The 60,948-nt window shown below is 38.6% G+C and overlaps 3 protein-coding genes across 4 annotated transcripts; 2 read left to right on the top strand and 1 right to left on the bottom strand.

Moving 5' to 3' along the window:
- Nucleotides 1-630: 630 nt before the first annotated feature.
- Nucleotides 631-15,281, top strand: LOC101155502 (F-box/LRR-repeat protein 3). 2 transcript variants are annotated; one of them, XM_020713031.2, is made up of 6 exons: nucleotides 631-955; nucleotides 10,364-10,562; nucleotides 11,294-11,458; nucleotides 11,547-11,669; nucleotides 12,023-12,194; nucleotides 12,561-15,281. In XM_020713031.2, exons 2-6 carry the CDS (start codon nucleotides 10,365-10,367, stop codon nucleotides 13,199-13,201), a joined length of 1,299 nt encoding a protein of 432 aa, XP_020568690.1. In that variant the 5' UTR covers nucleotides 631-955; nucleotide 10,364; the 3' UTR covers nucleotides 13,202-15,281. The 2 variants fall into 2 exon arrangements, with proteins under 2 accessions (XP_020568690.1, XP_004067122.1); XM_004067074.4 differs by having other exon boundaries at nucleotides 632-947.
- Nucleotides 15,282-16,425: 1,144 nt separating this feature from the next.
- On the top strand, nucleotides 16,426-27,026 carry LOC101155756 (LIM and senescent cell antigen-like-containing domain protein 1). Its single transcript, XM_004067075.4, has 10 exons — nucleotides 16,426-16,582; nucleotides 21,443-21,599; nucleotides 21,774-21,840; nucleotides 22,128-22,248; nucleotides 22,441-22,590; nucleotides 22,697-22,847; nucleotides 25,270-25,362; nucleotides 25,479-25,527; nucleotides 25,646-25,721; nucleotides 26,235-27,026. Exons 1-10 carry the CDS (start codon nucleotides 16,554-16,556, stop codon nucleotides 26,347-26,349), a joined length of 1,008 nt encoding a protein of 335 aa, XP_004067123.1. The 5' UTR covers nucleotides 16,426-16,553; the 3' UTR covers nucleotides 26,350-27,026.
- A 40-nt stretch (nucleotides 27,027-27,066) lies between these two features.
- On the bottom strand, nucleotides 27,067-36,874 carry nkpd1 (NTPase KAP family P-loop domain containing 1). Its single transcript, XM_011490440.3, has 6 exons — nucleotides 36,208-36,874; nucleotides 34,302-34,396; nucleotides 32,361-32,477; nucleotides 31,258-31,580; nucleotides 28,335-29,762; nucleotides 27,067-28,149 (listed from the first exon to the last, which is right to left on the bottom strand). The coding sequence occupies exons 2-6, from the start codon at nucleotides 34,318-34,320 to the stop codon at nucleotides 27,976-27,978; spliced, it is 2,061 nt and encodes a 686-aa protein (XP_011488742.1). The 5' UTR covers nucleotides 34,321-34,396; nucleotides 36,208-36,874; the 3' UTR covers nucleotides 27,067-27,975.
- Between the last annotated feature and the right edge of the window lie 24,074 nt (nucleotides 36,875-60,948).

Raw genomic sequence — 60,948 nt, 5'->3', positions numbered from 1 at the left:
TACCATCAGGGAGATGATTTCGCCCTTACTCCTCCCTTGCCCCGACTTACCTCCGGGATGCGAATTTGATGCTCCATCTCAGCCATCTCTCGATCCACGGCATAGCTCTCCATGGCATAGCAGCATCGGCTAAGGATCCCAGTTCTGACATCAATAAAACGACCCAACTGTTACATCACTTTAGCCGAACTGAAGTAGGGTTGTTGGAGAGCTGTCCGTGCCCCATACACCGCACGACCCCGCACAGACTCAGAGAGGAAGGAATAGGCAGAGAAGCAATAGCATCAACGCCCCTTTATTTAAAACACACCCAAACAGCATGGAGGTCACTTCTGCTTCCAGCCCTCTCACTCATGACCGACACACGGACACAGATTCACAAGGACTGACACATGGCCTTTTACTATTATTGTTGTTTGGTTTTTGTATGTGTGATATTTGGAAGTGTTATAATATACAAACTGTAAAAACAATGATTATTAAAACCTACAGTCTCGTTTTTTCTCGTGAAATCTTCTAATACAGTGATGATGAGAACCTATTGGTGTGTAGGCGACATCTAGCGGTCAGAATATGACATGCATGGGCAAATCCTGTCACATGAAAAGCCTCTCTGTGAAACAGCTCCTCCTAGCGACCATTTACCGCAGCTGCAGCCTCCTGACTGCTCGTCTTATCAACAGGAACGCCATCTTTAGCCGCTGTGAACTGAAGCCAAGTGTTCAGGTAGAGCCAAGGAGCGAAAGTAGGTCAGGCGCCGCGAAAAACTAAGATTTTTTCAGTCACCTCACTTCGAGAGTCAGCGTTTGTCCATCTCCCGTTGCTGTCATTGGCCCAATGTGTTTGATCGGCCGGACAGTTCGAGCACAGTTTTCTTCTTGTGTCGGTCCAGGTTGACGTGGAGTGACCCGCCTTTTTATCAAACAGCCGGCGGAGGACAAAACCAGGTGAGAGGGTAATGGCTGCCTCATAAACATCGCCTAAATTTTATACGTTGTCGACATATGGTTTTTCCATCTTTACGCTAGCTTATTATGGTTCGTAGCTAATTCGTTTATTATGAGAAACGTTCGACTGTGAGGCCAACTCGTTATTTAGCTACTTTATTTTGTAGTTAAAGGTCATCAGTAATGCTGCTTTGATAAATTGCCTTAGAATAAACGTCGAAGGTACAGGCTAACTTTAATGCTAGCTTCATGGGAGTTTTCACTGGTGTCAAGCCAGCCCTCTCTCAAAAACGGTGTGCCGCTTTTTTACATACATCGCGGTAACTGCAAGAAGGACTTATTTCTAAAGTGAAAGCATACATGAAATTTCAATGTATACCCCCCCTCCGAGATATATTATTAGATTTAGATAGTTATATGTCAAATGTGGAATTTCAAAGTAAAATCCAATTGAAATCATGTATGAATGCATTAATGCCACATGTTGACAAAGCTGTAAATTGAAAACTCCTAGTTTCCACAGACCCATTTTACTTCTCACTTATAGTATCCCACCTGGTGATGCCACAAAAAAAGTTTCAGAGGGATCTTATGTGGAATTTCAAAATAAAACCCAATTGAAATCTGTTATGACCGCATTATCGGCACATGTTGAGAGAGCTGTAAATTGAAAACTCGTAGTATCCACAGACTCATTTCACTTTTAACTTATAGAGACCCACCTGGAGATGCCATAAAAAAGTTTCATAGGGATCTGATGTGGAATTTCAAAATAAAACCCATTAGAAGTCTGGTATAAATGCGTTATCGTCATATGTTGACAGAGCTGTAAAATGAAAATTCCTAGTTTCCACAGACTCATTTCACATCTCACATATAGGATCCCACCTGGTGAGGTCACAAAATAAGTTTCTGATAGATCTGATATGGAATTTCAAAATAAAACCCAATTGAAATCTGTTATTACATCGTTATCGTCACATGTTGACAATGGTGTAAAATGAAAACTCCTAGTTTCCACAGACTCATTTCACTTCTCACTTATAGTATCCCACCTGGTGAGGTCACAAAATAAGTTTCAGCAGGATCTGATGTGGAATTTCAAAATAAAACCCTATTGAATTCTGTTATTACAGCATTATTGCCACATGTTGAAAGAGCTGTAAATTGAAAACTCCTAGTTTCCACAGACTAATTTCACTTCTCACTTATAGAGACCCACCTGGAGATGCCATAAAAAAAGTTTCATAGGGATCTGATGTGGAATTTCAAAATAAAACCCATTAGAAGTCTGGTATAAATGCGTTATCGCCATATGTTGACAGAGCTGTAAAATGAAAACTCCTAGTTTCCACAGATTCATTTCACTTCTCACTTATAGTATCCCACCTGGTGAGTTCACAAAAAAAGTTTCAGATAGATCTGATGTGGAATTTCAAAATAAAACCCAATTGAAATCTGTTATTACATCGTTATCGTCACATGTTGACAATGGTGTAAAATGAAAACTCCTAGTTTCCACAGACTCATTTCACTTCTCACTTATAGTATCCCACCTGGTGAGGTCACAAAATAAGTTTCAGCAGGATCTGATGTGGAATTTCAAAATAAAACCCTATTGAATTCTGTTATTACAGCATTATTGCCACATGTTGAAAGAGCTGTAAATTGAAAACTCCTAGTTTCCACAGACTAATTTCACTTCTCACTTATAGAGACCCACCTGGAGATGCCATAAAAAAAGTTTCATAGGGATCTGATGTGGAATTTCAAAATAAAACCCATTAGAAGTCTGGTATAAATGCGTTATCGCCATATGTTGACAGAGCTGTAAAATGAAAACTCCTAGTTTCCACAGACTCATTTCACTTCTCACTTATAGTATCCCACCTGGTGAGTTCACAAAAAAAATTTCAGAAAGATCTGATGTGGAATTTCAAAATAAAACCCAATTGAAATCTGTTATTACAGCATTATCGCCACATGTTGACAATGGTGTTAATTGAAAACTCCTAGTTTCCACAGAGTCATTTCACTTCTCACTTATAGTAGCCCACCTAGTGAGGCCACAAAATAAGTTACAGAGGGATCTGATGTGGAATTTCAAAATAAAACCCATAAGAAGTCTGGTATAAATGCGTTATCGCCATATGTTGACAGAGCTGTAAAATATAAACTCTTAGTTTCCACAGACTCATTTCACTTCTCACTTATAGTATCCCACCTGCTGAGTTCACAAAAAAAGTTTCAGATAGATCTGATGTGGAATTTCAAAATAAAACCCAATTGAAATCTGTTATTACAAAATTATTTCCACAAGTTGACAAAGCTGTAAAATGAAAACTCCTAGTTTCCACAGACTCATTTCACTTCTCACTGATAGATAACCACCTGGTAATGTCACAAAATAAGTTTCAGAGGGATCTGATTTGGAATTTCAAAATAAAATCCCAGTGAAATCTGTTATTACAGCATTATTGCCACATGTTGACAAAGCTGTAAATTGAAAACTCCTAGTTTCCACAGACTCATTTAACTTCTCACTTATAGTATCCCACCTGGTGAGGCCACAAAAAAACTTTCAGAGGGATCTGATGTGGAATTTCAAAATAAAATCCAATTGAAATCTGTTATGACCGCATTATCGGCACATGTTGAGAGAGCTGTAAATTGAAAACTCCTAGTTTCCACAGAGTCATTTCACTTCTAACTTATAGAGAACCACCTGGAGATGGCATAAAAAACGTTTCATAGGGATCTGATGTGGAATTTTAAAATAAAACCCATAAGAAGTCTGGTATAAATGCGTTATCGCCATATGTTGACAATGGTGTAAAATGAAAACTGCTAGTTTCCACAGAGTCATTTTACTTCTCACTTATAGTATCCCACCTGGTGATGTCACAAAATAAGTTTTAATTGGATCTGATGTGGAATTTCAAAATAAAACCCATTAGAAATCTGGTATAAATGTGTTATCGCCATATGTTGACAGAGCTGTGAAATGAAAACTCCTAGTTTCCACAGAGTCATTTCACTTCTCACTGATAAAATCCCACCTGGTAATATCACAAAATAAGTTTTAGATGGATCTGATGTGGAATTTCAAAATAAAACCCAATTGAAATCTGTTATTACAGCGTTATTGTCATATGTTGACTATGGTGTAAAATGAAAACTCCTAGTTTCCACAGGCTCATTTCACTTCTCACTTATAGTATCCCACCTGGTGATGTCACAAAATAAGTTTTAGATGGATCTGATGTGGAATTTCAAAATAAAACCCAATTGAAGTCTGGTATGCACGCGTTATCACCATATGTTGACAGAGCTGTAAATTGAAAACTCCTTGTTTCCACAGACTCATTTCACTTCTCACTTATAGTATCCCACCTGCTGAGTTAAAAAAAAAAGTTTCAGATAGATGTAATGTGAAATTTCAAAATAAAACCCAATTGAAATCTGTTATTACATCGTTATCGTCACATGTTGACAATGGTGTAAATTGAAAACTCCTAGTTTCCACAGACTCATTTAACTTCTCACTTATAGTATCCCACCTGGTGAGGTCACAAAAAAAGTTTCAGCAGGATCTGATGTGGAATTTCAAAATAAAACCCAATTGAAATCTGTTATTACAGCATTATCGACACATGTTGACAGAGCTGTAAAATGAAAACTCCCAGTTTCCACAGACTCATTTCACTTCTCAATGATAGATATCCACCTGGTGATGTCACAAAAAAAGTTTCAGCAGGATCTGATGTGGAATTTCAAAATAAAACCCTATTGAAATCTGTTATTACAGCATTATGGCCACATGTTGACAGAGCTGTAAAATAAAAACTCCTAGTTTCCACAGACTCATTTCACTTCTCACTTATAGTATCCCACCTGGTGAGGCCACAAAATAAGTTTCAGCACGATCTGATGTGGAATTTCAAAATAAAACCCAATTGAAATCTGTTATTACAGCATTATTGCCACATGTTGACAAAGCTGTAAATTGAAAACTCCTAGTTTCCACAGACTCATTTAACTTCTCACTTATAGTATCCCAGCTGGTGAGGCCACAAAAAAAAGTTTCAGAGGGATCTGATGTGTAATTTCAAAATAATATCCAATTCTAATCAGTTATAAATGCGTTATTGCTATATGTTGACAATGGTGTAAAATGAAAACTGCTAGTTTCCACAGAGTCATTCTACTTCTCACTTATAGTATCCCACCTGGTGATGTCACAAAATAAGTTTTAATTGGATCTGATGTGGAATTTCAAAATAAAACCCATTAGAAATCTGGTATAAATGTGTTATCGCCATATGTTGACAGAGCTGTGAAATGAAAACTACTAGTTTCCACAGACTTATTTCACTTCTCACTGATAGTATCCCACCTGGTGATGTCACAAAATAAGTTTTAGAGCGATCTGATATGGAATTTCAAAATACAATCCAATTCTAATCAGTTATAAATGCGTTATTGCCATATGTTGACAGAGCTGTAAAATGAAAACTGCTAGTTTCCACAGAGTCATTTAACTTCTCACTTATAGTATCCCACGTGGTGATGTCACAAAAAAAGTTTTATTTGGATTTGATGTGGAATTTCAAAATAAAACCCATTAAAAATCTGGTATACATGTGTTATTGTCATAAGGTGACAAAGTTGTAAAAAGCTGGGTTATAGTAATTCCACATCAGATCTATGTGAAACTTATTTTGTGATATCACCAGGTGGGATACTATAAGTGAGAAGTGAAATAACTCTGTGGAAACTAGCAGTTTTCATTTTACAGCTCTGTCAACATATGGCGATAACGTATTTATGCCTGATTTCAATTGGGTTTTATTTTGAAATTACACATCAGATCGTGCTGCAACTTTTTTTGTGACATCACCAGGTGGGTATCTATCATTGAGAAGTGAAATGAGCCTGTGGAAACTAGGAGTTTTCATTTTACAGCTCTGTCAACATATGACGATAACGCTGTAATAACAGATTTCAATTGGGTTTTATTTTGAAATTCCACATCAGATCTATCTGAAACTTTTTTTGTAACATCACCAGGTGGGATACTATAAGTGAGATGTGAAATGAGTCTGTGGAAACTAGGAGTTTTCAATTTACAGCTTTGTCAAAATGTGGAAATAATGCTGTAATAACAGATTTCAATTGGGTTTTATTTTGAAATTCCACATCAGATCTATCTGAAACTTTTTTTGTGAACTCACCAGGTGGGATACTATAAGTGAGAAGTGAAATGAGTCTGTGGAAACTAGGAGTTTTTATTTTACAGCTCTGTCCACATATGGCGATAACGCATTTATACCAGACTTCTAATGCGTTTTATTTTGAAATTCCACATCAGATCCCTCTGAAACTTATTTTGTGACCTCACCAGGTTGGATCCTATAAGTGAGAAGTGAAATGAGTCTATGGAAACTAGGAGTTTTTATATTACAGCTCTGTCAACATATGGCGATAACGCATTTATACCAGATTTCTTATGGGTTTTATTTTAAAATTCCACATCAGATCACTATGAAACGTTTTTTATGGCATCTCCAGGTGGGTCTCTATAAGTTAGAAGTGAAATGACTCTGTGGAAACTAGGAGTTTTCAATTTACAGCTCTCTCAACATGTGCCGATAATGTGGTCATAACAGATTTCAATTGGGTTTTATTTTGAAATTACACATCAGAATTATCTGAAACATTTTTTGTGAACTCACCAGGTGGGATACTATGAGTGAGAAGTGAAATGAGTCTGTGGAAACTAAGAGTTTTCAATTTACAGCTTTGTCAACATGTGGCAATAATGCTGTAATAACAGATTTCAATTGGGCTTTATTTTGAAATTCCACATCAGATCTATTTGAAACTTTTTTTGTGAACTCACCAGGTGGGATACTATAAGTGAGAAGTGAAATGAGCCTGTGGAAACTAGGAGTTTTCATTTTACAGCTCTGTCAACATATGACGATAACGCTGTAATAACAGATTTCAATTGGGTTTTATTTTGAAATTCCACATCAGATCTATCTGAAACTTTTTTTGTAACATCACCATGTGGGATACCATAAGTGAGATGTGAAATGAGTCTGTGGAAACGAGGAGTTTTCATTTTACAGCTCTGTCAACATGTGGCGATAATGCTGTAATAACAGATTTCAATTGGGTTTTATTTTGAAATTCCCCATCAGATCGTGCTGAAACTTTTTTTGTGGCCTCACCAGGTGGGATACTATAAGTGAGAAGTGAAATGAGTCTGTGGAAACTAGGAGTTTTCATTTTACAGCTCTGTCAACATATGGCGATTACGCATTTATACCAGACTTCTAATGGGTTTTATTTTGAAATTCCACATCAGATCCCTCTGAAACTTATTTTGTGGCCTCACTAAGTGGGATACTATGAGTGAGAAGTGAAATGAGTCTGTGGAAACTAGGAGTTTTCAATTTACACCATTGTCATTAGTTGGCGATAATGCTGTAATAACAGATTTCAATTGGGTTTTATTTTGAAATTCCACATCAGATCCTGCTGAAACTTATTTTGTGACCTCACCAGGTGGGATACTATAAGTGAGAAGTGAAATGAGTCTGTGGAAACTAGGAGTTTTAATTTTACAGCTCTGTTAACATATGGCTATAACGCATTTATACCAGACTTCTAATGGGTTTTATTTTGAAATTCCACATCAGATCGTGCTGAAACTTATTTTGTGGCCTCATTAGGTGGGATACTATGAGTAAGATGTGAAGTGAGTCTGTGGAAACTAGGAGTTTTCAATTTACACCATTGTCATTAGTTGGCGATAATGCTGTAATAACAGATTTCAATTGGGTTTTATTTTGAAATTCCAAATCAGATCCCTCTGAAACTTATTTTGTGACCTTTCCAGGTAGAATACTGTCAGTTAGAAGTGAAATGAGTCTGTGGAAACTAGGAGTTTTTATTTTACAGCTCTGTCCACATATGGCGATAACGCATTTATACAAGACTTCTAATGCGTTTTATTTTGAAATTCCACATCAGATCCCTCTGAAACTTATTTTGTGACCTCACCAAGTTGGATCCTATAAGTGAGAAGTGAAATGAGTCTGTGGAAACTAGGAGTTTTTATTTTACAGCTCTGTCAACATATGGCGATAACGCATTTATACCAGACTTCTAGTGGGTTTTATTTTAAAATTCCACATCAGATCCCTATGAAACGTTTTTTATGGCATCTCCAGGTGGGTCTCTATAAGTTAGAAGTGAAATGACTCTGTGGAAACTAGGAGTTTTCAATTTACAGCTCTCTCAACATGTGCCGATAATGTGGTCATAACAGATTTCAATTGGGTTTTATTTTGAAATTACACATCAGAATTATCTGAAACTTTTTTTGTGAACTCACCAGGTGGGATACTATAAGTGAGAAGTGAAATGAGTCTGTGGAAACTAGGAGTTTTCAATTTACAGCTTTGTCAACATGTGGCAATAATGCTGTAATAACAGATTTCAATTGGGCTTTATTTTGAAATTCCACATCAGATCTATTTGAAACTTTTTTTGTGAACTCACCAGGTGGGATACTATAAGTGAGAAGTGAAATGAGCCTGTGGAAACTAGGAGTTTTCATTTTACAGCTCTGTCAACATATGACGATAACGCTGTAATAACAGATTTCAATTGGGTTTTATTTTGAAATTCCACATCAGATCTATCTGAAACTTTTTTTGTAACATCACCATGTGGGATACTATAAGTGAGATGTGAAATGAGTCTGTGGAAACGAGGAGTTTTCATTTTACAGCTCTGTCAACATGTGGCGATAATGCTGTAATAACAGATTTCAATTGGGTTTTATTTTGAAATTCCACATCAGATCGTGCTGAAACTGTTTTTGTGGCCTCACTAGGTGGGATACTATAAGTGAGAAGTGAAATGAGTCTGTCAAAACTAGGAGTTTTCAATTTACAGCTTTGTCAACATGCAGCGATAATGCTGTAATAACAGATTTCAGATGGGTTTCATTTTGAAATTACACATCAGAATTATCTGAAACTTTTTTTGTGGCCTCACCAGGTGGGATACTATAAGTGAGAAGTGAAATGAGTCTGTGGAAACTAGGAGTTTTCATTTTACAGCTCTGTCAACATATGGCGATAACGCATTTATACCAGACTTCTAATGGGTTTTATTTTGAAATTCCACATCAGATCCCTCTGAAACTTATTTTGTGGCCTCACTAGGTGGGATACTATGAGTGAGACGTGAAATGAGTCTGTGGAAACTAGGAGTTTTCAATTTACACCATTGTCATTAGTTGGCGATAATGCTGTAATAACAGATTTCAATTGGGTTTTATTTTGAAATTCCACATCAGATCTATCTGAAACTTTTTTGTGAACTCACCAGGTGGGATACTATAAGTGAGAAGTGAAATGAGTCTGTGGAAACTAGGAGTTTTCAATTTACAGCTCTCTCAACATGTGCCGATAATGCGGTCATAACAGATTTCAATTGGGTTTTATTTTGAAATTACACATCAAAACCCTCTGAAACTTTTTTGTGGCATCACCAGGTGGGATACTATAAGTGAGAAGTAAAATGAGTCTGTGGAAACTAGGAGTTTTTTTCCTAAACATAAGTCAACATTACAGTAAATCCTCTTCAACATATGGTTTTAATTTCGTCTCTAATTGATAATTCACCTGAAACATATACTAAAATATACACATATAAATATATAGTTATATACAGGGAGGGGGGCTTATGTGTAAATATATACATATGAGTATAATAACAGTTCTTACTTTTTGCATTTAATCGAATGAAGGCTTTCTTGCAGTTACCACAATGTATGTAAAAAAGCGGCACACCGTTTTCGAGAGAGGGCTCACTTGACAGCCGTTCGACGAGAGAGGGCTGGCTTGACACCAGTGAGTTTTCCCACCGGCGTCTCGGTTGTGTTGTGACTGCGGGAGGCGTATCCGTGCACTGCGTGTGAAACGCGGTCAGCCTGAGGAATCTGAACGTGTTTGATGACTTTGACATCATTGACATTGATGACAAGACTGTCATACTGGGTACGAGTGTAAAAGTCACGTGACTGGATGACTTGTTAATGTTAACAAAGACTATTAACACCTGGATGGAGTTTAATAAGGAGACACGATTTAAAAATTACAGGTTTCATACTATTGACTATTATTTTTCCAATTAAATAGCTTTTTTAGATGATTGTTGGATTATGTGAAAAAGATGCCATTCTAAAGTGCAGGACTTGGGGCTCTAATGGAGATCTTTATAGACTGTATGAGCTTTTTCCTGACAGCTAAATTAGCACATTCTCACTGTAGCGTCAAGCTGCTAAAACTGTTCCAAACCTCTGATAATTCTTGAAGTATCTCTCCTTCTGTCAGGATGAAGCGAGGCCTCCAAGACAATGAGCCGGAGGATGGCGGTGGCCCCAGCGGCGAATGCGAGAGGACTCTTAAGCGGCTGTGTGATCCGATGAGCCAGGGAGACTTGGAGGGGATCAGCTGGGAGAATTTGCCACAGGAGATTCTGCTTCACATTTTCCAGTATCTGCCTCTTCTGGACAGGGCTTTCGCTTCCCAGGTGCCCATGTGCTTTTATGTTTTTATGGTTAAACTGCAGTCTGAAGCTTGTGTTTATGTTTGATTTCTTCTGAATGCTCTGCTGTTTAGTAAGAAGGGACTGATGACAGCTGCCACTCATTTCTTTTAGCTCTACTTTGTGAAATTACAGAGCAGTTTGGGAAATTGTCGGTTACTTGCAGCACCAAGAATGTGTTACTAGACCTGATGTCATGAGCTTATGCTTGTTTTCCAGGCTTTGTGTGGCATTACCTTCATTATATGGATAATTTTGACTTTTTGTCCTCCTTTAGGGTTACAATTTTCCCAGTTGAGCTGATGTTTTTTTCCGTAATGTTTCACTTTGATTCTTTTTTGTTTGTTTCCAATTTCTCCTTTTTTGCTTTTAGCTAAAAGCCCAAATTCTAATCTGACATTTTAGTTTACTTGAAGAAAGCCACACAGTCTGCATAGAATGAGAGGAACAAACCAGTTTAAATGGCTAAACTGTTGCACAGCATCAGTGCTGCTATAACTAGCTAGTTAAGGGTGAACATTCAAGTGTTCTTGCTTGAAGGCAAACGTTACAAACATTTATGGAAAAAAGGTCTACACACGGTTTCGCCTTTTCTGCAAAGTTACATTTATTTTTATTGTTTGAACAGATGTCATCAGTACTGTTTGTTTTTGCGTTACAGACACAGACTGTGAATCTAATTGAGGAACATCATGTCCTTTCTCTCTTCCCTGCAGGTGTGTCGACGTTGGAATCTGACCTTCCACATGCCAGAGCTGTGGCGCTGCTTTGAGTTTGAGTTGAACCAACCAGCCAGCTCCTACCTGAAGGCAACACACCCAGACCTCATCAAACAGATAATCAAAAAGCACTCCAACCACCTGCAGTACGTCAGCTTCAAGGTATGATAGACACCAGCGTAGCGGTCGAATGAGAGGCGCGCGCGGCGAGGAGGATTGTTACCTTTGTTATTTCTTCTCCGGTGTGCAGGTGGACAGCAGCAGGGAGTCTGCAGAGGCGGCATGCGACATCCTTTCTCAGCTTGTGAACTGCTCTTTGAAAACTTTGGGGCTCATCTCCACAGCCAGGCCCAGCTTCATGGAGATGCCTCGGGTAAGCCTAGAGGGATGGAACCGCTTACCTGCTTAATGCTGTGACCTTGGATTAATGTCTGAAACGCTGCTCGGCTGAAGCATGACAGGCGCCTGCGGGAAGGTCCTAAATTTAATGCAAGTTTTACGATTACATCCAGCTTTTGTTTGTCTTGCCATCAGTATCTTAAAAACAAATGCTACAAACATAGAGGTCGCTGCACCTTTAGCTGTTGTTTCTAACTGTGGGCACAACCCAAAAAAAATCAATCTGTTGTTTTAAAGGCTTTAGCAAGTAAACCTCAAACTTAGAGACACTACATTCCTGTCCCTTTTTGCTTTTTTTGTCAAAACGTATTTTCTTTCTTCCAACAGTCTCACTTCATCTCAGCGCTGACGGTGGTTTTCATCAACTCCAAATCCCTGTCGTCTTTGAGGATCGATGACACGCCTGTAGATGACCCCTCTCTCAAAGTCCTGGTGGCCAACAACAGTGACACACTGAAGCTGCTGAAGATGAGCAGCTGCCCTCACGTGTCACCTGCAGGTACCCTCATTCAAAGCGTGTAGTACGAGAGGAATATTTCTGATAGAGTCTGTATTTTGTGTTTTTATTGTCAAACAGTAATATGTCTGTCCAGGTTATTTAAAAATTTGAGCGATGATTGATGCAAAAGAAGAAGTGAATTAACTTTACAGTGCTTTGGTGCTTTGTTTTGATTTTTTTTTAAAAAGAAGATCTAATTTTTTTTCTCTTGCAAAGATACATAAATATTGGCCCCTTTTCACTTCCTTTCTTTCTGTAAGCTGCAGTTGTATATCCGTGAACACAGTGCGTCTGCACTTTTACATTTGCCTTAAAACGAGACTTGAAATGTTCGAGTACCTTCAACAGTTTTCCCTTTGCTTACAGGGATCCTGTGTGTGGCCGACCAGTGCCATGGCCTGAGGGAGCTGGCCCTCAATTACCACTTGCTAAGCGACGAACTTCTCATCGCGCTGTCCTCCGAGAAGCACGTTCACCTTGAGCACCTTCGCATTGATGTGGTCAGCGAGAATCCAGGACAGCAGTTTCACACCATCAAGAGAAGCAGCTGGGACGCCATGGTACTCCACTCTCCCAAGTTTAATCTAGTCATGTACTTTTTCCTTTACGAGGAAGAGTTCAGCCCTTTCTTCCAAGATGAGATCCCGGTCACGCATTTGTACTTTGGCCGCTCGGTCAGCAAAGACGTGCTGGGACGGGTTGGCCTCACCTGCCCGCGTCTGGTTGAGCTGGTGGTTTGTGCAAATGGGCTGCGGCCGCTGGATGAGGAGCTCATCCGCATCGCCCAGCGATGCACGCAGCTGTCCGCCATTGGTCTGGGGGAGTGCGAGGTTTCTTGCAGCGCCTTTGTGGAATTTGTCAAGATGTGTGGCGACAGACTTAAACAGCTGTCAATCATGGAGGAAGTGCTGGTTCCAGACAGCAGATATGAGCTGGATGACATCCACTGGGAGGTGTCTAAACATTTGGGCCGTGTCTGGTTTCCAGACATGATGCCAACCTGGTAGAGCTCTAAAAAATGTTAGTTAGGGGTGCATCGGTCAGTCGACCAATGAATCAGGCCAGATTTCCTTCATTTTGGGTGACTGACAATCAGCTGATACTTGGATGTGAAATCAGTCTTCTCCATCTCAGCCTCCACAAAGGCTTGAAAGTCCTTCCTGCTAAAATATAAGGGAAGGCAGACTGACGGCTGACAGAACCGCCCACTAGGTTATACGCTTGCATGTGTGTGTGCGTGCTTCTGCAGTTTCAATCGGTGATTCAACCAGTTTGGCAGTTTTTGAATCCTGACTTGCAATTCATGTAAGGTAGAAAAAAAAGTGCTTATGGCCTGTTAGAAAAAAAAAAAAAAAAAAAAAAAAAGATCAGTATTTGCAGAATCTAGGATCGGCAGGTTAGGCTTTTTGAAGATCAGTTATCGCCTAGAAAACTACAATCGGTGCACCCCTGACTTTAGCGTGCAAGTTCGTGTGCTTAACCCTTTTTTTTTTAAATAAAAAATGGTGCATACACCATTACATGAAGAAAAAACTCTGGGATATAATCTTAAATAATCTGTTTTTAAAATCATGTATAAATAGTAACTTCTGTGGTCTGTGTTCATAATTTATGTATGCTATTCTATTTTTGCTTTATTAGATTCCGCTTGTTTTTATTTGGGACATCTTGCACCTTATCCTCCTCAGCCCTGCAAAGAGGAGCTATGTAGTGTTGAAGGGCAGAAGAAACTATGGATATTTGGTAAAGACACATCATGATTTGTATCTAGCATCTGAGATTTATTTGCGTTTGGATTGTGGGAACAGCATTTCCTAAATGAAGAGGCCAAACCTGACCGTCGACTCATTAGGACATAAAAAAGGACAAACTCAAGAATTATCCGCTATTCAAATATTAATCCACTTTTGGAATTAAGTCTTGTGTGAGTCGGATAATCGTATTGTAATGATTTAGAGCAGTGAAGGAGTCAGAATGAACCCTGCTGTGCGTTTGTTAACTCCTGATTTCAATGCTTGTGAATGTTTGGATTTGTTTCTACAGATAATCATTTCATTATGAAGGGACAGCTTTCACACAAAGCTGCCGTTTCAGTGTGTGTGTGTGCGTGTGTGTGTATGTGTGTGATCATGTGACGGCGGTCAAGTAGAGTGGAAGTCTTAGTTCAGTTGGTATGTAATAGACCTCCACCATGGTTTCCCTAAAGCACTACTTCACTCTTTTGAATGTATTTGGTGTTATTGTCTTTGTAAATATCTGTCTGTTATGATTGAAATTTTATTTTGAAAAGCATCGTTTTCTGCCTGACCTGAATTGCTGTGCTTATTGCAAACAAAGTATAAGAGAAATTTTAACAACATATTTAAATTAAATATATTAAATAGTCAGATACTTTTTGTAGCACTTTTATTCCATTAAGGTCCTAATAAAGCAATACCTGTCAGGATGTACAGTTAATGGATAGTATCTCTATTTTAGCAATGACCTGTACTAAGAGATGACTTGTTTTTAAGAATGTTGTTTTTGGAAATATGTGGTGTATTAGGATGGTGTGATTGATACTGTGGTCTACTTGGACAACACAGATGTTCATCATGTTAAATCATGCAGGAGCTTTTTTCCCCCCAACTCACAAGGCTTACAATTCAGCCTCTGTATTCAGAAAAAAAATATACATTCACAAGTCTGGGGGGGTCAAAATCAGTTAAATTGACAAAGTTGTGGTCTAATTTGAGTGTTTTTTTCTAAGATATGTAAGGGTATACGGTACATGTTTAGAGAGGCAGCTCTTTCAATGCAAGAAAAATGTGATTTTAAATGAATCTAATCTGTAGCCCAGATGCAGAGGATGCCATATTTTGCTCTTGTAAGTCTAACATCAAACCATAAATGGTGTACTGATATGTTGAAGTTAAGTTGGGGGAGAAAAATTAAAACTTTGAGGTCTATGTTTTTGAGCTTTCTTTTCATCATTTAGCACCTTGGGACTAATCTGTACAAGTCATGTAGATGCATCAGATTAAATTATACATTTTTTGTTTTTATATTTACTGCTAATGTAAATAAAAAAATTAATGTTAAAACTAACTTGTTACAGCTTCTTTGCGTCAAAACGTAATTTGCATTATACTGTTTAAGTCAAGTTTTTAATTTTTTTGCTCAGTTTTAGAAAATGCGCCCTCTGCTGGTAGAAAAATGCATTGTTATTTGAATTTGCCACAATTTTTAGCACAACAATCTTCTGACTGATATAAGAATTTTCTTAGCAGAAACCAGCTTTTTGGTGCTTTCTTTTTCTTTTTTTTCTTTTAAACTTCAGACTTAATTTTTCAAAACTTTGACAACACACATGCACAAGTCAGTTTTATATGTTCTGTGCCACAACAACCAGAGACTTATTTTCTCACAGTTTCTCCTGAGGTTGTTGGAGTTGAAAGTTCAAGTAGAGAACTTGCTTTTTTGAAACTATATTTTATGAGCTAAACTGAAGGAGAAAAGATCAATATATAGCACTTGATCAACAACAGAGCTTAAAAAGTAAATGAGAGCTGTTCTAAAATACACTTATCACTGAGAAATAGGCTGAGCACAAAAACCAGATGTTGGAAACGCTAATAATTGGAGCCTCCCTCTCTGTGAACAGCTGCATAACCAGTCAAATGTAGCATCACAGGCGGCGGACCGCTCCACCACAGCTAATGGGTTGGGAAACGGTGACGCCGTTTCCCATCCAGAGCCGCAGTGGCTGAACAGCAGCCGACCCAGAGGGAGAGGAAGGACTGAGGAAGCACCGAAAATGAAAAAGTAAACATAATGATAAAAGCAATAGACAATAAAACATTGAAATAAGGTAAATTAAAATTAAAATAAAACATTAAAAATCTAGTGTAAGTTCTTAAAACAAGTGGATACATAAATAAATCAATAAATTAAGGTAGTAAAAAATTAGCCGAAAGCCAGGTTAAAAAGATGGATCTTTAGCTTTTTCTTAAAAACGTCATGCTCTCTGCGGCGCTCAGGTCCTCTGGCATAAACGGGGGCCATAGTGCTGAAAAGATGCTTCTCCGTAGGTTTTGGTGTTTACAGTCGGAATGGTTAACAGACCAGTGCCAGAGGATCTCAGGGTCCGCGAGGGTTCATACTTACTAAAAGATTGGATAGAAGGCTCAAGACCTTTAAGACATTTAAAAACTGTTTGATAGATAGATAGACATTTTTTCCAGATGTCGGACGGAAGTAGTTGTCGTAACTTGCAAAGACACGCCCACATCTGAAGGACACGATTCTCCAGTTTGGGGCTCGGCAAACTTCGTTCAATCCCGAAAGAAAAGGACGTGTTGCTGCTTTTCCACACAGGAGATGCTGGCGGTGGCCGGACTTCAGGGCAGGTATTTATATATGCATACCCATACATTTTGTTCTGAGTTATTTTTCAATCTAACTTAAAGTAAACTCATTAGCATACAGTTGGTAAGGGACCTAGTAAGCTAAAGCTAACGCCACATTAGCTAGCTAGCGAAGTTCATCTTTGGGCTAAGTTACGACGCTGAAGTTAGCTTCCGATTCACAGCTTCCGATTCGCGAGGGCACAAAAGAAACATTCCGCTGCAGTTTTCGCACTAAGACCACCCTAAAACCGGGTCCTGTTCAAAAGCCGCTGGACCTGGACTGCTCAAACCTGGATTAAATTATACATTAGATACTAAAGAACACATTAAACACAGTTTCAGATTTGTGAAACCTTCCTCTGATTTGTGAAAATCTCAAATAGGCTGATTTTTATCGCATTTTACGCACTGAGTCCACCTTAGACCAGGTCCTGTTCAGAAACCGCAGGATCTGGACTGCTCAAATCTGGATTAAATAATAATTTAGATAGTAAAGAACACGTTAAACCCCGTTTTCTGATTTGTGAAACTTTCCTCTGATTTGTGAAAATGTGAAATAGATTGATTTTTATCCAATTTTACGCACTGAGTCCACCTTAGACCAGGTCCTGTTCAAAAACCACTGGACCTGGACTACTCAAACCTGGATTAAATTATGCATTAGATACTAAAGAAAACACATTAAATACAGTTTCTGATTTGTGAAACCTTCCTCTGATTTGTGAAAATCTGAAATAGATTGATTTTTATCCAATTTTACGCACTGAGTCCACCTTAGACCAGGTCCTGTTCAAAAACCGCAGGACCTGGACTGCTCAAACCTGGATTAAATTATAATTAAGATAGTAAAGAACACTTAAACACAGTTTCTGATTTGTGAAACCTTCCTCTGATTTGTGAAAATGTGAAATAGGTTGATTTTTATCCCATTTTACACACTTAGTCCACCTCAGACCAGGTCCTGTTCCCAAACCGCAGGACCTGGACTGCTCAAACCTGGATTAAATTATGCATTAGATACTAAAGAAAACACGTTAAATACAGTTTCTGATTTGTGAAACCTTCCTCTGATTTGTGAAAATGTGAAATAGATTGATTTTTACAGCATTTTACGCACTGAGTCCACCTTAGACCAGGTCCTGTTCCAAAACCGCAGGACCTGGACTCCTCAAACCTGGATTAAATTATGCATTAGATACTAAAGAACACATTAAATACAGTTTCTGATTTGTGAAACCTTTCTCTGATTTGTGAAAATGTGAAATAGATTGATTTTTATCGCATTTTACGCCCAGAGTCCACCTTAGACTAGGTCCTGTCCAAAACCGCAGGACCTGGACTGCTCAAACCTGGATTAAATAATAATTTAGATACTAAAGAACACAATAAATGCTGTTTCTGATTTGTGAAACCTTCCTCTGATTTGTGAAAATGTGAAATAAGTTGATTTTTAATCACATTTTACGCACTAAGTCCACTTCAGACCGGGTCCTGTTCAAACACCACTGTGGGAAAAAGTATCATTTCATCGAATTTTATGCAATTTAAGGATAATGGGGACAAGGGAAGGACAACTTTAAGGAAAACACCATAACAGGGACTTTAAAGTAAATCAGAAAACAAACCAAGAAATATTGAACAGAAAAACAAAACTTAAGTCAGTGGTACATGCTAACCATGACCATAACTATTTGTCCAATCTGACATCTGTTTCCCAGTTTCTTTTGTATGTTGAGATTTTGAGACTCAGTGCGTAAAATGCGATAAAAATCAACCTATTTCACATTTTCACAAATTAGAGGAAGGTTTCACGAATCAGAAACAGTGTTTAATGTGTTCTTTACTATCTTAATTATAATTTAATCCAGGTTTGAGCAGTCCAGGTCCAGCGGTTTTTGAACAGGACCCGGTCTGAAGTGGACTCAGTGCGTAAAATGGGATAAAAATCAACCTATTTGACATTTTCACAAATCAGAGGAAGGTTTCACAAATCAGAAACTGTGTTTATTGTGTTCTTTACTATTTTAATTATAATTTAATCCAGGTTTGAGCAGTCCAGGTCCAGCGGTTTTCGAACAGGACCTAGTCTAAGGTGGACTCTGGGCGTAAAATGCTGTAAAAATCAACCTATTTCACATTTTCACAAATCAGAGGAAGGTTTCACAAATCAAAAACTATATTTAATGTATTCTTTAGTATCTAATGCATAATTTAATCCAGGTTTGAGCAGTCCAGGTCCTGCGGTTTTGGAACAGGACCTGGTCTAAGGTGGACTCAGTGCGTAAAATGCGATAAAAATCAATCTATTTCAGATTTTCACAAATCAGAGGAAGGTTTCACAAATCAGAAACTGTATTTAATGTGTTTTCTTTAGTATCTAATGCATAATTTAATCCAGGTTTGAGCAGTCCAGGTCCTGCGGTTTGGGAACAGGACCTGGTCTGAAGTGGACTAAGTGTGTAAAATGGGATAAAAATCAACCTATTTCACATTTTCACAAATCAGAGGAAGGTTTCACAAATCAGAAACTGTGTTTATTGTGTTCTTTACTATTTTAATTATAATTTAATCCAGGTTTGAGCAGTCCAGGTCCTGCGGTTTTTGAACAGGACCTAGTCTAAGGTGGACTCTGGGCGTAAAATGCTGTAAAAATCAATCTATTTCACATTTTCACAAATCAGAGGAAGGTTTCACAAATCAAAAACTATATTTAATGTATTCTTTAGTATCTAATGCATAATTTAATCCAGGTTTGAGCAGTCCAGGTCCTGCGGTTTTGGAACAGGACCTGGTCTAAGGTGGACTCAGTACGTAAAATGCGATAAAAATCAATCTATTTCAGATTTTCACAAATCAGAGGAAGGTTTCACAAATCAGAAACTGTATTTAATGTGTTTTCTTTAGTATCTAATGCATAATTTAATCCAGGTTTGAGCAGTCCAGGTCCTGCGGTTTGGGAACAGGACCTGGTCTGAAGTGGACTAAGTGTGTAAAATGGGATAAAAATCAACCTATTTCACATTTTCACAAATCAGAGGAAGGTTTCACAAATCAGAAACTGTGTTTAAGTGTTCTTTACTATCTTAATTATAATTTAATCCAGGTTTGAGCAGTCCAGGTCCTGCGGTTTTTGAACAGGACCTAGTCTAAGGTGGACTCAGTGCGTAAAATGCTGTAAAAATCAATCTATTTCACATTTTCACAAATCAGAGGAAGGTTTCACAAATCAGAAACTGTGTTTATTGTGTTCTTTACTATTTTAATTATAATTTAATCCAGGTTTGAGCAGTCCAGGTCCTGCGGTTTTTGAACAGGACCTAGTCTAAGGTGGACTCTGGGCGTAAAATGCTGTAAAAATCAATCTATTTCACATTTTCACAAATCAGAGGAAGGTTTCACAAATCAAAAACTATATTTAATGTATTCTTTAGTATCTAATGCATAATTTAATCCAGGTTTGAGCAGTCCAGGTCCTGCGGTTTTGGAACAGGACCTGGTCTAAGGTGGACTCAGTGCGTAAAATGCGATAAAAATCAATCTATTTCAGATTTTCACAAATCAGAGGAAGGTTTCACAAATCAGAAACTGTATTTAATGTGTTTTCTTTAGTATCTAATGCATAATTTAATCCAGGTTTGAGCAGTCCAGGTCCTGCGGTTTGGGAACAGGACCTGGTCTGAAGTGGACTAAGTGTGTAAAATGGGATAAAAATCAACCTATTTCACATTTTCACAAATCAGAGGAAGGTTTCACAAATCAGAAACTGGGTTTAACGTGTTCTTTACTATCTAAATTATTATTTAATCCAGGTTTGAGCAGTCCAGGTCCTGTGGTTTTTGAACAGGACCTGGTCTAAGGTGGACTCAGTGCGTAAAATGCGATAAACATCAATCTATTTCAGATTTTCACAAATCAGAGGAAGGTTTCACAAATCAGAAACTATATTTAATGTGTTCTTTAGTATCTAATGTATAATTTAATCCAGGTTTGAGCAGTCCAGGTCCAGCGGTTTTTGAACAGGACCTGGTCTAAGGTGGACTCAGTGCGTAAAATGCGATAAACATCAATCTATTTCAGATTTTCACAAATCAGAGGAAGGTTTCACAAATCAGAAACTATATTTAATGTGTTCTTTAGTATCTAATGTATAATTTAATCCAGGTTTGAGCAGTCCAGGTCCAGCGGTTTTTGAACAGGACCCGGTTTTGGGTGATCTTAATGCGAAAAATGCAGCGGAATGTTTCTTTTGTGCCTTCGCGAATCGGAAGCTGTGAATCGGAAGCCAACTTCAGCGTCGTGGCTAAGTTTGACTGTAGCTCCTTCGCGTAATAGTTAAGTGTTTTATAGGCTTTATGCAAGTTGATCAGCGTATTTATATTTATTGTTGTTATTAATTAGTCACTTATTAGGGTTGTTACTCAGTCATGTATTCCAACCTAATAAGTAATAAAACAAAAAATATTATGCTAACTAGTAGTTGGTGGCTCGTTGAGTTGGAAAATGTGGAAATTCGTCTCCTGAAATAATGTTTAATCTATAAAAACAACTTTATAACAGTTAACGGCAACATTAAACTGTTAAGTTTGCCAAGGCTGTCACAGTAAGACAAACGATTATGACTTGTATACCATTCTTTACATAGAAAAATTGGTATGTTTGTGTTGATCCGTTAATATTACTGAAGGTACTACTTTACTTTCTCTGTATTTTCTGACTGCATACCCTGGGTTTCTTCCCCACATGCGTTCATTGCTTTGGCATGAGTAACAGTGACATACACATCTGCAGACATTTCCTGTTTACAGAGGGATTGCATTTGAATTAAAGCATACGTGTTTCTATTTTTGTCTAATTCAACAGCATTTCTAATGCCCTGGCCAGTGCAATCTGTGAAAGATGCAAAAGTGGTTTTGCTGCAACAGAGAAAATTGTCAACAGTAATGGAGAGCTGTATCACGAACAGTGCTTTGTGTGCGCCCAGTGTTTCCAGCAGTTTCCTGAAGGTCTCTTTTATGAGGTAGTGCGCCATAGAAGTTCACATTATAGCTCACATACAATTAAACAGCCTTTATTTTGCGTATCATTGTAATAAAACAGAAATAATGTGCCCTAAACATGTAAATTATTAACCTGAGATTTTGTATTTTGTATTAATTCATACCACTGAGATTTTGATTGGTGTTGTTTACAGTTTGAAGGAAGAAAATACTGTGAACATGACTTCCAGATGCTCTTTGCTCCTTGCTGCCATCAGTGTGGTAAGTAGGTCTGGGCCGCCTTACACCTGTATTTAAGTTTACAAAGATGTCCATCAGTTTACCATACTTATGTGTATTGTTCACTCAAACACAAAATGGTGCAATAAAACGGATGGTTATATTGGTTTTACGCTGCATTTTATTACAAATTTTAGTTTCTTTTTTTCTTATTTTTTGAAATGCTTGAACATCATTTGAGCTTCTTTAGTTTCTTTTCTAAAAATTTGGTCGTCAAATATCATGTCTTCTAAACCACTGAATTCAAACTAGAGCTGATCTTCTCACAGGTGAATTCATCATTGGACGTGTTATTAAGGCTATGAACTACAGTTGGCACCCTGATTGTTTTTGCTGCGATATATGCCAGGCTGTGCTCGCAGATGTTGGATTTGTCAAAAATGCTGGCAGGCAAGTATTGTCTCATTCAAGTCTTAGTTTAACAGCAAGACAGCCCGGAGAAAAGATGGTTTCTATTGTCGAACTGTAGACTGATGAATTTGAATAGATCTCTGATTTATTTAGACAAATGTGCTTAAGTACCATGTGAGACAACTGAAATCCAATTGAGAAAAATCCTGTATTTCTTTTCTTTTTTTTCAGACATCTGTGTCGCCCGTGCCACAACCGGGAGAAAGCTCGTGGCTTGGGCAAATATATCTGCCAGAAGTGCCATGCCATTATTGACGAGCTACCACTTATCTTCAAGAATGACCCGTATCACCCAGATCACTTCAACTGCAACAACTGCGGGTCAGTCTTTAACATTCGTAATATTTGTCAGCGCGTAATTGTGCTTCATTTGAAATGTCTGCTCCTCACTGTTTAATGTGCATTTCTTTACGATTTCATTTCTCAGGAAGGAGTTGACAGCTGATGCCAGAGAGCTGAAGGGAGAGCTCTTCTGCTTGCCTTGCCATGACAAGATGGGCGTGCCGATCTGTGGTGCCTGCAGGAGGCCCATTGAGGGGCGTGTGGTCAACGCCATGGGCAAGCAATGGCACGTAGAGGTTTGTCATCGCTGATCATTTCACTTTCATTTCTGTACCTTAAAAAATGTATATATATCGCAAGCCTATATTAAGAAAGGATTTGCCCCCATTCTGCCAAGCTTAGGCTCTTAGATCACTCTGGAATGTGTTTTGAAATTAAAATAAGGAATACTTTGTTTTTAACTTGAAGCTTGCTTGGGAAGAAAAAAGGTTTCTGTTATTTTCAGAGGAAGCCTAATTGGGTTTGTGGAGAATACATTTCCTCATATCAATTTGATTACAATTTTCAAGATAAACTACTTAATAAGAAGGGATGAATAACATCGAGCTTAATAGGTATCAAATTATGTCACTTAGTTTCATATACAATGAAAGGCAGTAGTCCCACTATTTATGCTTGGAAGTTTTTAAGGAAATAAATCCCACTTTCTGGCTTAATAGAAACCATAGTTTACATAAACTTTCCTAAACACATTTTTCTTTGATCATGACAGGCATTAGTAAGGTTTGCAGCAGTAGCATCTACATCTTCAAACAGCTGCATATGGTTATAGCAAAGATCTTGTTCTGACTAGAAAAGGGTCTTCAACCTGAAGCTCTGGAGCCCAATGTGGCTCCTTTATCCCTCCATTGTTTCTCTTTGGTTTTGAAGAAAAATGCTAACAGTTTGAATTAATTAATTGGTTAATTTGCTTCACTTGATTAAGGTTTGTCACTTCTGTTTAGATTTTTACTGTATCAGATTACTGACATAACTGTTCTATTGTTAGAATAAGCTTTTGGCTCATATTCTTATCCTCTGCAGCACTAGAATGTCTCGTTTCTGTTCAAAGTTCTTCAACACCCACTCCAATCAAAATTGTTTTTGGTGTTTTTTTATTTTTTTTTTATTTATATTTTTGACAGGCAATATCAACGTTTACATCATTGTTACATTGTTTCCAAGTTACACATCATTTTACATCAAATATATTTTCAGTCAGTAAATCAGAATGCGTGTTTTTGATCATTTTGTACTCTTCCCCTCTTTTTTATGTTTTTGGTGTTTTTAACATGTGGCATTTTGTCATGATGGAGGACATATTAAGAAAATTAAGATCAAAACTGCATTTCTGAGTATTTCTTGGTTCAAATGGTTGTGAATCAGGAGCAGACAAAAATAGAATACAGATAAAAAAAAAGGATTTTACACAAGTGTCATGTTTATATTTGGTACTAAAAGTGGATAAAGACGCTCCAAATTCATAATAGAAACTTCCATGTTGAAATTGGCTGTCTTGCATTTTTATACAAGTAAATGTGGAGAAGCTGGATGTGATTTAAATATGGGTGTTTTTCATTTAGAAAGAAACTTGGATGGCAGTTGTCAAAACTGAAAGAAGCCAAATTTGTTAAATAGGATTATCTTTGGATAAACATCTAGAATAAATAAGTTATAAATCAAATATTGTAAACATTCAAGAGCTACGTTTTTTACATGAATGGCTTATTGGCACAAAAACATAAACTAAGTGTATTCTTCTAAAAAGTAGCAGGGATGTTACAGCTCTTGCTGGGTTTAGTCAGTACCAAACCCACCCAAATGGCTCTTTCAGCATTAAAGGTTGCAGATCCCTTTGAGTAGAAGATGTACCATCACATCCTAAATATTATCTCCAGGGGTAGTAATCAGGCTCATTGTGACTGTTTTTTGTCTGAGAATAGTGTTTCATGCTTTGCCAAACCTTCACATTTCAAGCCTGGAAAAGTCCTGCATTTGTTTTAGAATTTTGCCCTCCTTTTCTGCCATGGTTTGGTGTTTTATCCATGTGGAAAGTGTTTTCATGAATGTGTGCAGGCATATCACAAAAGGATTTTTATCCATTCTGCTCGAGGCTAAATTTCTTCCAAAATGAAGAAAAATACAGTTCTTTCTATTCTTAATGTTTTGTCAAACTTAAAATAATCTGTCAGTAAATTGACCACAAAAGCCTCTGAATTATAAATGTTTGTGAGCAAGAAAGAAGAAGTGGCAGATAAATTCCAGTTTACTCTTCATCAGCAGTCGGGGCCAGTGTAAATTCTAGTATATAGAATTCAAATGAATATATTTGGTAATCAAAAGGGTAATTTCATTGGTACATTAAAGTATAATTTGTGATTAAAAGGTAAAGAAACAATTTAGGTTATGAGAAGGTTTTGTTCTGAAAGTGTTCATTCATTTTATTAGTTTTCAATCTCTTTTTCTGTAATCAGCCTTCTACCTGCAGACAGGTGTGACTAAGAAGAAGAGAGGAGAGGAAGGGTTTTAACTAAACACAGTAGAAATTCAGACACTCTGAACCAATAAATCCATTGGAAGAAAGGCTTGGATCTCTGCGAGGGCTTTTGAATTGGGAGTTGACAAACCTCCTCTGACTGAAGACAAACACAACAGCTGGATTTTTGTTTTTGTTTGCAGCATTTCGTGTGTGCCAAATGTGAGAAGCCTTTCCTAGGGCATCGCCATTACGAGAGGAAGGGCTTGGCTTACTGTGAGACTCATTATAACCAGGTGAGAACTCAAACTTTGGTAGGACACAATAAAGCACTACAATGTTGGTACAGAACCAAAACAAGGATTTGTACTGGCTGAATAAACACTCCATCTATTTTTTTCTTTCCCTTAAGCTCTTTGGTGATGTGTGCTATCTTTGCAACCGTGTGATTGAAGGCGATGGTGAGTATCCGTGTGATGAAGCACTTAATTAGTGTGGTTGATGGTTCAGCAGTTTACACAGAGCTGCTTGGAGAGGCAGACTTTCTCTGGAATCAGTGTTTTTCTGTTACTCCCTCAGTTGTTTCTGCTCTCAACAAAGCCTGGTGCGTCAGTTGTTTCTCCTGCTCCACCTGCAACACCAAACTCACTCTCAAGTAAGTGCTTTTACATTTTTTTCCCCATGTTTTATAAAACCCAAACTATATTCAAATCTAGAAGACATTTCTTCTGATTGCATGCATCCTTTTCACGTTCAGCTGAGGAGCTGAAATCCTTCTTTAATGCAATTCTAAACACTGGGGAGTATTTATGACATAGAGTATAGCTCCCCACTCTGAGCTCTCAGCAATGGGGAGCAGGAGGAGGGTGGGGTCGCTCTGTGCCCATAGTCCCACCCACGACTCAGAGGTGAATTTCTAATGAACTCCTGCCACTCTGCAGAAACTGTGTCTTAGAAAGAGACACCGTTTTTTTTTTTTGCATTCACAATCACAATTAAAAGACCACTGGAAATGCTTTTGAAATAGACAAAATGATGATCTCAGAGAGACTTTAAACACAAGCAACACTGCTTTATTGTAATGAATATGTTGTAAAGATGCAATTGAAAATCATCTGATTTGTCTTTTCTTTCTTTTTCGGGCACATTTGTTTATTTTCTTTTACAGGAACAAGTTTGTGGAGTTTGACATGAAGCCTGTTTGTAAAAAATGCTACGAGAAGTTTCCTCTGGAGCTCAAGAAAAGACTGAAGAAGTTGGCTGAGGTTTTGGGACGCAAGTGAAGTGCCTGTGGATCGCCAAAGGGCTTCCTATTTTTATTTCTGTGATGATTACATTCAAAGGAGAAAATTGATTAAAAACCCATAAATCTTTCTAAAGATCAACATACTAACCTCGATGCTCGCCTTTCTCTTTGGTAACAGTTCATATTTTATTTCATAAAGTTTTACATAGATGGTGTTTTTCTTTCTGTTTATAACTTTCGTTTTTACTTTTAATGTTTTATTTTTTTTAATAAAGTGTATTTGTTTTTTTATACTGAAAATTGTATTCTTTATCATTTGCTACTTTAACCTGCTCCTGTACAGTGTAACCTAAAATCCAAACTTCTGATTCCAAAGAAACTTACCATCTTCCTTTTGCAAAGTAGGAAACGCAAATCACATTTTTATATATTAACTTTTAATACTCAAGGATAAAAGAAGAACCACAGTTTTGTTTTATGCATTATTTTTGACTTTTAAAATGTGTGTGTGTTTTTATTTTTTTTACAATATATTGTGTTATGGTGAGCCCCTTGATTTGGGAGACATCACAACAAATGGTACCTCAATGTGTGAAAGACCTCAGAATCCTATTGATCACACATGTACTCTTAGGTACGCTAGTTTAATAATGTAATAACATTTCATTGTACTGAATTTTTATTAAAATGTGTTTTGTGTGCTTGTTTGTAAAACGGAGTGTGCATTTTTGTAATAATGAGAAGTACTATATAGCAAAATGAAAACATTTTTTTATTACATAAACATAGCATTACATTTGTAAATTGAAAAGCAATCGTCAATATTCCCATTTTACAGCTCACAGTTTGAAAATGACAAACGAAGGCTTCACAAAGTGTTCCTGAAACATCGGTTTTATCTTTAGAACAAGGAGCACCAACTTTCCCAACATTTCGCTAGTTTCCCAAGTGTTGCAAACTGTATTTTCATAAACTAATCTGTTAGTTGATCTCAGATATAGAGACAAAGGACCTCAGACAGAAAATATTAGCAGAAATTGTGTTTAGGTGTAAAGCTAGTGCCTCATCAAAACCGATGAAACTGAATTTTCTTTGTTGCTGCTAAGATCAGAAGATGCACCCCTCCGTGATCCTTAAGGTCTGCTGGGGACTGTTACTTGATAAAACCATATCAGAGCCAATTCTTTCAGCCTTTGAAATATAAAAGCTGATTTCAAAAGAGACACAACCCGCAGAGGTGTGCAGTGCAAAGACTTGTTTCACAATCTATTAACACACCTGAGAAGAGCTCATATTGAATCTTTGTTAGTTAGCCTGGTGCATCAGCTTTTAGTAAACAAGGGGGCAGACAATATTCCTCCTATTGTTCATACAGATTTTTAGATTTTGAAATCTTTGAATAAATATTGACACAGCAGCACAAATCCTTGTTGCATTAGATTTTGGTAGCAAAAATGCAATATATTTACATAACCAGGCTTTAGAGAAAAAGAAAAAGATCAAATGAAAGCTGTCACCATTCTTTTTGTGGTCAAGAGTTTGTATGCATAAAATAACAACTTCTGCGCTTTGTACACAACTCCAATGACATGAATAAAAAACTTACTTCCATCCAACAGCTGTAAATATCAGTGTTGAGGATGGGTGTTTGTGATGATTTGAGTTATTTCTGTAAGGAAATTCCTAGGAAGTGCAGTTTGAAAGTTGTCCATTCTCCAAAGTTCATACCCAGAAGGGCTTTAAGGTCCTGAATGTCGCCAAAGACAAGTGCAGGACCATTTATGTCGTTGTTTCTCACAATGTCAGTGTACTTCTTGTCAAATTTTAAATTTTCCATCTACAGAACAAAAATGGCATGGTTACTGAAAAAACACATGTTCTATGGATTATAACAGTTGTTAATAAATAAACAAATAAATAGTTTCTACTTTGTGAATATTTCAGAAAAACTGAAGTATTAAGAGCAGAAAATGATCCATCCTAAAGACAAAAGGTTGAACCTAAAGGAAAAGCAACACCTACCTCTTCACATATTTTCTCTTTGGTCATGTTGATGATTGTTGCTACGGGCAAAGGAGAGAGGTTCCTCCTCAAACCAGAATTTTTCAGTTGGGATGTGCCTCTGATCTGAGCCAGCTCCCTCTTAAGTGACGGATCTAGATTCACCAAAGCTGATTGGAATATCTCCAAGTTCTGAATGGTGAATCCAAACTCTTCCTCACCAAGCAGTTTTTCAAACACTTCGGGATCACCATCCTGCTCAAGGAGATCCACAATCTGTGACCTCATTACATACAGCTCGTCCCTAGACTCATTGAACACCTCCAGTAAGGTCTTGGAGGGATCTTTGTCCTCACCATAAACTTCAGCCATCTGCTTTCTGTCTTCCACACACTGGATGATCCAGCTGAGTCGACAGGGCCACTGGTTGGCTAAGAACACCCATGCTCCTATGCTCTTTGGATTGGGCAGGTCTTTCTTTAGGGCTTTCATGATGATCACAGACACCCAAACAGAGCTGATCACTCTCTTCATAGAGATGGTATCATCAACCATATACTTGGTTAACTTTGTTTTATTGACGTGCACAATGCTCAAAACTAAATCTTTCACATCGTCCTCTTTTATGATCATGTAGTCTGTTTTATCGACTAGTGAGTGGCACTCTTCGTGGTTATTCACCTTCACCTTAGATAGAACTAGCGAGCCGTTGTTTGAGTGGAGATTCTCAAAACTTTCAAAATACTTAAACATCATCTGATCGCTTGTGAGGCTGTTAAATAAATTGCCCCTTAATTCTTCACACAGCGGAGGGACGGTGAAGGCTAGGGTTACAATGCGGTTGAGCAGCGCGTAAGCTCTTTCCTGTTTGGCGAAGCGGCCATCTGCAAAGTTTATTTTCTCCAAAAGTACATGAGGGTCCACTGCCAAAATTGATATGAATGGACTATCCCTGTCTGAAAGCAGGATGTTCATGGCATCTAGAACTCCTACAATTTTTTTAGGGGCGCAGCGCTCCAGATTGGTGATTTTCAGCACAACGCGAATCTTCCTGCCCTCAAACACCTCCATAAACTGGATAAAGCGAGACAATTGCATTATTTCCTTCCTGACATTATTCATAAAACCCAGCTGGCTGCTCATTCGGTCATTGTCCATTGCTCTTCTAATGTTCCCAACCTGGCTGAAGATCATGTTCCTCCCAATATTAAAAACAAATTTCCCGAGGTATACTGCAGGGATTCCAAGTGAAGCAGCTAACAAGCCCTCAAACGTATCCTCTTGATCGATTGTTTCTTCTGTCTCCTTGTTGGGTTTTACTTCCTCTTCTGGAAAATCCACAGTCTTCAGGATTACCAAGATGACAATGGGGATCAGAATCAGAATCAGGGCAAAACTCCAGAGAGGGCAGCAGCACATCTTTTTGGAAATCCATTGGTTTGGGCCATCCTATGGAGCATAAAAAACAGTTACAGGAAGATTTTTTTTTTCGGGAATGCTTCAAGAGTTAACTAGTGGGCCCACTTGTTATGTTGCTGATAATTATTTATTTGAAGATAAAAGGAATTTTTGCTGATGTCTAATCATGTTTCTAGTATTGTTATAATCTGATTTAGGTTGTATCTCTGCAATCAGCAAATATTCTCACCTTGATTCATACTTTTCTCAACACTTTGTCTCTTAGATTTTGTCATATTTCTGTATAAATAAACTTCATTGCCACGCAGGCAGGTCCCAAACCGCAGCATAACAGGGAAAACAGAGTAAAAGGCTCAACAAATGCAAACAATGTGTCGCACCACTTTGTCTGACATTTTAATTATGGAGAGAAAAAGTGGTCTTCAATACAGAATACCAAAATCGGTCCAAGGTTTCTAATTTGCTTACAATTGTGGATAACAAGGCTAAAACATTTTGCTTTGTTATTTTTTCTGGAAGGCCTTACAGGAGCCGGTAGTTAGCACTCCTGCCTTTACAACAAGAAGGCTTCTTGAAGAATCATGCTTTTTGCCGTTCAGGTATGGATTGTTCCTTAGGCATGAACAGGTGGTCATGTGATGGAAAGCTGTGCTGTCCTGGGTGTATCCTGCCTTCACTCTGAACTAGCTGAAATAGGCCTCATCAAACCCTGTGACCCTGCCCCGTTCTAAGTGAGAATTAAAGCTAGATGGATAAACATGTTTGGAAATTATAGTTTCTCTATTAAACTCAAAGTGGAAAAATCTACAAGTTGAAATGTATAATCCTAGGGAAGAAAAAAAACTATTCAAAAACCTTTATGTGCTTCTTTTCTCTCTTTTTTTGTTCATACTTGAAATTGCCAATAAAAACATGAAAAAAGTAAAAAATATTGTTACTGTAACAGTTATTTTTAGTAGTGGTACTATAATTTTATGAAAAATATCTAAAAATATCCTTACATGTACTGATATGTCATTATGTATTAATATAATTCATGCTTTTTGTGCCTCAATTCCCACGTGTACTGTATATCAGGCTCAGAAACCCACAAGGGGGCAGCAAATGTTAAACCATTTAACGTTAAAGCATGAGGTATGTAAAATATTCTCAGAGTTAAAAGACTTTTAATTCTGCAATAAGTAAAAAAAAAACTAATAAAACAGTGAAAATGAAATTTTCCTGGTTTGAACTTGTCAAGCAGAGTAAGACAACATTGAAATTGGTGGATTCCATTAATGTGCTGGTTAACTGGATCAAGAAAAGCTAACAAGAACTATAACTAATTAGGTTGTGGACAAACTTACTGAGTGTGGTATTACCAATGACAATGTGGATAAAGGTGGAAAGGATTTCAATAATAATCCATGGACACCAGTGAAGATGACATATCATTGAAGAAAAACTGTCTTGTAGCGTCTAGAGGACCTCACTCCCAATGTTAAAGTGCCTATGATAGCACAAGGGTTACGGGGGGTTCACAAACCTTCTTCTTGACTTCCTCCTCTTCATCATGTTGAGTCGTACGGTAAAGAAGGCTTGTCAGCTTCCCAACTTTCATCTGTATGCTCTCTATCAGCCGCATGGCTATCCCAGCCCACAGCAGGTCACTGCCTGCAAAATGCCAAGCACTAAAATGCACATGAATAAATCGAACTCCAGTGTCATGTGGGTTGTTCTTGGTCCAAGCAGGTCTGTAAAAGAACATCCGGATGATGAGCATCAAAAAGCCACAAAGGGGAGGCTTGTTTGACTTGTGTGTGGACCCTCTGGCCTGTTCAATGTTTAAGGCTTCTTGGTCCATGTATTCTGAAACACAAACAAATAAAGGATTTGGATATTTACTCTGGATGTAAAGAAACATACACCTAACCCAAAAAAGACCCCTGAGAATAAATAACTACATGGATGATTTCAATATAAAAAAGAGAGCATGAATGTCAAATGTATTGAATATTTAAAGCAGCATTGAGGCCTTTGAAACAAACACACAGGCCCTGCTATGTGGCATTAAATTCAACAGCTGTTCACAGAAAGCGCATTAGAAAAGACTAGATAAAAAACAAGAGTTCATGAACAACAGGGTTTCTCATCTGTCTTGCAACATCTCGAAGGCTTATTAATCTGTGGGTTTTATTATGCGAGCATCTAGTGTGTGCCAGCATGTGCAATATATCTGCCAAGGTTAAAACAAGAAATCATCCCTATCCCAAACGACCTTCAGAGCAACACAGAATAACTCGTCTTGTCTGTGGCAGGCCTTCACCACACCTGGTTCCCCTGCACTCAGTCTGCTCAGTGTCACATCTCTACAAACAGACTCATTTTTATATTTCACTCATCGCAGACCTCATATTACATGCAAGGTGGGTCCATTTATGATATTTGATTGGTTGTTTTATGAAGTCTATAAAAACAGTGCACATTTCAAGATACCAGTGTTATGCATCGTTTCTTTGTACTAATCCACTTTCAGCCAGTTAGATGTGAAGAAAAACAGCTTCACACTCCTCTCAAATACATTACAGTATAAACGTATTTTATCTAGTCATATTAAATCACAAAGTGAGAACAGGTTCCTCTGTATACCTTCCATGTGTCTCAGGATCATGTTGAGTCGATCTTGACATGATGAGTAGAGGCCTACAGTTGCAGGTGATGAAATCTTTGTCAGGGTTTTGGACAGGGCATATGCATAAATGCGGTCTGAAAGCAAATAAAACAAATACAGTTTCACTTGTTTCCATTTGAAAGTGAAACATGATGGGCCAATGACACAGTTTTTCAGAAGCTAGTGAAATTAAAGCCTAGCAAGAAATAGAAAATGAAAATATTATTTGATAGGTAGCACTTTTTTGAGTAATTTTGCTCACTACAACTGGAAAAGCAAAATCTCTCTTGGACAGACTAATTGAATGCAATTTATTATTATTATTATAGACAGCAATTGAGATTAGAGAGAACCCCATTTTCTTGTCTTAATTGGAAAATAATGATGCTGAACTAAACTGAAATGATAGAGCATTTGCAAGACAGGTGCTTGTGAAAATGAGCACTTTCAGAGATTTACCTTTCACACGTAATACTTAAAATTATGTTCTCAGATGACTAAATGTTTCTTGTTTAATTCAACTTTATCATAAGAAGGAACTGCCCCTAAGTGTTGCATATTACACGTGCAGGAATTTGGAAAAGAGTTAGGGAATGAAAGAGTTGGTTCTGACAACAGTCAGGGGGGAACGTGAAGGTGGGATCAATAGGGATGGCTTCAGAGGCATGGGTGGGACCCCACCATTCTCAAGCATGACCTTTACTTTCATCTCAGCTGTGCTCCTGTGAGGTTTTACGACTGTGATTCAACCAACAGACATAAAACCCCATATGCCAGCAAACAGGCCATCATGTTGTTCCAGTTGCTCATTCTCATGACCCAGACAGGCAGGTACTCAACTGATAAGGCAAAAAAATGGGACCTGTGTGTGAAGATATTCACCAGGACATAAAGCCAGTGGGAGTCCGCCTTTAAAATAACAAACTCATATTTCAATAGTATCACATTTCCAGCAGTTGCATCAACTGGAGGTAAACTTCAAACTTGAAATAAAACTATAGAACATGACTTGAAAAATCTTCAACCTCTTTATGCCAGAGTTTATTTGTAATTATCTATCTTCAGAGCATGCTGTATCCCTTTTGGGCTCATAGGAGCCAACTGTTGGGCAAAAGCAGGATGCATCCTGAACAGGTTGCCTGTCTGTTGCCGGGCCACACATGCACTCACATGCACACCTAAAGGCAATTTAGAGATAGCAATTAACCTATGACGCATGTTTTTGGAATGTGAGGGGAAGCTGGGGTTCTTGGGGGGGGAAAAACTGCATGAGGAGAAACATGCAACTCTGTGTGGAAAGGTCCCTGCCAGGATTTGAACCAGGGCATTTTCATTGTAAGGAACCACTACCATTACTAACCACTACACCACATGTGTTTACCTTTCATGGTGATGCTAAATTAAGTGAAGTCTAAGGATTTATTGGCACATTGTGAATTAGCTACATACAGCTGAAAGTGTTACAGCACAATTTTTTTTTTATCAAGATGAAAGTTAGATTACTTTTAAACAACCAAAGCAACAGCAGCAACCACTGTCTTTAGGGAATGTCCTTTATTAGTCACATGCTTCTAATTTATCACTTTTAAATACTAGTTTTTAAATATGAACTCAGTCCACAATGTAAAATACAAAGTTATAGAAAAAAAAGAGTTTTGTTCATACATATACTTTAAGATAATTTCGTTCCTAGATAGTTACGTTTGAATGCGTCAAAAATTCTTAAAATATAAGACTAGATGTAAAAAGAAGACAGATTTCATGTTTTCTGGAAATTTCATGTTTGTGTCATGGAAACGTTTGAACATTTTCAGGGATTTTTTCAGCCTTTTCAGGAACCGTGTAGACATCACAACACTGCTTTGTCTTCCACAGATTGGTAGCAAGATGACTTTCATAATGGGCTGTCAAGACCTAACCTGTTGGTGGCTGTTTCATTGCTGTGGCTTCCAGACAACTGTCCTTTTAGATGCTTCAGGGATTAACCCAGCAGAGATGAAACTTCCCGTTAATGCTGCAAAGAAAATTTTCATTGGAGAAAGAAGCAACAACTGACAAATCATGAAATAATTTATTTCATTTATGAAATTTTAATGATATATTTGCATGTGTAAAAACACAGTTTATCCTTTTAGTAATATCTTATTACAACTAAGCTAAAATAATCATATACGTTGTTCATTTTTCAGTATTTCCCTTCAGGTGCTGCAATAGGGAATCAGCTTTCTCTGAGATGCACAGGTGATTTTGGCAGAGATTTTTTACGTTGGATGCCCTTCCTGACACAATCCTATATTTTATCTGGGCTGGGGACCGCCACGATGGTTACATAGTAGCGCACACTGGATAAAACTAATCGCGCCAGCTGGGAAATTATCCCTGGTTTTCCATGCTCCAGTCCAGACGCAGCCAACTAAACCATCCAGCCGCTAAGCAAATTATTAGATATTATATTACAATAAAATGTTTTAGTAAAACAAACTGAAGGATCAGAACCGTTATTCTAAAAAAAAAAAAATCATAGTGAAAACAACTGTGAAACTAGAAAAATTGAATTTCATTATCAAGACAAAATTAATCAGATGTCCAGACCTTCCTGAAAGCAGGTGATTAGAGCAGAATATACAGTGGTGGACAAAATTGTTGGTACCCCTCAGTTAAAGAAAGAAAGTCCACAATGCTCACTGAAATGACTTGAAAATACAGAGAAGACACCCGTCAAACCTGAGACAACTGGAGCAGTTTGCCCATGATGAATGGGCCAAAATACTTGTGGACAGGTGCAGAAGGCTCCTTGACAAACACAGAAACTATTTAATTGCAGTGATTGCCTCAAAAGGTTGTGCAACAAAATATTAGGTTATGGGTACCATCATTTTTGTCCAGCCGATTTTGATTATTTAATTTTCAATAAATTTTAATTTATTGTTATTTTTGAACGTTTCAGTTCATTTCAGTGAGCATTGTGGAGTTTCTTTCTTTAACTGAGGGGTACCAACAATTTTGTCCACCACTGTAACATTCCTTTGAGAGAAGCTTTAATAAAGTGTTAAAATAATGAATTAACATTGTATGTAAATGTCTTTTTTGACTCCCAAACACAGATGAAAAGGGTTTGATCTTTATTTGCAGGAGAGTCAAAGCCCGATGTGTTGGTAAAGTGATGCATTTACACCCAAGCAGATCCGCTTTGATTCAGGTCGGGCCAAGTAAAACATGTCTTATGACTAAATTATTTTTTTTAGAGTTCAATAATATTTTTAAAAAAAGTATTAATTAACTCTTTTAAAGCTTTTGAAGCTCGTTGAAGATTTTGCCAAGTCTCAGATATTGCCATTAATTAGGATGGATCAATTCTGAGTATTGCTTGTTTTATTTTAGCTTAGGCCAACAAAACTCATTTTTAAACCAAAAAATTGTGATGCTTATAAACCAGTCAGTTTAGAAAAAATAGTTTAAGAAAAAAACCTGCACATAGGGTCACTGAACTCAAAATGCAGCATCATTTATTGTCAGCTATGCACCCTCCTACAAGTTCAATGTTTTCTTTTTTATAGTCACCTTCATGTTAATATTGCAATCATGTTAATTATTAATCCGCTTAGTCTATTTCCTTGTAAACTACGGACGTTCTAATTTTGTTTTAGCTTAAACTGACTTCGTCACAAGACAGTTTCGTGCTGGCTTTCATTTCAATCAACTTTATGTGTTATTTTGATGTTAAACCTCTAAGTAGTGTGTTTATCAAAGCTGGGGTTAACAGAACCTCCATCCCACTGATTTGCTTAACTAGGTAGATATAGATCTTTGTTTTAACCGACCTACCTGGAAATGCCTCCAAATTGCAGGTTGAACTGTTGTTTGTGGCCCACTGCAGTCTTCAGAAGCAACAGGGAGAAGCAGCTGCAACTGGAAGGTGAAGTAATCCTTCTGACTTTATATCTCTGACAGCAAGAAAAAAAAGGGCCCTGATAATCACGGGGAGTGTCTCCAGGCCTGGTGCTTTTTCAGGAAGTGAGGTTTGGTACAAGATTCAATTTTTCTGTCAAAGGAAGTTTGCCACTTCAAACCCCCACCTCCCTTCTCTGCATGTTTTTTTTTTAAATCCCAAGACCACCCTGCTCCCAATTTTCTTTCCATTCACTGGATCTGAGTAAAGAGTGGTAGTGCCCAAAATGATTTCAAGGTAGAAAAGTTCTTATTCTTCTCCACACCTTCAGACATCACCCATCTAACTTTTTTAGCCAAGGGAAAATTGGAACAAATATGTGATTTCCTGTTGGAGCTTGCATGAAGTACTGTAGGCATGGCATGACATGTGGATCTACATATCTAATGGGGAATTTTAGATATTGAGACTGTTTTTGGCACCAACTGACAATGTGGGAAATTTGCTAAAGGCGTCACAGCTTTTATTATATATGAAAAAAACTTGAATTAAAGTGTAGAAGATGTAATATAGAGCTTTTGGTACAAACTCATTTCCACTTTGGGCTTAAAACTATTCATATTTCTCTAAGCTTTTGTTGCAAAAAAGAGAAAAACAACACTGCAGTAGATGAATAAAATAAGCATTAACTGGAAAGATATTAGTGAAGTTCCTATTTTCGCTTTTGCTGTTTGGCATCTGTCAAACCAAAATCCTGTTCAAACCATAGTAGAGTCGACCTAATGCCTATTTGTAACCATAAGGGATGTGACATTACTGAGCGGCTTTTTGAACTTTATAAATTTGCTCAGTATTTAGGCAAAACTTGTAAATGCTAATAACCCTAACCAAAGGTGACTCTAACTTGATAAATAATTGCTCTAATACTTGGAATTTCTCCCTTATATGGATTGACCTTTTAAGAGTAGACAGAGCAAAGTCTGAAAAATCTGTATAAGTTGACATAGGATGAACTGAAAGGTCAGCTGCTGCACAGAAAGACGGAGAACGCAGCAGCTTGCTGTAAGGCTTCAACTTGACTCGTTATTTTTCACCTTTTTTGCATCAGTTTCTGCTTTTTCACTTTCCATTTAAATCATAATCATTCATGAGGTCGAGTCTTATTTGTAACTCATTTGAAAAGTCCTTTAAAAAGTTCTTATGTTGAGTATTCTCTTTTTAGCCATAGTAAATGTACTGTTTTCATGACACTTGCAAGTCTGAAGCCACATTCACAACGCCCCCAGCAATGGGCACTCAAGTCACCACTTCTCCAATATAAAGTCCATGGAAACGCATGTACATAGAGTTGCGTACATTGTGTTTTGGGCTTCCATGTTCAAAACTGTCACCTATACGCATCGCTACACAAGTTCCCATGATTGTTTTTGGGTTCTACGAACAAAATGCGCAGCAACTGAAGGCACGCCACAATCCAGATTCTGTGGCTTGCGTTCCATTGCACGCGTGATTCCTGTGGTTCAGAATCCAACTGATTCACTCACACTGGTTGTCCAGATCAAACTTCGACCAATCAGGGACTCGGATTTGGTTGTGACATATGGATGGTGTCCCTTTTAATTAATGGAAGTGCCAACCGTTTGAAAATTGATCATGGAGGAGAAATTAATAATTGCGGTTAATGCCGGCTGGAATTATATATATGTATTATATATGGAGCAAAATTTGATATTTTGCAACAAGCCTCCTCCAACTCTAGGTGGCATATATGCACTACTAACCAGAAGCAAAAGAAGAAGAAGAAGCCCTTTCTTGTTTGTCCAGTTTGAACACCATAGGCTAAATGTGTGTTCAAGAAACCTGCGTTTACATGAATGGTGTGTCCATAGCTTAGAGCAGTGTTTTTCAACCAGTGTGCCGCCGCACACTAGTGTGCCGTGGGAGATGGTCAAGTGTGCCGTGGGAAATTGCCCTCATTAATCATTCACTGATCTAAAAACATTTCCCATCTCCAGGATATCAGCTCTTTGTTCATCCAAACAGGCCCTGATAAAACACTGAGTAGTTAGGAATATAAAAGATCTTAAAATTACTTTTTCTTTGTGTTTATTTAATTCTATTAAAGAAATTTTGATAAGAATGACGCTACCGCGATTTCCCTGCAGCTATGACAGTTTGCGGAAAAGTCCCGTCCCTTTAACTGTCTCCACCAATCATTCTTGAAGGCTTAATCACATGTCATCAGTCTGACCAATCAGAAGTGCTTAAAGTCTTCACTTCCTTGTTCTTAATTCTGCTGATAAAGTCGCTCAGTTCTAACAAAAATGCCAGCTAAAGCTCTTCTTTAGCGGTGTAGCTTTCCACAGGGTCCGGTGTCAGACCGTGAAACAAGTGGACAATACAATGAAGCTCAGAGACGCGAGTCTTTCTGCAAGTTTTCGGCAGTTTTCACACTACATCTCCCATGATGCATTGGCTTAAAGGTGTCCCAGCGCAGTGTCCCAGCGCACAATGAGTTGTCCTTGCGAAACGCTTTGAAACCACAACAAACAAACAGTTTCTAAATTTCCTAATTTAACTTCCATTTCATCTCTTAGAAAAAACAGCCGCAACTTCCTGCTTTTCCGGCCACAATTATCACAAAAATGCACGTGAGATTGCGGGGGGGCTGTCGATCAATACAGACCATGAATCTCTGTTTTTTTTTTTTTTTTTTTTTGGATGCTGGTGCTGGATTTTTGTCAAGGTTAAAGTGTGCCGGTGTGGGTACCGGATGTTCTCGGGTTGCCGGATGTTCTCGGGGTCCTTCGGGGTCCTTCGACCAATGATGACGTCACACTATTTGATTGGCTGTAAGTTGCCACGACCAATGAGTTAACGTCGCTAAGTTTTTTAAAAAACTTTATTGACAATTGCGGTATCATACATTAACAATGACATTAACGTTAACAACGAACAATAACGATGTAATCAATATTGCCTCGAAGATCAGTCACCATTGCCAAATATAAAATATTGACATAGAAAATAAAGAATAGAGGGGAAAAAAAGAAACAATGAACATAACACACAAATAAATAAAAACATAAGTAAAATAAAATAAAGGAACATAGAAAAAATCTAAGTAGTCTAATACTAGTTAAGTTAGGGGTACTGGTGAAGTTTGTATTTCTGAACAAAACTAAGCAATTTCAAGCCATTCTTCTTTTTCATATAATGAAGTGATTGAAAGCAAAAACAGAGCTCTTTATTAAATGTTATAAAAGTGGTTTGGTCTTCAAAACTTGACCTCACCAAGATGGCGGTGCTCTCCTCCCATGAGGAACCACGTGATGTCTCCTCTAGTGATATAACTCATTGGAAGGACCCTGAAGGACCCCGAGAACATCCGGCAACCCGAGAACATCCGGTACCTACACCGTGGCTCAAAAAAGGTTGAAAAACACTGGCTTAGAGTGCCAACTGAATTGCTCCAATGCACTTAACTTACAGATATTTGCCACAAAAAAAAATAGTTACCATGACAACTATTTTTGTGGTTGGTGTCACATGAGTCGTGTCAGTTCTGTTGACGTCTTATCACAATCCTCCAAAAGTAAAAAAGCTTAGTCTTGCGTAAAATTGCAGAAATTAAGTTTAATTAGTGCATATCTGATTAGGATTAAAAGGGCTTGGCCTTAGGATGACTGATTCTGTTTTTTACCTCAAGTACTTGAAGTTCAACCACTTCAATTACCTTTATTGCCATAGATACTGTGTATGTGCATGTGTGTGTGTAACAGACAGCTTTCTGTTATTACCTTGCTAGAGGTCTTTTTGTGAATAGATACCCAATGAAGTGGATATTATCTCCTTCTCTATGCACCCCGTCACACTTTGCCCTCTGATCACATGAACTTTTAAATTAAAGTTAATGCATTTACTCAAATACTTCAGCCAAAAGAGGCTAGAAAATGTTGAATTTCAGGAGTGACTCAAAGAGATTTCTGCTACAAACGAGAGGGGAAATTATAGCATTATGGGGTCGGTAGCTGCTTTCTGGCTGGAGCTTGTCCTCTGCAGATTATATTTACAAGGATCGCACCCGTGTGTGGGATTTCTCTTCTCCCAGAGTCATTCTGTACTGTCAAGTACCAACAGAGGGTGCTAAAGTTCTACACATACAAGTAAGACAATTACATTTATTCAGTTGCCTTTCATCTGTCTGCTCCATGTGACATGTTGGAGCAGATGTGTTGCTGTGCCAGGATGATGATTTGATAGAAAGTCATTTTACTACATGGACAAGTCACATTTCCATTGACACAAATGTGTGTAGATATGTTTTGTTTTGATGGCTTCATTTGTTCAAGATTCATTCTACAACCATAAACTCATAATAATCTCTAACTTACCCCTTACTACTAAACTTACTGGAATATACGTTTTTTTTTTTAATAATTAAGAGCAAATCTAATGATCAGTTTATCATATTGCAAAGGCCCCAAATCAACAATAAAGTAAACACACACAAGTACTAACATTCTTCATTACTTCCTGAGGGCAGACAGGCTTCTCTATTGACACGTAGCCTAATACCAGCTTGGCCCTGGCCCTGCTCACATGGCCTAATTGGCCTCAAGACCTCTTGTTGGTGTGATCTATTGATCAGTTTCCCAGCAGGCACTGCAAAGTCACAGGATGAAGACAGAAAATGGCCAAGTATACAGAAAGTAAGCACTTCAAAATCTTGATGTGATGTCTTAAGCTTTTCTGCGTGCTCCACGGAGCTAAGGTCTGCACCCCAACGCACCACAGTCCAGATTCTTGTCACCAACTGATTCACTCACGCTGATTGTCCTATATTGTTACCACCGAGATGATGGCACGAAACAAATGGAGGTCTCTGAAAGCTTTGAACCCCCAAAATGTCTGCAGACACCATCTGTATTGGATATTACACGAGAGGCGACAAGATCAAAACTCCTGCACACGGGCAAAAAATATCCACTTTTTCTTTGAAACCTCTGCAGCAAATATTAGTAGATAAAAATGCAGTCGCGAGATTGCCACTGAAAAGCTTTTCGGAGGCAGGGGTGGAGAAATGGTATGCATGCTGATCTTGTATCTGTCAGTACAAATGTCCCATGCTCGATCATTTGCCTGCACCTCCAGCCCTCTTTCCATTCGTCATCACACCCAAGATCACATCATCTCCGTCTTCTATTTTTCCATTTGACTTTTCTTTGTCGTCACCCTGAAAGCTATTTCATGTAAATAGCTTTGGAGCTTTATCTGCCATTTAAGGCCTCTTCATCATCCTGGAAGACCTCTTCAGAACCCCACCCCCACAAAAAAAACCATACATGTTTTGGAGGCCGTCAACAAAATATGTCCTTTACAACTTCATAAAAGGCAATGAATCCTTATACATCCGGAGTACTAATTTCCAATTCTCTACAGCACCCAAGAGCTACACTCCCATATGATATTACATTTATGATGCATGACAAGGCTCAGAATTCTCAATCTTCTCTTCAGCACATTGCGAATAACCAGAGCTGTCTAAAAGTCGTGGCTGTGACAACGGGATCATTATACATTTTTCCTTTTGTGTGACCGCCTCTCTGTATTCCTCTCCATGCCTCCCTGAAATCCGCCTTTATCCTGCTGTGTGAGAGCATAGCATCAGGTGCGCACTGAGCCCTCCTCCAGGTGATGGTGTTGAAAAGAGGGTCCAGTCTTGAACCTTTGGGCTGATATAAAAACTTACACGCATGTGTGCACACATTTATGGCAGCCTGCTGATCGTGCCTCCTGTTTTATTGTCAATATCAGACGGTACAGAGGTTGACAGCTGTTGACAGGGGCTGGATTGTGGCGGTACAGATGATGGCAGCTTTCGCAGAGATAGAATGACTATATCTTGAGACTTCTTAGAGTGCGTCGTTAGACCGTTATGAAATCTGACCCTATCAAAAGTAAAGGAGGGGGATATAGCTAGATACTCAGAAAAATACAAGTGTTGCCCTTCCTGTGCAGCTTCCTTTTATCTTCCTTTCTGCTTTTTCGTCTTGTGGTCATCCCAATTGAAAATTTTAACACAATTTTTCTGGTCAGCAGTACCTTCTGCACACCTGGTATTGGGAATTGCACTAAAGTTCTCATCTCATTTGACATATATTTGATGAAAATACAATAAACATCACAGGCACTGCATTAATATTGTCAACCAATTCTTTGCAATCCCAGCAATTCAACTCAAATGCATTTGAAAATACACACTTTACCAGGGTCACTATACAGTAAGATAGCACTATCATCCTGGGTTAAAAAGAGTATTGTTTAAAAAAATAATAAATAGACAAAAGGATACTGTAAAGTGGGCCTTGCGTCCTTTCCAACAGTCTCTGGCAACCCTGTGACTCTGAAAAGGACATGGGGGGTAAAGAAAATGGATAGATGGTAGAAAAAATGGAAACATCTTTTCATTTATGCTTTAGTTGTTTATTAAACATTAAAACTCAAGTTTGGGCACCTCCTTTTCGTATTGGAGTTTCCACACAGATAGCAGATATTTGTATTTCATGAAAACTGCAGTACAGACAGAAGAGGTCCTCCAAACTCAAGGCAAGCTTTAGTGTAAGCTGGAACTAAATGAATAAGAAATGTAGGGGAATGACAGAAAACCTCTGCGGAGAGGCAAACAATAGTTCAGAAAATGCTCCGCTTAGATGGAAAAAGTCAATTTAGCTGAGGTGGATGGAGAGAGACACAGAAGGTGTTCACCACAATAATAAAAACGGATAGACAAAAGAAGACAAGCAGACAGATCAACAAAGAAAAAAAAAAGACCACTTTATTATAGGTATACTTTGATAGCACTGAACTAGATCCAATTTTGTCCATAATAGCATTAACTCTCTCTGTGTGGGCACGTTGGGTGTGGTGTAAAGCACTTTTGTTTTCTTTGCAGTGCACCTTCCCACCTGTTATGAATCATTCGGTCTTTCTGGGCCATTAGAGGCACATGTGTAAAAAAAAAGTTGAAAGTCTTTCTCAGACATCCGTCCATCCCTTATCTGTCACAAGGTAAGCAGTCTTAACAAAAAAACAAAAAAGAAAGGCCAGATCTCCACATAACTGGCCACCTTTTTGAGTTTACCTGAGAGATAAAATCTCCCCAGAGTGTCCTTGGTCTGCTGGGTACTTCCTCCTGATTGGCAATCAAGTGGCATTCTCACGAGATATTTAAACAACCTCAACCTGCTCCTCTCAGTAAGGAGGAGGAACAATTCTACTTGGAGTTCCTCCCAAAATGCTGAGCTTTGCACTCTGTCTGCGTGAAACGCAGCAACTCCATATGAGATCTCATTGTGGTTACTATCACATGTGGCATTAAACATTTGTGCCGATTTGTGGGATGCATACCTAATGGGAAGATCTTGGTTTATCTCAGAAAAAAGCTAAACACAATCATAACTTCCGTGTTGAGGCACTTTTAAAACTATAAGTACAGCTTTTGACAAACCAAAATTAGGTTTTTGCCTTCATGGCTACATTCATGACAACTCTGCTGGGGTAGCTTTAGTCAACCTCATTAAGTTTGATAAAAATGAACATTTCCTTTCAAAAATATGCATGGCTTTATGATTGACGGAAATTGCTGTTTTTAGTTGACTAAAAAAATCTTTTTAAATCAGAGAACAACATTTTTTTTGGTTACGTTAGGTAATTTGCAAGGATACAGTGAATGAGAGTAAATGTAGGCTCCTCAGATCATCCCCTTTCATGCATTGAGGATACATGTCATGCTGCATTCACTTTCACTTTCAACTATACCCACTTCATAACACACAATAGTTTCTGCATGATGGATGAGGTAAAAGTTTGATTGAGCTTGTGTGTGGGGAAAAAGGAGAGCAAGCACTTAAGTAAACAAGAGTTTTGATTGATCCTGCCAGGCAGGAATACGCCTGCAGGCCTGTTTGTTGCAGATTCTCGTAAAAGGCAGTATTTTTGTGAAGTCACGGCTGACTAAAATATTACCGAGCAGGAAGCTAATAAGTTGACCTGATGAAATTCAGTGGGTCATGTGACCACTCACTTCTTCAACATTCTTTTTTGCTCTACTCCACTCCAAGTGCTCTTTGGAATGCAGTGGAGTCTATTGAAAACACAACAAGATATAGATATAGATCTATAGATAAATATAGATCTATATCTATATATATATATATAGATATAGATCTATAGATAAATATAGATCTATATCTATATCTATATATATATATATAGATATAGATCTATAGATAAATATAGATCTATATCTATATCTATATATATATATATATAGATATAGATCTATATTTATCTATAGATCTATATCTATATCTATATAGATATAGATATATATAGATAGATCATTGCCTACTTAAGACATTGTCGTCTCAAAAGTAGCTCACATGCTACACCCCTGGTGTACCATTACTCCACTACAATTACTTAAGCCTTGGTAACATGTCCTCATACAGTCGGTTTCCCCTTGATGGGTGGTACAGGTTTTTGGATTGTCCGGGCAAGTGGAGGGTTGTAGACAGGAGCAGCTGCATCTTTAGAGGAGTGCAGGTGTGTCTCAGGTGTGACACACAGTTAACTCACAGTTCTATTGAGGGATGTCATAAAAATGGTTAGTTTGATTGTCATGCGTAAGTGTTTAGTAAAATATCCGTAAGGGAAATGCAAGCTGCACACACTTATGATGTACGGGTGACATTGTTGTAAGGTGCTCTTATGCCAGACTCTGTTTGGTAATAAGGTGTGAGTACTGGCTCCTTACTGACCGTGTGCAAGTGCTGCATGCATGGGGTGTGCAGGTGATACATAATTGCCCGTAGGACGCTCACACCAACTACGCTCTAATTGTCTTATTTCTAACAGTCAGACTGCACCGTAAGTAGTCCACACTTGAAAAGCAGCAACAGACTCTTTGTGAAGTGTGCAGGATTTGGGGAGTTTTAATAAAACGAAAATCCATATAATACGCACGTGTTTCATTTACTTCACCCTTATCGCCCGCAGCAAGCCCGTAGAAAATGTGCATGATCAATTCATCTCCATGGGCTCACTAAGCAGTCTACAATCTTAATTTTTTGTGCGGCCCACCTGTGCCCTGTACAAGTTTGCCCATTTTTTGCCCGCTGACAGTGTGTATTTTTCCCTGTAAGGGAAGCCATGACTAAGGCTTTATTCATCACTTCTTTAATTTTGTTTGATTTATCTTGATTAAGCCCGAGCTTATCATTCCAAACTTTTCTTGTCTATTATTAGAATGTCTGCAGACCAGGTTTTCAGTCTTTTAACAATCAGTAGCAACTGATGTGTTTCTCTGCTATTTCCAATTGTCTACAAGGTTCAACATGTTGAATGTGTCGACATGGTCCTCTATTTACCTTGGTGGTAAAAAGCAGTATTTTGAGTTAGTGTTGCTTTTCTGTCACCTTGGATCAGTCTTCACATCCTCCTTTTCCCTCCATCATTAAACAAGAGCTTTTGCCTTCAGAACTCACTCAGAACTTTTGCTCACTGGATGTTTCCTGTTTTTCAGAGCATTTTCTGCAAACCCCAGAGATGGCTGAGATAAAAATCCTTGTAGATCAGTGGTTCCAAAACTCACAGGCGAGCTGGCACAGATCAGCTGGCACAGACATTTCCAGTCTTAAATTACCTCTCTTCGCTGTTTTGATGCCTGGTTTGAGCTTAAGGAGCTCATCTTGACCGTGTCTGAATGCTTAAATTCACTGAGCTGCTGCACATATGCTGCTTTCATTACAAACAACATGAACGTAGAGGTGAGCAGCAACATGCATCAGAGAAAAGACAAGTAATATCAGTCTTTGTGTGGACTGTCAGCTTGTTTAAACCTGTTCCTATTAACATATTTTAAAAGTAGATGTTAATGTAACGAGGCAGCATGTATAAAGCTACCCTCACATCACCCTTGGCATAAGACATTCAAGCAACCGCTTTCAATGAAAAGTCTATGTAAACACACGTAAATCCGTATTCCGGGCTTCCGCATTCAAAATTCTGGGAATTACGTGTAGCTACTCGCATTTTTGAGACCTTTTTTAGTCTCTATGTACAAAATGCACAATCAGGAGGTCCTCCAAAGGGAACAGGAGGTCCACCAGATCAAACTTTGGCCAATCAGAGACTTGAATTCAATTGTGAAATATAGATGGCATCCCTTTAAATTCACGTAGGGGCCAACCATTTGAAAATTGTTCATGGAGGACAAATTATTAATCGCGCTTTGAGATAAATTAAATGACATCAAATCTTTCATTTATTGGAATAGAACTGCGAAAGAAAAAACCTGGAGCAAGATTCACAAGATTGGCACCGCTGCAACATTTTGAACTAAGGCTCTTACAACTGTGGCTGGCGGACATGTATTAGTAAACAGTGGAAAAATAAATTGATAATAAGAAACACCTCCTTGCTTGTCCAGTGTGAACACCATGGGCTAAATGCACATACAAGAACCTGCATTTAGCGGGTGGGTTAAAGGTTTCATTTCCCAAACTGCATTTGGGTGGGGTTTCTTGTGACCGGTGCTGTGAATGACTCAGGTGTGCTGCACCATGCACCTCTTTTTTCCACTCCTCTCAGTTTGTGAGAATGTAATAAAACTAACGCCGCAGCGTCAAAGAATAATCATTAACCTGATTGAAATTGGCCGCTCTCTAAGCTGCTGGCGACACATTTTGGAATTTAAAAAAAGCCTTGTGACTGAAACTGTGGTGCAGAGCCTCTAATGTTCATAATATTGATTCTACCTCAGTCTTGTATGTTAGTCTGATACTGTTCACAAAACAAGGTGTAAATGGGGTTTGAAGTATCTGCATTGTCTGGTGGTAGCAGCTTGTTTGTGTGCTCTCATTTTGATGAGGATAAAAAAAGTTAAAATAAAATTGGTACGATCTGGATTTGTGTCTTCGTTGTTGCAGTAACACTCAACTGGTATACATTTGGTTAGGATGGTGCACAGACACAGCGGCTTTTTAAACAGTCGTGCTTGGGAAAAAAAAAGGCAAAAGCTGGACACACATGCGTCTTAGCGTGACTGTGAATCTGATACGTGAGATAAGAATCATTTGAAGTGACTCTCAAATCTCATTTCAAACCCCCTCAGTCAGCAGTGAGAGAGGCCGCTGTAATCAATTGTCAATGGCTGGATTCATTTGCATAATTACACAATTGTGCCGTCTAAGATCTTTTGCTATCTTCTCCTTTGGCAAAGTAAAGGAAAAAAACAGACTCTAAAACCTCTGGCACTTGTTGCTTTGGCAACGAGGCCGGAGAAGTGAATAGAAGTACAGTGAGGCAGAAGCATGAGAGAAAGAAGTCACTTGTGAGGAAGGTGTGAGGGTGGAGATATGATGAGCGGGGAGCAGAGAGGAGGAAGTGGGGGAAAAACAAGTCTAAGAAGAGGGAAGACAGCCAGAGAAGAGAGGAAACCAGTGTTTGGTGAATGGAACATCGAGCAATTTTCTGTTGCTTAAAAAGTCATTTATCTGTGCAGACAGTCTATTAGTCATGTATTCGAGTGTAACTCTCATCCCCCCCGCTCTTTCACACACACTTCCCTTCGCGACCACCACAGCATGTGTTCGTGCACAACCATTAAAAAAAAAAAAAAAAGGGGTGTTGTCGTGTGCCCGCTCTGTATATGTGATGAGGCTATGCGGCTCAGCCTCCAGGGATCTGAGTTGGAAGGAAGAGATGCAGTTCTAAATTGCACAGATAAGATCAATATGTAGTTAAGGGTGGTGCTGTGCCTTTCTGAAGTGAGCGTTTCTGCAGCCTTGCATTAGTCCCACACAATGTCAAATCATTTACTCTTAAAGCTGTGAAACAGAGAGTTTACCCATCAAAATGAAATTATTTTAGAACAATCACTTACTGCTCAGTAATTTGCCTCCTAATTAGATTTCCCCAAAGCAACATAACATCTATTTCCTAATGCTTGTTTACCTCCATAGCAAATTCAGCCTGGCTTGTTATAATATTTTCTCTTGTTGCCTGGGTTAGGTTTGCTATTGTTTTTGTTAAGTTCAGTGTCATTTACATTTTTCCCCTCACTAATATCATCCGAGCCAAAAGAGTCATGCCTAGTGCTCCACAATGTCTTTTTCTCTGAACTACAATAAGGGTAACACCAGTCCCCTTTGAGCCATAATATCATTGTTCATTAGTCTTAACCAAGTGGTTTCTTTGTAAAAATTGGCTGAGTGTTGGAAACAGCACTCGATGGATACAAGGAGTAATATTTTCTACATTGGATCTTTGTAGGCAAAACAACTCCTGTTGATTCTCAAAAAAAGCCCCAATATAAACAGCCCATATGTAAACATCGCATCAGACAGTCAGCTCCTAAAATAAATGAGCAGGAACAGAGCGAAGAGCATCTGAGTCTGCAGCAGAAACTCAGACAAAAACAAACCTCTTCAAAGCTAAAAGTGATTTCTAATTTGCAGATTGGAAATGACCCAGAATGCTGGTAAAACCAGAAAAGTTCCTGCTTTATGTTGCATACATACTGACCATGTTGCGCGCGTTTAAGAACATGCTAAACGGGCCTTCTTGAAGGTGCTTTTAGCATATGGTGTTTGCGCTGGAATGTCGCTACCAGACTAGTGCGTGTATTTACAGTTGGAAGAGCCTTGGTACAATTATCAAAGTGGTGAAGATTTGTTGTCACAAAATTCCAGCCGGCAACTAAACGCAATTATTTATTTTCTCCTTCATGGTCAGTTTTCAAACAGCCGGCACTTCCGTGATTTTAAAAGGACGCCACCTATACGTCACTCACAAATCTGAGTTGATGATTGGTTCCACTGGTTTAATTTTTGAAGGCACACTGACACCGGCTGCGTCGTCTAGCGTTCAAGCAGCCACTTGAAATGAAAAGTCTATGTACACGCACCTGTACCCTCATTCATGGCTTCCGCAGTCAGAACTCTCACGTTCATGCGTTGTTATGCAAGTTTTTAAGTCTGGTCTCGGGCTCTACGTACAAATTGGGCGTTTACTTATTGTGTGCTGGAAGTTCAACTAGTGGAAGTTTTGAGAGCTAAATTGTGAAAATCCTGAACTTTGACCAATCAGGGACTCAGATTTGGTAGTGACATGCAGATATCGTCCTTTTGAAAACATTGAAGTGCCACCGCTTCGACATTTCGGACCAAGCCCCTTCTAACTGTAGGTGGTGGACAAGCACTAGGAAACAGTGAAAAAAACTACAGAAGAAGCCTCTCCCTGCTTATAAAGTTGTGTAAAAACCACCGGCTAAATCCACGTTAATGAAACCGTGTATAGGGCGTTCTTGAACGAGCAACACACGCCCGGTATGTATGTGTCTTTACGTGCGCTCATGGCACAAAATTTTGTCTGTAGACAGTCGTTGATTACCGAGCCCAGTGGGAATGTAGCATAAATCTTCATCTTCTCCACTAAGTCAATTAACTAATGACTTTTGTTTACAAGATAGGGGGAAACACTGAAATGGCCCTTGTTTAGAGATGCACCTCTATCCGTTTCGTAATGCACTAAACAAGTGGATTGAAGCTTAATACCCTTGGAAGGTTACAGGTAGTTGCTTTGTTCAAAGAAAATCCTCAGGCTGTTGCTTTAGCTGCAGTGTTCTCTGTCCAAAAGAACACAACATTGTGTTTGGGAAATAAACACATAACTTTGTATTATTTACATATTCTGATCTGAGTTTCAGTCAGAAAAAACAAAGCTTCATCATCTTCATTAATAAAAATGCCCTCTGGCAGCTCTGAAACAGTGGTGGTGGAAGTTGGTCCTTCTGCTGCTCCTTAATTAGACCTAGACTAAACATTTGACATTCATGCTTGTTTACATGTGAAAAGATCACAGGGTCTTTAAAAGGGAAGCGCCTATGAAGAGTAATTTATGTAGAACTAGTTTTGGGTTATCTTTAATTATCCCACTCGCTCCCTGTTGTCTGTCGTTTGCCTGTTGTTTTTATTGATCGTTTGTCTTTGCTATCAAAAAACTTGGTTTTAGAAAAAAGAGTTGGTCCGTTGGAACAGTCTCTTGAAAAAGTACCACTAAAATGCAAAATAACTTTGTGCATTATAAAAGTATTGCTGAGATTATAAATTTTTTATGCAAAATGTCAAAAGATCCCAGTACAGGCTGTCTTTGGTGGGTATGAAAGAGACTATGCTTTACCGAGAGTGTGTAGTCGGAAAAATAATAAAAAAAGAATTTGACTGAGCAAAAAGGCTCCTGCTTCCTGCTGGATGTTCTCCTCATGCACACACAGGTTTCCTCCTGTTACTTTGGCTTCACAGTCCAAAGACATGCATGTCAGCATGATTGGTGAATCTAAATTGACTGCAGGAGAGAGTGTGCATGGTTGTTAGTCTTGTTTGTCTCTGTGTGGCCCCGTGATGGATTGGCAACCTGTCCGAAGCCTATCCCGCCTCTTACTCAGTGACAGCTGGGACAGGCTCCAGCTCCCTCACACCCCTGAAGAGGATAAAGCGGGTACAGAAAATGGATGGATGGATGGATGTCTGGCTCATCTGTAATCATTTTTCATGCTGTCAATGTGAACTCTGAAATAAAAGGAGGTGATTTCTAGCTCTGTTTACATGCCAATATTGATATCTCAGATCAATAACATAAAAATGGGCATTTCCAGAAAATACCAGACATATATACAAGCAGATTAATTCCAATATGGCATTGTTTTCCAGGAATAGGAATCTCTTGCCCTCAACTGCTGGCATGGGGTAAAAACCCTGCAGAGAGGTGTCCTCTGACTCTCCCATAGTCTGTCTCTGAGCTCTCATAATAAGCATGTCCTACAATAATCACCGTGATGTATTAAACATAATCAGGTGAGCTAATGAGGTCCTAATTAAAATAATTAATGCATTAATTAGCTAATATTTCTCTGTCAGCTGATCCCTCTGTGTAGCGGGATGATCGGGAAGGATGGACGCATTTAACACTCACCAGTGGATTCTTAACCCTTGTGCTATCCTAGGCACTTTAACATTGGGAGTTGGGTCATCTAGACCCACAAGACAGTGCGCTGAACCTTTTTCCTTCAATAATTTGTGAACCTCACTGGTGTCCATGGATTACATGAAATCTTTCCACCTTTATCCACCTTTGTCATGGTAAGGAGAACACGTCAATGTAAGGGTGGGGTCATCTAAGATAGCACAAGGGTTAAGGAGTTCAAATGCGGCTTTACTGACACTCACTGTGCTGTCATGGCGTGCTGAAGGTTTCATTTTCGTAGCGACGCCTTCAAGTCAGAAGCACAGGAAATACAAAGAAACAGACTCGAAAGCAAAAACTACAAATGGCTGCATATTAGATTCAGCAAAGTGTTTTGCATACTGAAAAACGGATGAAAGACTTTCTTTTTTTTTATTTTCACATTTTAGTTCAGAAATTTAAATGCAGAACAGACTGACATTTAACACTGAGTTCAACCTTCAACGTTGATTTGATTGGACACCCCTTAAATACCCAGTGGTCTAATCGTTGCATCTGTGTGGGGTCAAAGATCCTCCGCACTGACAAGATAATGCTTAACGTGCTGCTTTAATATGTTAAAATGGAACGCACTTCCGCTCTCCGAGTGGCAGAGGTGGGTGCAGTTCAGGAGTGCTGAGGACCAGGTTGTAGGATTTTTATCAGTAGAGGTAAGCTGGAGAGGTAAATGATGAAGTCATGTTCCCTTGTCCAGGTGGAGTTAAAACAGTTAGTGTGCTGAAGCAAGTGGGTCAGTGGTAAAAACCATAAGTCACAGATACAGGAAATGACACCTGAGTGGGTTTTCTCTTCTCTAATCGATCCCGGGTTTGGACCACGGAGCAAAGTGTTTGTGCGACAGTAAATGACTTAAAACCGTGAACTGAACATGACCCAGAAACACATTACTGGCAGGACAATGTTGCAACAAAATTTTACCCTGATATTTTTCTTTTAGCTTTTTTAGGGTTCAAAACACAGTTAACAGCTGCAAAGCTTATAAGTATTTGGACATGATCAAGATGATGCATGCAAAATCATCACTTTAATAACACCACTGACCGATGTCCAGTTAATTCTGACTGTCAGAGCATATCAAGTCAAATTTAATATAAAAAAACTACCTTTTTGTCAGGTGAGTGAAGATAATTCATGTTTAAATGAATGTGCTTAATTGTTATTAACTTTAAACAAGACAGATTTTTAAGCAGTTAAATAGGTAAGGACACTTTCCCGTGATTTCAGATAAATTTGTCTAGTTACTGTAAAGCCTGATTCACACTGGTGACGTGTCAGTAGTGCGTCTCTGTTGCGTTGAGTTGACACAAAAAAATAAAACCTTCATTAATCCATCGGAATGTTTACAATGCCTACGTTGTGTCTGACAGCACAATGCAAGCGTTTTGCTGTCATGGAGTTATGGGTGACAGAAAAAAGTCAGAACTGGAACCACGCCCATGTTTCAAAATAAAAACTTCTGTTGTACTTTCAAAATAAAAATTTACAATATTTCATTTTATATTTAAGGTGACATGCCCACGCGATACCGCACGTTAACACCATGATAAAATAAATTAAAGTTTAATTTTGGAAGTACAAAAACAGAACATCATTTATGACACAAAACATACATTTGAGGTCTCAGTAAAACATTTTTTATTTCAATTTCTTCTGTCGTAACCAGTCCTCCGAAAGCCAGGGAGGAGTGAAAAAGACCATTGTTTCAGACGAAGTCCACTTAATTTATTCCACATCGAGTCCTAAACCTTGCTTTTATTTTGTATTCAGACTGCCTTTCAAACAAACATTTCTGTTTTGAAGCAAAACTTGTTAACAAAAGCATGTGTCTAAAGATCTCTTCAGTCATTGGCCAGGAATTACAAGGGAGGGAGAAAGCATAATGGAAGTTCTAAGCTTTGCAATCCTTGTCGGGATAGTTCACTTATTCAAACTTTATATTTCGTTGACAAATTTTGAACATCTGTATCAAAGTCAGGTACAACACTTTTTACTTGCTCCTTTGGTACGGCGGAGGCATGCTGCAAGAAGGTTACGGAGAAGACAATGGCTAAGAAGATACACTGATTAGTATTTATGACAGATCGATTTTCGGGAAAAAAGTGCGAGAAGAAATGTAAATCATGTTAAAAGTTGTTGTAATGATTCTGCATTCATCCAACCAAATTTCAACAAGTTGCTGTGTCTTATCTTCATGGTTGGTTCCTTCCTTCTCTGTTTACATCCTCGTAATGCCTAGCTATGGTGGCCATTTGGTTCAGTTTTTCCGCTCAGCGCAAAAAGCCTATTCAGACTGAAAAACACTCAGAGCGAACCAGAGCTCAGTCTGATTTAAAAAAACTGAGACCACCTAAAAAGATAGACCCACGAGTGGTTCCCTGTCCGGAGCCAGGGTTCGCTTGGGTATCTGCTTGGGTGAAAAGAACTTTGGTTTACTATAAGTGGACCAAACATGTCCAGTCTGAATACACCTGACTATCATGAGATGGACTCCCAATGCAAACAATGGAGATTCACAGCAGACGGACCAGGAAAAGTAAAGGAAAGAAAAAGAAAATGAATTATTTTTTAACATTTTTTATAATTTCCTTTTCTAATTTAATTTCATTTTTATAGTGGTACTGTTCTTTAAATTGGCTTCACACAAAAAGGTTGTTCCCTTATCAGGAATGATAAAGTTGCTCCAGTGGCTTACTCATGTTGATTTCTCATCTCTGATCAATGGAGCAGATTTTACCTCTTTTGAGGTCTATCGCAGACACTTAAAGGGAAACAAATTGTGCATTGTTTTACCTGGAGAAAACAAAAGGTCGATTTCCAGAGACAACAGGATAACTTATTAAATTAAAAGAACTCAGCAATCTCAGGATAATAGAATAATCAAGTTGTGATCTTATGATAAAGGCATCAAAATAAATAATTGCAGACATGAGTTCTATTGGTGTCTGTAGTTTGGGAATAAAGATTCAGGAATCTTTAATCTTTCAAATGCAGGCTGCAGCCAGTTGTACCTCACCTCCACATCAGAAAAACAACAAAAAAAAACAACCAGAAAGAGCTTGAGGAGATTCAGTCAGCTCAAACTTTCCTGTTAAAAACCTGGATAAAAGCAGACATAACCGTTGAAAACAACATGGTTCAAAGAGCTTTTTGTCCCCCGTGGATACTGTCTGTACAAGATAAGAAGATAAAAAGATTAAAAATATCCAAGAGTTTTTATTTATTTTTCTGACACACCTGCTTGTTCTGAGTTAAGCCATGGGGGTTTGTATAATTAAGGAAATAAATGGATGAAGCAAAAAAAATTCTTAAACTGTATAAATATGCTTTGTACTTAAAAAAAAAAAGAAATAATATGGTTGTACTTTGCAGGATTGTCTCACGGAACACTGTTAAAACTGTCTTTTGTAGCTGCAACCTTTCTGTGATCCCGCCTGATAATATAGCAACTCCCTTTTTCAGTGTAATGTAACATTTGCATGCATTTGTGGACGTTCACATACTCATCTTTGCAAACTGTCGAGCTGAATGACAGGCATGAAGTGTTGGCCAATACAAGAACAAGATTTGGCTTTGGTGTGGGTCTCGCCTGTGGGAGAAGCTCAACCAGAAAATCAATTTTTCATAATTACGAGTGAGAATTTATGTCTATAATTCACTAAGTAGAGCTGGAAGACACAATCTGAGAAAGGTCGCATAAGACTTTCCAGAAAAGTCGATTAGAAGTATTGATCAGATGAATGCATATTTTTCATAACTCATTTGATTTGTATAAAAGAGAAAACAAGGATTGCAAATAAATTTAAGAAGCTGAGAAAAGCAGAAGGTGTTCAATTGGTTTTTGAGTGGAACTGAAAAATCCAGCAGTCTGTTTGCTGGATTTGCATCGGAATTTCCTAGGAGCACAAAGCCATAATCAGATTTCTCCATTTAGATTTTTTAATCTCTTCTTATTATGCAATCAAAGGTTTGCATTGGGAAGGTCTGCAGCTCTGTATGCTTATTCATGGGAGCTCCAAGCCAAACCGAGTGGATCATCCATCAACCCTCTACATTTAGCAGCCATCTCAACCCCCCCCCCCCCCCCCACACCCCCTTCTCCTCTTTTTACTCTGTGTTCAACATTTCATCTTTCCACCAGAGAGCAGCGTGAGTTTACTGATGCGTGAAGTCACAGAAGAGCCCCGCAGAAAACAAATGCTGTCCCTGCTCTGGTTGTCGCTGTCACGGATCATCAAGGGGAGCTCATTGTTATTATTTCCATTGTTACACTCAATAATGGAGCAGACAGGGTGCTGGTTTTGATTGGTAGTTAAGACACAATGTGTCCAGAACACCTGCTGGTTGATAATTGTTGAAATGTGGCAAAGGAATGCCACCAAGCCGCACGCTTACTGACACATGCAGTCAGTCACTATTAAAGACAGGCGTCAACACACATATAGGACACGGTAATGGGCCAGTGTGTGGTTTCTCTTCTCTTTTGATGCAGTGGAAGCCCCCCACCGTTCAGCGTATTACTCTGTACACATCAAACAGGTTGTTCTGTGAAGAGAAGAAGACATGATGACAAGACCATGTCTCACTATTCAGCTCATCCTGATGCCGGGCTTTTTATCCAAATAAAAAATTGGTTCCTCTCCCTTTTTTTCCTCCCCTCTGTTTATTCTCTCTGACTCTTTGTTGCTCCGCCACGGTTTCTATTTTTTGTACCTGTTTCCTCCCAAAACCCAACCCCTCCACTTCCACCCGCCTTTTCTTCTCCTGCAAAGCTTGCATATGTTTTCCTCATCTTTCTGGCACCACCTTTCAGAATAATTTTTCCTGTTTGTGCTCTGTCCACGTCTATGCTTTTACTTTGATTTTCTTTTTCAGTTTTTCACACATGTACACCCCCCATCATTCTCTTTTTGAATCACCTAAAGCCTGTCACAGCATGCCACCCCATCATGGCTGGTCATCCAGACAATGCCAGCGTGAGCCAGAGTTCATAGATGATAATGACCCGGCCCAGCTGCCCTGTGACCAACGACACACTGGGCCCCTCCAGCCTCCAATCTAGGGCATGTTTGCTCGTGCATGTCAGCTTATTTGTAAAGCTGCTTGTACAAGTGATCTATGTGCAGAAAAGGAAGCCGCACATTTTGCCCTGGTGCTGATACGTGTGAATGAAGTAGAGGAGCTTTCTGTGGCGATGTGCATGAGCCGACTGTTCGGTACAATCTCAACTGTCATCTGTGCTCTTCTCAATCTGCCCCTTCACATCCAAAGTCTATGTAACCTTTGCACATCCATCTGGCAGTCATGTTCAGCGCGGCACAGCAACGTGAGGACACTGGAGTCAGTGTTAATTAAACCATTACCACTTACACAAGAACAAAACAACATCATTCATCTATGATTTCCGCAGCAAAAAGTATTGTCAATAATATATTCAAACCTTGCTTTTATGTCATTTTCCGAAAGGTGAAATGACTTCAAAGGTGTCATGCATGAAGTTTCTGATCATTTTGTGATCTTTTATGAAGAAAATATGTTTCGTTGTTAAAATCCCATTCCAAAGAAAATTGTGTGTTTGGTGTTTTTAACATGAGTTTTGGGGCATTTTTCTCTAAATGGAGGACATATATAAATAAAATTAAGATTAAAATAGGATTTTCTGAGTATTTCTTTATTCAAATAATTGTAAATTTCCTTGTATGGGTTGGCATCTGGTTTAAAACTGCACATCTGGATAACTTCCAAATTGCTCACCATTTTTGTTTCACTAATGTTTGGGTTTGAGTTATGAGGGGCTGTAAGCTAGCGGGAAACTGTGTAAACAGAGAGCTCCCAGTTATAACCACCCATAACTCAGAGGTGAAGTAATGCTCCTCTGCAGAACTAGAGGGAGAGTATACACAAAGGCATGATGGGAAATGGGGGCAGGCTTACACCATACCAACCTTCCTGCTCACAACTCAGAGGTGAATTTCTAATGCACTCTTTCTGCTATGCAGAAGCTATGTCCTAGAAATCGACACAGGTTTTTTTATTTTGGCAAGAAACTATAAGGAGTCTGTGGTTTGGTTTCGTTGTTCTTGGTCTTGTTTTTGGTTTCCTTTTTGTCAGTCACACCAGTTTCAGGTTCATGATCCACAGCTGTCTTCAGTTCAGTTTATTGCCCTCAGCCTATTTAAGCCTCTTGGTTTCTGTTCATCCTTGTCAGGTCATCTGCTCTTTTCTACTTTGCCACCTTTTTGTTGCTCCCCATGGTTTTGTCATGTTTCAGTTTGTTTATTAAATGTTTTATTTTCTGTCACCAAGCCTGGTCTCCTGCATTTTGGGTCCTCCACCATCAGTTCTTGACAGAAACAGCATAATCATAATTAAAAGACCACTGGAATCATTTTTAGAATAGGGGAAAGGATGATTGGAGTGTAACTTTAAATATTTTCCACCCTAGAAATGCTCTTATAGTGAACATGTTGAACCTTATATGATAGTGTCTGTATGGGTATAAAGAAAGAGGTGCTTGTTGGTTCATTTGACAGCTTGGGGAAGCAGTGTTTTACCTTTTTTTTTTTTTTACCACGTCTGTCAAAAATAAAACCATAATTTATTGATGTGTGTAGAAATGAAGTGACCTCTTCGGTTTGAATCCCCTTCTGAAGCTCTTTCGGGGTCCTCACACAAATTTTCACTTTAAACAACGTTCCACAGAGACAAATACTGTAAATACACTTTAGGAAAGGGTACTTCAGAGTGTGTGCTGTTATTCCAAAACGTTGGATGAAAAAAAAAAACAGGACAAAGAAAAGACACAAAAAAATAAAATAAAAGCATGCCATTGTAACTCTGTGAAGAACATATATTAAGTGTGTGTCTTTGGCGTGAGTGGACATGCTGTACAACAGTTAGTAAGTCTGAAGCAGAATAAAGCTTTTAAACTTAAAGAGTTTCATGTTGAAGCATGGAATGAGTCAATTTGGGAGGTTCTGATTCCTAATAGCCCCCCTCTCTTGTTGAATGAGTACTTTTCAGAGTCCAACACTCTTTTGTGGCTCATGAAATTAGTCTGACATCTTTATTTCAATACTTATAATAAATAAGTCTCCTAAAATGGAAATTTTCAGAACACCGCAGTTTCAATTTGAGCCTTCACTTCAATACTTGTTAGATCATGTTCTCTCTGCCACAATGGATTGGCTCAGGGTGAGCCCTCTGGGGTTTGCAAATAGATTCATACGTTTTCCTATAAACGTATGAATAAAGCCTATAAAGCCTAATTTCACTTTCTACATGAGAAGTAGCTTTATTACTTTAAGATAGATTATTGCACAATCCTGCATCATGCAAGTGAAAATGATTGTAACCCACAGAAATAATAAAGAGTACGCTGGATTGTTCTTTGATGGAAGGGAGGATTGTTGGCACTCCTTTCATGCCATGAGCTGCCTGCCTCACAGCTTGGGTGGGCTTACAGAGTTTCCTCCTTTGCCTGACTTAAATCAATTTGCCAACAGAAGGTTAAGTTCTTCCCTTACAAACCTCCATTTCCGCCTTGTAGGAGAGCCTCGGATAGAGATCAGGCTGCAATCAATTAACTCTCTGTGTCATTACAGGATTAGTTCTATCCACAGCATGGTCACAAACATCTGGAAGTGTGCCCAGTAATGGGCAGGTAATAGACCAAGTGACTGCATGTACTCTGGGGAGGATCAGTGCTCCATGTGCTCCATGGCATAGCCAACACAATCTGTAGCGGGGTTGGCTCCAGCAGCCCCGTAACCCTGAAAGGGAATTTAGTGGGTCCTGAAGATGGATGGATAAATAGATGGATGGAAGAATGGAACTGAACACTAGAGTTCAGCTGTGACAGGTTGTAGTATTAAACATTTTCATATGTATTGTATCAGAGAACAAATAACTGAATGAAGTAATGATCTAAATTGTATATTAAAAGTTTATCAAAAATCAAAAGATGCATCAAAGTAGGAGACCTGTTTCATTTTCCGGTCTCATCTGCAGCATTTAAGAATTTGATGATGAACTGGAATGAATTCCTTTTCTGTTTTATTTTAGGGTTTGACCAAATTCCTGTGGTATTTATGCACGTCTCCTTCTATTAACCTTAATTTAACCAGATAAATACCATTGAGCTCATTATCTCTTTTTAAGGGCGATCTGGCCAAGAGGTCAGCATTACATGTGAAAAAAACAAACCAAGAGTTAGACAAATAAATTCAAACAAAAGTATGAAAGCAAATTAAAAATGTGTAGACTAAACAAAAATTAATATAAGTATAATATTTGAGTAATAAAAGATAAATAAATTAGGAGCATGAGCACTGTTCAACAGATTTTTCAAGCTGAACCTTTGTTGAGAACTTGAAACAATAATTCCTTCTGTGACACACTTCTTTAGGTAAAAATAATGTTCAGTGCTTCACAGTGGGTAAATGGCTATGTGATCTTGCCTCAGAGCAAGAAGGCCCTGGTTCAAAACCCAGCTGGGACCTTTCTGTGACAAGTTTGCATGTTCTTCCTGTGCATGCAAGCTTTCAGGCTTTCTGGGGGAAAAGGGGAAGTTTTCCCAGATTAGTGAAAACACGATCTCTCTGCCTCCTGGGGTGTCTCCCACAGGCCTCCGTCTTGGTTGGAAATTCTCCTAACACCTCGACAGGCAGCTGCATGCAAGTTGTCCAAACCACCCCAACTGTAACTCTACTTGATGTGTCGGAGCAGCAGCTCAGCTCCAAGTTCCTCTTCAATTGGTGAGCTTCCACCTTCTCTCTGAGGGAGACTTTAACCGTCAGTGCGAATGACGTTTCTGCTGGTTCCATCTGTGATCGTATCACTTGTTTACATCCCACATCTCATGGTCACAGGTGAGAGCAGGAAAGCAGCCTGACTGAAACTGAAACCTCATTCCATCTTGAGGAGCTCACTGCAGACACCTCCAGTTCATCAGTAAACCACATGCTCAATTCCTCTTGTTTACCTGTAAGCATGCAGACTTGATCTCCCTTACCTGAACAACAACCAGAGGTTTGCTTTGGGGAGTAAATATGAAACAGGCATGCCACTTTAATACTCTGTAAATCAGAACAATGAGAGTGGCAGCTTCATGCTCTGGGCTGTTTTTTCTCTTTGAATAAAAATATCTCTTAAGCTTGTACTTGTATCTGATCCTTTAAAAGACGCATTTGGAGGCCCGGAGAACTGTTGTTGAAGCAAAGCCGTCGCTAAAGACTTTGGAATAGAACTCAACATTAAAACAATGTGTGTCTAAATGTGACTGCTCCCCCTATTAAAATTGTGATGAGTCAAAAGCAGCTTTTCCATGACCCTGACAGCAGCAGCAAACCAAACGGTCTCAAAACATCACCCTGAGCTAATAGGAAATCATGTTGTCACTATTTATGAATTGGGACTCCCATCTTCCCTAAAATCTGCATAGAAAAAGCTTTCGCTGGGGGAGAGTGTGGAAAAAATGTCGGAAACACCAGCATGTAAAATTTATTTTCAAGAAATGGGCTCATTCAAAAACATTGTCACTCTGTTCTGTGAGCTGAAGCAGGCAAACACCTTGATAAAATGACAAAGCCACT

Source organism: Oryzias latipes, chromosome 3 (assembly GCF_002234675.1).
Source record: "Oryzias latipes chromosome 3, ASM223467v1".
NCBI classification, from domain to species: Eukaryota; Metazoa; Chordata; class Actinopteri; order Beloniformes; family Adrianichthyidae; genus Oryzias; species Oryzias latipes.
Note: the sequence above shows the minus strand (reverse complement) of the source record. Positions and strands in the feature narration are given on the sequence as shown.

Excerpts from the sequence above, each read along its gene's own strand:
- LOC101155502 (XM_020713031.2), top strand. The coding sequence starts at position 10,365 with ATGAAGCGAGGCCTCCAAGACAATGAGCCGGAGGATGGCGGTGGCCCC. Across the intron at positions 10,563-11,293 it reads ACAGGGCTTTCGCTTCCCAG|GTGTGTCGACGTTGGAATCT; the intron begins GTGCCCATGTGC and ends TCTTCCCTGCAG. Across the intron at positions 11,670-12,022 it reads GCTTCATGGAGATGCCTCGG|TCTCACTTCATCTCAGCGCT; the intron begins GTAAGCCTAGAG and ends TTCTTCCAACAG.
- LOC101155756 (XM_004067075.4), top strand. The coding sequence starts at position 16,554 with ATGCTGGCGGTGGCCGGACTTCAGGGCAG. Across the intron at positions 22,249-22,440 it reads TTTGTCAAAAATGCTGGCAG|ACATCTGTGTCGCCCGTGCC; the intron begins GCAAGTATTGTC and ends CTTTTTTTTCAG. Across the intron at positions 25,363-25,478 it reads GTGAGACTCATTATAACCAG|CTCTTTGGTGATGTGTGCTA; the intron begins GTGAGAACTCAA and ends CTTTCCCTTAAG.
- nkpd1 (XM_011490440.3), bottom strand. Across the intron at positions 29,763-31,257 it reads AGGAGGAAGTCAAGAAGAAG|GATGGCCCAAACCAATGGAT; the intron begins GTTTGTGAACCC and ends TATGCTCCATAG. Across the intron at positions 28,150-28,334 it reads AAGAGAAAATATGTGAAGAG|ATGGAAAATTTAAAATTTGA; the intron begins GTAGGTGTTGCT and ends TTTGTTCTGTAG.